Here is a 56,803-nt window from a genome sequence, read left to right as displayed (position 1 = left end):
GAAGTACAGGCTCCTGACTTGGGACAGGCACATACATAAATAATGTGGCGGGGTTAAACATGTTAGCGAGATCCCAACCCTCCCATAACCCGGGACAGTGGTATAACAGTACAACATAAGAACGAACCCGCCAATCAGACAGCTCTCCACTCTCCACATTGATCAATGACAGTAAAAGAAATATAGAACATCAAGTTAATAGAATATTTTGACAGCTCTCTCAAGCAACCATCCCCGACTGTAATTTAAAAGTGCATATTAAAGAATGGGGACATATTCAAGCATGTATGGGTGATCAACAATTACATGGAACCTTTAAATAAAACAGGGAAGAACCTTGTCTGATTTCATTAATGGAAGTTGATGGTAAAATAAGTTGGACATAAATGAGAAACATTATATAACTGTAGGCATGGAAATCCAAATAAAATAAAACGTATTAAAAATGTCTTGTTTACAGATTGTTTGACGAAATACGCATGTTTTCTGGGTTTAAGTTACGAGTGTAAGAAGGGATGCTTCTAAAATGCTTGATAATATAACTTCTTCAACATTAAAAATCAATCTTAGAATGAGTGTTGAACTCCAGTGGTAATCGTTTGTTGCTGACTGTAAGATTTTGTGTTAAGCTTTTGTTTTGTGTATTTGAATTGCTTCACATTTTGTCTCGGCGGAGCTGACTTTACGATATTGAATTTGGTAATTGTTGGAGACCATCTGTATAATACTGGAAATGAACTCAAAATACTGAGTAAAACTTATCCAGGAAATGTGTGTGCGCCACTGATGTATCTAGTCGCGATATATGGTAATATATATTACCATACGATAACCTATAATCGTCATTATGTACCTGGTGGATAGTTGTCTCATGTGCATGACTCCCCCTTTCATACTAAATAACTTGTTTATTAAAAAAAAATAGTTTTCACGTATATATGTATATGCGAAAACTGAGGCTACAAAAGACATGAAGCCAGCAGTCAACGTTTCTTGGAATTATAGTTCATCTATAAATGTCTAGTGGGGTCTCTAGGGGTTGGTCAGTAATATAAAGACACTTTACATGTAAGAATTAAATATTTATTTGTATAATATCAATAATGGCACCTGAGTGATTGCACCAAATGTAGAAAATACATAACATATCATCACAGTTCAAAGATTTTTCAACATTTGTTTAACAAACGTTTTTTTGTAAAATTCAACACATGAAATACATATATTTCTGAGGTATATCGATTGTAGAAAGAACTTTTATAACACACACACACACACATACACGTACGCACACACAAATAACTCATCATACTCGAGTTCATCGAACTGAAGTATTAATTTTTTTTGGAACACATGACATTTCTTTTATTTCGCTCTCTTATAAAATTGTACACTGAATTTTTCGTTTTGTAAATTTATGAATCAATCTTGCTCACTCATGAAAAATACTAGAATTTTCAGATTTGTAAAATTGTAAAATAATTACTATTTACAAAAGAAACAAATCTTTTGGAAAAATAACTAAATTCAGAAACGAATTAAAAAATATTGAAAACAAATATTTTAACACACAACAATATATAATTCACAAGTAAATTCCCTGTATATAATAAAATGAAATAATTTATAGCACTTAAATTATGTATTCGATACATATAAGTTATAGAATAAATATGATGATTGATTTTCCTTATTTAAATTGAAAATGATCGTTTTATTAATTATCACCGGGTTGTTTGCCTACATTGATACTAGGGCAAAATAAACATGAATACACAAATGATTTAATTGATTTTAACACATACAATGTACTTCAAAAGTATTAAAACAATGCTTAAATGTCAATAACTTTGTCAAAAGACATACAAATTATGATTTCCGATGGAGTTTTTAAAACTAAAATATACTGGAATGTGAAATTGTATAATGCTATTTAACATAATTTTTAAATAGAAAAACTATTATAACCACATAACTAATGGAAAATTGATTCAATTTTAAACATTTTAGCCTGAGTTTAACTGCACAAAAAGAAAATATTATATTTCACTTAAAAGTTTAAAACTCTTATTACTTTATTTATCAAAATAGTGCTTTACATGGGTATAAGCTGCTTAAATATTGTAGATTTTCGATTTGTAAACATAACAGGTGTTGCATTAAAATTTGAAGTAGCGATCCAACATAAAAGCAAACGAGGTTCTTCACACCTTTTCAAAGATATTAGTATAGAACATTAATATAATTAGATCCACTTAAGTGTATTGAAAACGAAATAAATAAGATTCTAAATAGACTGAATAATATAATTTGACACTTGATCATGAATTGTTTAAAAACTAAAATATCATACTTATCATAGAAGTTTATCTACATATCACAAAAATAACTCTAATCAAAAGTAATAGAGCTTGAAAATATATATGAACGTATTGCACATTAAAAGTTAAAATTATAAAAATTCAGGAAAACGAAAACGTTTTTTTTATAGATTGCATCGAATAAGACCATAGAAACGGGCGCCATTCTTCACTTACACTCTCTGTTAGTAAATATTCTCATGTTTAATTGATCTTATTCTCTCATGTTTAATTGATCTTATTATTATCTGTCAGTGACACTTAGTCCAACATCTGTATGAATTAATGATCATATTTATTAATCAACTTTTCCCGCGTGATTACATTGCAGTACCAGACAGTCTCTGAACAGTTCATCGTCCGTACCGGAAGACCCTCTTCTCTATCTGTTGTTATCTGTGTAACCACATAGGGTCCACCTGAATAAATACTTTTTCGTCTGAATTTCTGATTACGATTTTTCCTTGTTATTTTTTGGATGACTAGAGATGAAATCAGAAAATGCTTGAAAAATATATGATGTCGATGACTTTCATGGCATTGTTTTTTTCGGTGTTTTTTTTTGGAAGTGTATTCTTCCATTCACTGGGATGTAAAACGTCACATTTGAATCTGAAAATAAACAAAAATAAATAAATAATGTGTGTTTAAAGGTTTTGTATATATATTCTTCCTAGAAACAAAAGCAAAAGAAGTATGCAAGGGTAAAATATACATCAAGTTTAATTTGCATTTTAATATCATTATATTTCACTTTTTTTAAATTACAACTGTAAGCAACATTTCTCATAAAATTAGCAATAAAATAGTATACGTTTTAAAAAGTCTTTACAGTAATATCGAAACCAACGTACCTTAAGTCATTTCACTTAGGTTGTAAATAGCCTGCAAAATGTAGAAAATGTCTTTTCATTTCCAAAAGAACCTCCTGCAAAATAGCATTCTGAAAAGGGTGAAAACCATCCTTAGATTTAGAAGCAGAATAGCGCTTATTCAAATCATCCCCAATACATCTGAGCCTGGCTGCAACTTCAACAATAGCCTGTTCTCTAGCAAAAGAGACATGTAAAGATTCATTTTCGTTTTCTTGCATTCCAAAGGTAGCCAGCAAAATTTTTTCACAGATACACATATGGTCAGTAATTGTTTTATCGGATCTTTAATTGTCGATTTAATCCTTAACATTAAAAATGTACTGAGAAAACGCGGGTATTTGTGGTAGTCTGTCAAACAAAACTCGGAATTTGATTGGTTGAAATATATGTATAGAAAGCACTGGCGATTTGCCTGATACGTCTTTGACTTGGGTGGAGTAAATGGTCGATCTTTCTTGCACACTTCCGGATGTTGACCTCCGACTTATATTAGTTTCCGAAACCATGCGCAGAGACAAGGGAAATTGATTGGGAATTTTTAGTTATTGAAATCTGCATTAATTTAAGATACCTTGTGATTCATGAGTTATAAATACATTGACTCCCGTATATTAATATCTAGCTGCAAACGGTTCGATCAGGTTAAGCTGCTTATAAATGATTATTGATTGAAAGTGTTACGGTATCTTTTATATGTTACTCATGCCAAATACACAAAGGTCACTGCAACACTTTAAAGGATAGTAGCTTTTAATAGCTGCATTTATACATATTTAATTATATATATATATTCCTAAGCAATATCGAAACAGAACCTTTTCTTAACTTTTTCTTTATTGAACTTTATTGTACTTTTATAAAATATGAGATTTTATACAATTATACAATTAATTTTAGATGATACATTTGTTTTATCACTTTTAACATTATTATTATTAGTATTATTAATTTTTTTTTCATTATTATTATTATTATTATTATTATTATTATTATTATTATTATTATTATTATTACTTTTAACATTATTATTATTAGTATTATTAAAAAAAAATCATTATTATAATTATTATTATTATTATTATTTTTATTATTGCATAGCTTTCAGTGTTTTATACGTTTTAGTTTTATTTTAATAATTTTTAAGACATTGATGCGTGTGTGTTGCATATTATTTTCAGATACTCAAGTTTGGATGAAGCATTTTTACCTCCAACTTTTCCAACGTAATTTCCATACTTTCGAAGTCTTGCTGGGTTTATTTTATATTTCTTTATATTAGAAATTATCTTGTAAGTGAATGCTTAAAATAAAGGAAAAACGGAAATAATGGCACAATAGCCGCAAGGGTTGTCGCCATTAAACTCTATCTAGTAGAATGTTGGGTTTATTCCAATGAGACAGCTACCAAGAAACACAAACAACAAAAAGAGGCAGAGTTGTTATGGTGCTACCATATAATTATATACTTTGTATTTGAGGGGGGGGGGGGGGGGGGTAGGACGAAATATAAGAAAGGATAGGGTTTTGAGTAAAAAAAAGGCAGGATGACAATTACCATGAGCAAATTTTTCGTCCTAGCTCCCTTAGACAGAGTCCTTTTTTTATCATAATATTAACGTTCTGTTTATAAATATAGACAGTTTCCACGTTAATAATTCATAGTACAGTCCATCAGTCGAAAAACGAATTCATATCTACATTTGGTGAGAGTGTTGTTAATTACTTGGCTTTTATCTAGATCAATTATTCCACACGGTACCATCAAGTACTTGATTCCAAAAATAAAACACAATTAAATATTGTAATAGCCCTATTAAGTACAACTTAGTAGATTTATTATATTGTTTCTAATCCGAAATGAATACACAATCATATGTAATTGTCTGTTTTAATGCGTTAAAAGTCACTGACCATCTTAGACTAACCGAATTATTGCGTTCGATAAAATTACTTTGGCCACTACCCAAGTTGGCGATCCGGAGACATACTAACAGGTTGATATTAATTATTAATAATATATAGATCAATACTATAACAATAAGGTGAGAAATACCGTCTTAAATGTTATTTATAATAGTGGTTATTGGTTATATTTATATGAAAACTATTTTAAGAGTTACGTGCGGCGACCGCAAGAAAAAAAAATATTTGAAATTAAAATGTCAAAATGACATGGTTTTTTTAAAACACTTGTTAACCACGTGCAATGTAGTTTTTTTATGATATTAAATGATAATGGCTTTTTTAACAATCATTTGAATTTAACAATCATATTGTCTTTTGAGACAAGAAATTCGTATATATACTTTTCTAAAAACAAATTCTGTATGTTAGAACATTTTCTATAATGATGTGTACACTTTTGTTTTATTTGGTATTTAATCCTTGAAATTAAGTTTGTTGATTTGTATTTTTTGATTGGGAATACTTTTTAACTAGTTATAATTCATGGTATTTGATCCTTAAAATTATGAGTTTTCTTAAAAATTTTTTGTATCTTCTAATAGAATTACTTCTAGTATATTTTTGATACATGCACTACTAGAATACTTTACAACTGTTCTTTAGTACATGTATCTATAGCTGCTCTTTATGGGTTCTTGATCAGATTAATAAAGTTCTTATCCTATATTATCTATAGCCGTCATGTGCCGATTTGACGTTAACTCTCCACATTTCAATCAGCCTACAATGTTAAATGGTCTTAAATAGTTTCAGGTTTATAAATACCGAATACTGTTTTAGTTTTATTGTTGTTGTTTGTTTGAATTAATTGTTTGTTTTGATTTTTTTTAGCCTAATGGTTGATTTAAGTTTAGATATGGCCATCTGAAATTGTATTATCCGACAGTAAAACCCATGCAATTGGCGATATTTCGTTAATCTAGCTTTAAAACTAGGTTTAACCTACAGTTTCCGTCTGAAAATGCCTGTACCGAGTTTGGCAGTAGTTTTCTATTCGTTCTATTGATTGATGAAGTCGTTTGATTTTGCTCCCACGCATCGACCAAGCACAAAAAATGAGCGAGCGAGATATTTAATTTTAATTAGATTGTACACGCACGTGGAATAAACCTTGCCACAACTCTTTGATGTTGCCTGTTTTCTGTGTGCCATGCAAAATGTCTGGCCCTATCAAGCTTTCCACAGACACTTGTATCCATGAAAAGGTCCGACTATCCATATGTAAAAATACATATGATAGTCGACCTTCCCATATGTAAAAATACATATGATAGTCGACCTTCCTATCTATAGAAACATGTGCATGTGCAGTATACCGTTGGTTTCGCGTAACTGTCAAACTTTGACACCGTCCTATTGGTCTTTGGACAAACCACAATCTCACATACGTGCTAAGCTGCATATATTGATTACACCCCACATGCACACATATACAAGCGCTCAGTTCAGCGAGAGTATGTGTTTCGGCGTTCAGAGACCTTAGTATACTCCAGCAAATGAATTTTAATATCCCAAATTAATACGGATCCAACTCTGTCTTGAAGCACGTACATAAATCGAGAGTAGAGATTTCACAAAACATGTTTAACTCTGTCCCAAGTCAGGAGCCTCTGGCCTTTGTCAGTCTTGCAAGTTTTTTTTTTATTTTAGTTCATTTATATGTTTTGAAGTTTAGGGTATCATTCATTTTCACTGAACTAGTACACAATTTTGCTGAGACTTCCAGTTTTACGGGATTTTTCTCGCTGCGTTGAAAACCCATTTGTGGCCTTCGGCTTTTGTCTGTTTTTTTACCGTCGGGTTGCTGTGTCTTTGAAATTTACCCTATTTTCATTCTCAGTTGTATCATATGTTTATAAAAAGATTCAGTAGTACTACACTTGGTCGTGTTATTACGGCAATGTGTAATGGTTACAAGGGTACCAATAGGGTGGATTTCAAAGTTTAGAGATACAAGATTAAAATCGAACACAAAAATTTGGAAAATGTAAAAAATTAACAAAGGACCGTGAAAAGTAAGTTGAGCTCAAGTGATATTTCTTATCTTAAATTCAAAGCCACGTTTCTAGTTGGCATCATCCGAATTTGTGTTAATGTTAATTGACAATTTGAATGTATTCCAAATCATATATTTTGATACATCTTTAGTTACACTAAATATTATAGATTATACTTGATTAATCTGGTATAGAAACATCAGAGATATAATTTCCTGATATTTTCCGGCAAATGTAACTGAATCAATGTGTTAAACTGCTAATTAGTAAAGCTATGCCCGAGAGTTTCATGACCTTATCAGAAGGTGTCTGCTAAAAGTACATGTAGATACTGTGACACGATTAATTCGGAAATCTTAAGTTTCTCTTGATGCTGCAAGAAAAAATATGTATATTTTACAGGAGGTAGCCTCCGATTCATCATAGCATAAACTGCTGTCTGCGAACGGCAGACAAATACAGCAGTGTATGCTACTTGTCATTTATGCATATAGCTGCGCATGTCACAGAAGGAGTCCACTTGTCATTGTATGTATAGTGCTACATACGTAACTGGTTTTACATTGTATCAATTGGTACACATGTCATTGAAATGACCGTCTTGTTATACCGCGTACATATTATTATACAGTGAACAAATATAATTGTATAATGGAACCATATGTATTTGAACGGACCAACTTTTCATTGCATGTATTGCTGCACATGTCAATGAACAAATCGACTTGTTATTGTATGTACTGCTGCACATGTCACTTAACGAACCGACTTGTAATTGTACATGTATCTATCGCTGCATATCTCTGAACGGATCGACTTATCGACATTGAATTACTGCATACATTATATGTCACTAAACGGATCGAGTTGTGATTGTGAGTATTACTGTATATATTCGTTATAGCATGCATTGCTGCATTTATCTCTGAACTAACTCACGGCTTATGATTGCATGCATTCCTGTATTTTGTCACTGAAAGGAAATTCTTATTAGTGCATGCATTGCTGCATTTGTCTCTGAACGATCTCACGGCTTGTGATTGCATGCATTGTTGCATCTTATCACTGAAAGGACATTCTTGTTATTGCATGCATTGCTGCATTTGTCTCTGAACGATCTCACGGCTTGTGATTGCATGCATTGTTGCATCTTATCACTGAAAGGACATTCTTGTTATTGCATGCATTGCTGCATTTGTCTCTGAACGATCTCACGGCTTGTGATTGCATGCATTGTTGCATCTTATCACTGAAAGGACATTCTTGTTATTGCATGCATTGCTGCATTTGTCTCTGAACAAACTTACTTGTGATTACATGCATTGCTGAATTTTGTCACTGAAAGGATATTCTTGTTATTGCATGCATTAATTGCTGCATTTGTCTCTGAACGAACTCACTTGTGATTGCATGCATTGCTGCATCATGTCACTGAAAGGACATTTTTGTTATTAAAATTGAGAATGCAAATGGGGAATGTGTCAAAGAGACAACAACCGGACCATAGAAAAAAAACAACAGAAGGTCACCAATAGGTCTTTAATCTAGCGAGAAATTTCCGCACCCGGAGGCGTCCTTCAGCTGACCCCTAAATAAATATATATTAATTCAGTGATAATGAATGCATACTAATTTCCAAATTGTACACAATAAACTAAATTTAAATAATACAAGACTAACAAAGACCAGAGGCTCCGGACTTGGGATTACATGCATTGCTGCATTTGTCCCTGAACGAACTCACTTGTGATTGCATGCATTGCTGCATTTTGTCACTGAATGAACATACCCGTCATTGCATGTATTGTTGCTTTGTTTCTGTTCGAATTAAACATACCTGTCATTGTTTGTATTGATGCTTTTGTTTCTGTACGAACATACCTGTCATTGTTTGTATTGATGCTTTTGTTTCTGTACGAACATACCTGTCATTGTTTGTATTGATGCTTTTGTTTCTGTACGAACATACCTGTCATTGTTTGTATTGATGCTTTTGTTTCTGTACGAACATACCTGTCATTGTTTGTATTGTTACTTTTGTTTCTGTACGAACATACCTGTCATTGTTTGTATTGTTACTTTTGTTTCTGTACGAACATACCTGTCATTGTTTGTATTGTTACTTTTGTCACTGTACAGAACGTCTAGCCTTTTCATGGATTGCTGCATTTGTCCCTGAAGCACATACTTGGCATTGGATGTTTTCATAGCAGGTTTCAGCTCTGTATTTCTACTTTTACAATATTATTAGTTTTCGTATTTAACAGTTTCAAAATTATTTAATCCATGTATGCCAAAGGAACGATGGTCATTGGGCTCATCAAGTTTGCACGTATTTGTGCTTACAGTTTTTTACGATTTTGCGCAGCTATTATTTTTTTTTACATAAACGCGTAAAAAAAGATGATATAAAGATATTTCATCACTACCAACAACAGAATCCAGGCATACTACAAATTGCCTGGAATCATTTAATTCTAACTCTAATTTGTACTTTTTCAACATATCCACGTCTGTTTGTGCTTCTTCAAGTTCCATTGTCTGGCCAAGTACAAACGTAGCTCTTTGTCCTGATAGTCACCAATACAGTACATAACGTTTGAAAATACGTACATTGAAAATTAAAATAGAATTGAAGATAAGAATAACTAGTCTGTACTTTCGACTAGATTTGATGAACTTTTATTGTTTGAATTATGTATGACGAATTATATCTAACCACGTGTTGTTGTTCATTGTCTGCCTATTTATGTCTTTTTGATAAAGCGTTGTATTTTGTTGGTAAGTGAATACGTAGTTGATTTGAGTGCTGTAATTTTTGGTTACATTTTTATTTAATTTTGTGTTTATTTATCTAGCTCTGTAGCATAATTTGGTCAACCAATGACAAGATGCATGTAAGATCTTTTAATTTCTTTACGAAAAGCGTGGTGAAAAGTACAGCAAGGGTAAATATATGCAATCGAACAATAAATATGTAACATTATCGCTATTTTGCGCATTTTTCTTTTGATCTTTTTTTGTGATAATTTTCATATCATGCTTCTTGTCTGAGATGAAAAAAATATCGCTAGAAACTAAGCAGGCACGTGCATTGCTAACGAAATTGACATTGAAATTGACAACGTTGTCATAGGTAAAATAGCGATAAACAGATTATCATTGGTCATCTCAACTCGATTGCTTTTCTCACTTTCGCTGTACCAGCTCAAGCGAGAAAATCAATCTCGTTGAGATGACCAATGATAATCTATGGGTATCTTTCAATCTGATTTTTTTTAAATCCGGATTTCTGACTTTGCCCTGTTACAACTTGTTTCAAATAAACTGACTGTCAAATTGTGTTAAGGAACAACAGTGTAATTATCGGGAAATTAAAAAAATATATAACTTTGTTAGAAGAGTCATAGGTATGTGTTAACCATTTTGCATACTTGCTGAAAATAATGTAAAGTACTGTATATAGCTATAAAACTTTCGTAAAATTATCTTTAATTTTGTATAAGGGTTTCAAAATTCTTACATCTGATGCCAAAATTTGCCTCAGTTTGACTTTTTGACATGGTAGCAAGCGTACATTTTATGAATTTGTGCTTAAATGTTTGTTTAACTAACATAGTGGTGGTTGCTCAAATAAAGATAACACCCAACACGCGTGAGGCTTGTCACATGATCTTCACGTTATTTTTGCAAAATGAACAATTTACTCTGATAACTAAATTAATAGAAAAGGGGGTACGAAAAAATGAACCAAATCAAAATTTACGTCCTAATTTTCATTTAATAGATATTTAGGGAATTATAAGAAGTTAACAATAAACTCCAATTTACTTTTTTAACTAAGCTGGTTTCCAGTTGAAACGCTGTTATCTAATTACAAATCAGAATCATAACCGCGTTTTCCGACAGCTTTTTCATGATTTTCCACCTAAGGTCAGTAATGACTCTACAGGGATCTGATCCATGGTTATCAATGACATCTTAATTTAACTTCATTTTCGAATAATTACTTTTTTCTCATAAGAATTTATACAGGGAAACATAAAAAATAAAAGATTTACTTTTTTAGTGTCGCCTCGCATTGATTTAAGGTATTAATGCTAATATGAGCCAATCACTCGAAGAACATCAGCACGCTACCGACAAAGCATATGGTTGGTTGTTATTTTCCGCTCCATTACGAGTGATAGTTTTATTTGATTTTAATAACTATTTTAACAGGGAATAAATGATCTTCTAATTAAAGAATAAAATGTTAATTTGCACTATACGTTATCATGTTACAAAACAAATAATAAAAGATGAAATTTAGTCATCGGGGAACAACCATTTATTTTGCATATTAACTCCTGCGAATACACTTTTTTTCAAATTAATCGAAAATATTTTGTCAGGAATTGAAATGAATCTTCAAGTAATAATCATTTCAGTTTAAACGTTTTCCCATTAAAGCTAATGATAATTTACCGGAGGGACTATACAGCTTGCCTTTACAAAAATCTGTTTGTACTATTTTACCTTTCAACATCTATTCTTCAAATTGTTCTAAATTTTTGAAACGAAAAATACTTTAACCCATACCAATTAGTTGTTATAAAAAGTTGTTTATTTGAACAGATTTCGTTCCAATATGATTAAAGGCTTAATTTGTTTCATCTTTGAATTTTGCATATAAAAGTTAAACTGTCAATTGGATAACTACTACTTTCTGTCAGATACTTAAAGATTAGGATGTTAGCAGTTATAGAACACCTATGACATCCAACAAGAGAAAAAAATCTTACAATGATGACAGCAACACGCGCCAAAAAGCCCCGAGCTGGCCTTGCGGTCATAAAACTTTCGAGCACGATTTTTGTACTCAGACTCGAGATTCAACCAATCAAAATACTGGATTTCATGTTTCGAGCATGATTTTTGTGCTCCGAGCACTGAGCAAAGTTTTATGACTTCAACCCCAGATGCAGGTGTGAATATAGGCGGGGTGGGGTGAGGGGATTTACATGCTAGAGTTCCATAAAAAAATATGTAACAAAGGTTTAAGACATCAAATTTGTGTTAAAATAAGGTCCTATAATTCCTAGTTCTGAATGACACACCACACCCCCCTTTTGGTCCATCACATAAAATTGGATCCGAAACAGTGATGACTTTGGGTTCAGTCTAAGTATAAATGTTTTCGTTATGATCAGAAACAAAAAACATCATTCGATTGCAAAATATTGTAGTACTATATCCGGATTCTTTTCGTCGTGATATCAATATTCAATGCTACTGAATTCTTTCATGCATGCTAATTAAGGTTAAAAGACATTTTTCAGCCTGTATTGTTTGCATGTCAAACATTACTATAGCTTCTACTTCTATAGCGATTCTAATTTGATCTTTTCAAACTAGTTTCAAAACTCAATACAACCTCTTCCACTGCAATGTCGAAATACGCTAGTCTTAATTGGTTCCTCTATAGCAATAAACCATCCGATGGTATTCTAATACTAGCAAAGATGTCAGATAATAATAAGTCGTGTGTGTAATTAGGCTGGGAGAATTATCATATCAAAGGACCTGGGAATTCCGCGAACAGAACAGACTTTCCATTATTAAGACATAACGGTAAATCCATCAGTTATAGGTGATAACTATTATAATAATTAATCATAAATTAATAAAATCTTGATGCTAGAGTGTCACCTAAACTGATATGACAGTGCCTAAAACACGTACAAGGGTGGAAGACGAATATACAGACCACCTATTAAAATACTATGATGTGAATATGTCCTGTAAATATCAAAACTTCAAAAACTTTGCCGAAAGACGAATGCTCACAATCTAAATGGTTTAATGTTGAATATTTTTAGTAATTCGAATAAAACCTATACCCGAGTCTTTATATCAGCAGGGTTGCGTTGTTTGGTCAAATGATCAAAGAAAACATAAAATTACGCTAAGGGATTCATAATTAGCAAAAGTTAATGAATCAAATATTGTTATAGCAAGATTCCGAGCGGCCTTTCATTTGTATTTCGAGAAATTGGATTTCTTCAAATCCCTCGATTATTCTATCTTTTTTCTTTGTTTTATTTTAACTGACACCTGTACATTACTGGCATATTGTTTTCCTTCATTTAAGCGTCTTCAGACAATTAAGTTAATTACTTTGATATTTTTTTCTATTCCACCATTTTTATTCTTTCATTTTTTTATATATTTTTTTAAAGTGTACATAGTACAGTAGTTGTGCTTTAAAGATATTGGAAATTGCGTACAAGAACTGGTTTTTAACTTACTTAATTTTAAAACTTGAATGTTCTTAATCATAATATGTATAGCATACTTTAAACGGACAGACCCGTCCCCGACCATCAATACGAACCTCGTCAGTGGTTGCGTTTTCATTACATCTTACGCTTGTAGGTGCTTGTTGCAATAACAACATAAAAAAGATATGTAAAAATCCCGCCTTATATAATTAACTATGTAGTATGGGTTTTGCCCATGGTTGAAGGCCATGTGATGACCTTTAGTTTATATATACATATTTACATACACATCATTTGATATCTTTATGAATAAGTCTCCATATAGCAATCATACCACAAGCATCCCCTTGTTTATAAATTGAACATTTCTTAAACTTCTTTTACTTGAGAAAGACATTTACTTTTAAATTGTTATTTGGATGGAGAGTTGTCTCATTGGCACTCACACCACATCTTTCTATATCTATTTTAAGCAATCCATACCGAATAAAATTAAACAACCTAAGAAATATTAAGGGTTATTCTTCATATAAGTCATGCACGATAAAAATGAAGCATTAAATATAACCATTTAGTCAGCTTTATTGAATCTAGTTACTAGTATATAAACTATTTTTTTCCGAAAAAAGAAAAAAAATGTACTAGATAAAATTGAACACTTGATCTTAAAGGTTGTGGTTCATTGTTATCAAGTCATGCACGATAATGAAACATTTAATATGACATTAGTCAAATATCAAAATGTCCTGACAAAGTAATTAGCACCTTTGGTCAGTAATAAATGGTGTCCTGATCGGAGGTCAATAGTCTATAAAACAAGGCTAGTATATACATTACCATGATAGTAATTTGTTTGTTGTCACGGCGCCAATGTAAATGAAAATGAATATTGTTACAAAATCATTAGTGGATTTTCCAAATCATATTATTGTCAGTGTATGATTTATACATTGTTATTATTTCGTATGACTTCATATTTAGTTGGTGTTCTTGTTAACAATGCAAATTTGATTATGGTATTTTTGCAAAAAAATAATGTTGAAATAATCTAATAATTAGGAAAATCAATGTAATAAGACTAAATTAATGAATGTAATGTATAAATGGTCAAGACTATGGCATGGTATTGGTTGCAAAAATTTGATATTTTTGCAACCAATACCATGCCATAGACGGGTTTGAAAAAAAATACAATTGTCTGTAACATTTGTTCCTAATAAAAAAAAAAGAAGATAATTTGCAATAAAAAATATTAAACATTCGATTATGATTCTTTTGGAATATTTTTATTGTTCATTGTATTTAAACCTACACCGGCACGGAACATACACAAACCAAGATTTTTCGGAACTGGAAGTCACTTTTTGCAAAAGAACTAGTTTCTCTACACGCTAAGAAACAACGCTTGGGACATTTTTTGGGGATTTCTTAGAAGGCCTTTCGAAAGACAAAACTTTGACTTCTATCAAACATACTCTTTATTTCGAAGCAGAATTTCAACTTATCTGAACTCCATTAGAGTTGGTTAACCTAATTTGCAAAGCCTACTATAAGATTAATTATATTTTATTTGTCCTTAAAAGTAATATTTACCACTGGCAGTTATAGAATCATTGAGTAATCAATCAACAATGATCAGTTTGTTCTTATAAGTTATACTATTTACGTATGTGTAATACATTATAAGTTACACGACGGGTACCACATGTGGAGCAGGATCTGTTTACCCTTCCGAAGCACATGAGACCACCCCCATTTTTTAGTGGGGTTCGTGCTACTTAGTCTTAAGTTTTCTAAGATGTGTCTTCTCTACTAAAGTTTTATTTGTCTGTTTGTCTTTTTATTTTTAGCAATGGTGTTGTCAGTTAATTTTTAATCTATGAGTTTGTCTCTGGTATCTTTTGTCCCTTTTTTATATGAATAGAAAAGACGGGATGAGAACAGTAAAGGGACAGTTGGAACCAAACCACATGTTTATTAACCCTTTATAACACTGGCACTTCGATATCAATAAATAAAAGTATATGCAGGAATAGGCATGGCAACAGTTCATGCATGTGTCTTCTTAGAGGTCCTCGTTGACGACAACCAGTATCGATTTCATATTAAATATAAAAAAAGAAGATGTGGTATGATTGCCAATGGGAAAAGGGCAACTTTTTAGCATGAGATGTTGAAGCGTCAAAATTTAGTGGCAGTTTGAAATACAATTTAACATTGTCGAAATATATAATTTGTACTCCGCGAAACAAGCTTGCCTAATGTTTGGCGTATCTCACTTTTCTGACAACTCTAAAGCTGCATGATTCAAATAAGTAATAATTATATCTTTTGTTCGAAAGAAGATATATTGATTACACTGACTTTACATTAAAAGAACGCTTGGATTTTAAAATTTATTTTAGACGAAATAATATCAATTTTCTACTCATTCTAATTCTAAAGTTGTACTTTTATTGCATGATTTCTTTCATTAAACACGATGTATAATTTCATAATATTTTTTCAGTAATCCTAGTCGCTTTATGAATATGTTGATTTTTTATTTATATCTTCGGTATCTCATATATTAAAATTAAGCGTATATAAAACACAATGTTTCAAATAAGAACAGTGAGTTCATTTGTCGATCTAGCTTAGACAGATTATCTACACAAAAGAAGGAAACCGAGACAATCATGATGATCTATATATTGATTAACACGGCAAATCAGGTTTTCCAGATTTTTTTTGTCTGTATTGATGGTAACGAATACTGACACTTATTAGTAGAAGAAAAAATATTAATTTCCTTTTACCAATACCACGTAAAAACAACAACTGACGTTTTGTATCGTTAACGAACCTTGAGTGACCGCGGTGGTGGATTTTCCAAACCTAGAAAAAAATGTATGATTTCCGTGTTTGTGAAACATGAACAGTATTATCCTTGAAAAAGATTCGAAGAGTTTCATATTTATATTCAATATATAATAGTAAACCAGGTGAGGCTCCTGGAAATTCATAGTTGGCAGATGTTAGTAGCTGACGGGATTTAAACAGCTTGGTGAAAATCGACAAAGTTCGCGAATGGTTGAAAAAACCAACAAAAACGTTGTTTTCTGTAACCGTACCCGATTTTTCACACTTACTTGGCCATGTAAGAATTGCAATACAAACCTTTTTTAACAAACATATATTGCTATCTTACGGCGATTAATGAAAATCCATCGTTGATTTTTTTTTAAATGTCATAAAACAGGGCCGTAGCAGATGCTTCGTTATCGTTGTCCATAAACATTTTTATATACTTCATTTCTTAAATTTCAAGTAGAACAATAACTATCGTACAGTCTATCTTTCAGAATACGAATTATGATATAATTCATAATTCTAGCAACACTATAAAAGATTATATATTTAAAGTATTCAACAATTTTATGTGGTTATATGTTTTCATTGTCTTTGGAACCTTTAATTTAGTCAAAGTAGAATTACGAAATCATGGTGTTTGCGCAGACAATTTGAATTGCAACAGGTAAAAAACAGACCAACAAGGAGCCTTTGAGAGGTTGTTTTAGAGTACATACATGTATATTATATAGAGTGCATGTAGCGTTTACATACCTCCTAGTATCTCACATGCACAGCATCCCCATTCTGACAGTTCTGGACTGCATGTTATAATGCATCCGTAGAGTCAGAACGGACTGCTATAAGGCTTGGTCTTCAACACGTTTTTTTTTTCGTTCGTTGAACTTTTTAGTGCATGTATTAATCAAGCCTTTTGTATGTCGAGGTCTGTTTGTCCTAATTTAGTGTTAGTGGGTTTTTTTTCCAAATATCCATCTGTTTGCCGCTATTTTCTTCATAGGGAAATGCATGTAACAAGTCTGGAATATGACAATTGTTTTCCGTTTGTTTGATGTGTTCTGTATCTGTATTTCCCACTTCTGTATATGGATGGGTACGTCACAGAAATCCTTTCGGCTATTGTGTGACGGGTTGGTCTGATTTAAACTCCACGGTTGTAGTGACGCACACTACCAAATCCTCTAGATGGTTCCCATCTACCACAGGGCGCACAAAGATAGAGTTCTTGTACTGGTTAGTCTTGGTGTTTGCCAAAAAAATGAGCCTTTGATTTTGACATTTGATAAGGAAATTTCCGATTTGCATTTCCAAAGAGTTCGGTTCGGTATTTTTGTGTTTTTACTTTTTGCAATATATCAAGTAGAAACAGGAAAACATTTAATATTTCTCTTTACAGATAAAAATTGTGTGCAATATTCTTAGTACAAAATAACAAAAGGAACGAATTTCAGAATTCCATTACAAATTAATATTTTGCATACTGTTTTTCTTTAATTGTACAAAATAAAACAAGTAAGTACATTAATAATGAGAGGTTGCATGACATCTTTGATGTTCTGATTCTTTTGAATTAATTAATGAGTCTTTACAATTTAAAGGATGTGCTTTCAAATCATGCATGGGAAATGTAAACTGAAACTAAAGCTGATTTACATATATAATTAGAAAGACCATATCATAGAAAACATGTGTACTAAGTTTCAAGTAAATTGGACTTCCACTTCATCAAAAGTTACCTTGACCAAAAACTTTTACCTGAAGCGGGACAGACGGACGGACAAACGTCGATTTCCAAAACCGTACCCGATTTTAGACACTTATTATGCCATAAAAGAATTGAAATAGAACGGGGAAAACATTATGTCGATAAGAGAGATATATCTAGCTATCTTTCTGTGATATATGAAAATCCATAGTTGAATTTAAATTGGCATAACATGTATTGGATGCTTCGTGAGCTTCCAACATTTTTTAATACTTCATATTTCTTTTTGATTTTTCAAGTAGAACAATAACTATCATTTAAGTCTATCTTTCAGAGTGCGAATTATATGATATAATTTTGAATTCAAGCAAAACTATAAAAGAATATATATTTAAAGTATTCAACTTTTCTAGGTAATTATCTGTTTTCATTGTCATTGGAACCGTTACTTTAGCCTAAGTAGAATTACGAAATTATGGTGTTAGCGCAGACAATTTGCCTCGCAACAGGTAAAATATAGACCCATCAAGGAGCTTTTACGAGGTTGTTTTAGAGCCTACCTCCTGGTATCCACAAAGCTTCCCCATTCTGACAGTTCTGGACTGCATGTTATAATGCATCCGTAGAGCCAGAACGAACGTACCACTATAAGGCTTGATCTTCAACACGTATTTTTTTTTTTATCGTTCATTGTACTTTTTAGAGCATGTATTAATCAAGCGTTTTTTATGTCGAGATCTGTTTTTCCTAATTTAGTCTTATTAGTGTTATTTTCCAAATATCCAATTGTTTGCCGCTATTTTCTACATAGAGAAATGCCTGTAACAAGTCTGGAATATGACAATTGTTTTCCGTTTGTTTGATGTGTTTGAGACTTTGATTTTGACTTATGATAAGGGAATTTCCGATTTGCATTTTCCAAAGAGTTCGGTTCGGTATTTTTGTGCTTTTATGTTCTGCAATACCACAAGTAGAAACAGAAATACATTTGATACTTCTCTAAATATCAGAATCATATTTTGCATTATTCTTTGTACAAAATATAAAAAGAAACAATTACAAGACTTCACTTTACAAATACACATCTATCATGATGTTTTTATTTTTAATTGTACAAAATAAAACAAGTTACATTAATAATGAGAGGTTGCATGACATCTTTGATGTTCTGATTCTTTTGAATTAATTAATGAGTCTATACAATGTAAAGGATGTGCTTTCAAATCATGCATGGGAAATGTAAACTGAAACTAAAGCTGATTTACATATATAATTTGCCAAGCAAAATTGTGTCTGAATAATACAAACGATTTCACACATGAATGGATTGGACAGTAAATTCTTCCACCTCATTTTTCCTAAACTTGCACCCTTTTTCGATATGTGCTGAATAAGCACAATTTTTTTTACGTTTTCTTTTCAGGAAAGTGTGTCCATCCACTTTCAATATTTGTTACATATCAACACATTACTGATGTCTTGCGTAATTCAGTATCTGTTGATATCGATTAACAATCATGTTGCAGGTACGGCCCAGAATTCATAATTTGGGATGTCCATCTATCCCATGATACATGTATGCTCCAATAACTTCTTTCAGTTTCGACGTACTATCATTTTAATACTTGTTGCATTTCAGCAAAAATGTACCATAAAAGGTTAGAAACACCTTTATTGTTTTACCGAATCCAAATTAGAGATGACTTTGTAAAAATAAAAAGGAGGTAGCTTTGGTTCATAAAAGAATAAATAAGAAAATAAATAAAAGTTGTTTGTTATATACACTTATTCAAGTTCTATATCATCACGTTTTAAATCTGATAGTATGTTGTCACAAAATTCCAAATATTTTTCTCTGTTATCAAACCTATCTAAATCATTACTCCCTAAAAAGGCGTGACATTCTGGTAACATAAGACATTTCTGCAGGTTTGTCAACAAACAACATCCTTTCAAAATCATTTGACTATCGGCTTCTGATAATGGCGTGAAACTTTGGATTCCAAGAGTTTTAATGTTTGTACATTTAGAAGCAACTTCAACAATGTTTCTTAGTTCTGCAGGACTAAAACAACAATAAGACAATGAAAAACATCGGATTTCTTCTAGTTTTTCTAAAAGAGATAAAATACTTTGGTATGAATTCCGAAGATTGTTTCTGCTTACATTCAGGTCAAACAAACCTCGTGTTAACGGCCATTCTAGCAGGAACAACACGTCTGCTTCGGACAGACGACAGTCTCTAAGCGACAAAAACGTCATTGTCTGCTGCAGTCCGGTCAAAAGGTCACGTAAATTATCTTTTAAGTTACAAAGAGGAAAGTTTAATTTCTTCAGATTGGTCATCGTTCTCAGTACTTTGTTCAGTCCTTTCACTGCTGCCTCGTTTTCGTTACTGTGTATGGTATTTGGGAGACTTAGTGATTTTATGTTCGGTAGCAATGACAATGCTTCAAGTAAAATCTCCATGTTGTCGTCATCTGTACAGAGATTTCGGTCTTCTATTTCAAGTTCAGTTAGGTCCTGAAAAACAATTATTCTAGTGAAAAATGTAATTGAATATTATAAATATGGAATTTGAAAATAAATATTTAGGGAACGAACTTAATAATTCCAAAAGTTACAAAATGCCGAAGTTACAAGGCGCAATTTCACTTTTTCATGCATAAAAACTATGCATGGCGCTCGGAACTAAATATTAGTAATTCGAAAATATCCAACTTGAATTATTTTTTTTAAAAGCAAACAAATATGCATTATATTATATGTATGTTCGTTTGTGATGTGTTGTATATACTCCTTCGGTCGCTCTTGAATATACCATAGCAATCAGAGTATCCTGAGAGAACCAAAGACGTTTCTTAGGAGCACTTGTCAGTCAATTAAGACAGGAGTCTAACACCAGAGCAGTATACGATCGGGATTCGTACTCACAACCTCAGAGTAGAAATGGTATTAATGATTGCAGACAAACTACTTCGACAATGTGGCAACCGAGGACATTTTCTAAAGGAAAGGTAACGGGGAAAATGGTGTACTGACCTGATATTGAGGAATAAATTACATATTGTACTTTCATTCAATTATCGTATTTGTGTTGGTGATCTTTTAATGTAAATTCCAGATATTTGTTGCGAACATTACTTATTGCAATTTTGACATTGATATCATTTATTATAACTTTAGTAAAGATTTATACTAATATATGTTTTATATATATTATTTCATTATTGCAATACGCAGCTGTTGCATAACTCGCATTAATAAAAACCTCACAATCACTCATGAAATTACAGATATTCAATATGATATATATACGAGTCTAAATTGAAAACTACGTTCAAACCTATGATTGCGTTGGATAAAAACCGCAATTTTTATACGTGTGCATGTCAAATATATCATATATATTCAGTGCGAAAAATAAAACAAAAGAAAGTTATCTTAATTAACTCCCTTTGACTGGTGTATTCCACATAACAGAGGATCAATACTTGTAACTGACTTAATGAACAGAGAGTTTGATTACATAACACATTAGATCTATAGCAGTCAATAAGGTTATATTTTACCAATTGTTGGTTTACTTACCCTCGGTTCCAGTACTCTATGTAGTAAGTTTAATGGTAGATTGACGTCACTTGTTGTTTTACTTACCCTCGGTTCCAGTACTCTATGTAGAAAGTTTAATGGTAGATTGACGTCACTTGTTGTTTTACTTACCCTCGGTTCCAGTACTCTATGTAGTAAGTTTAATGGTAGATTGACGTCACTTATACGTTCTGTCCACAGCCTCTGACAAGCAAATCTGAATGGAGTCTCATTCTGTAAGGCCAAACCAATAGGAACATCGTCTAAAGTCATTTTACAGTCCAATATAATAGTGATTGGTGCTGAAATACATATTGAAAATGAAAATTCAATGCTGTTGTATTTTTTATTTACTGGGATGAATGTCTACGGAGATCTAGCTGTACGACCCTCCATTTGATTTGCCCTATCGATGTCTTTGCATATGCGTATCTTTTTACAATAGCATACTAGTTCTAAATCAGGAACCTAATGTTCATAGGTTATCCTTTGTTAATGTGGTTCATTAGTGTTTCTCGTTTTTTTTTTATATAGATTAGACTCGGTTGGTTTTCTCGTTTGAATGGTTTTTAACTAGTCATTTGTAGGCCCTTTATAGCTTGCTGTTCGATGTGAGCCAAGGCTCAGTGTTGAAGATCATAATGTGACCTATAAATGTTTGCTTTTACAGGTTGTGACCTGGATGGAGTGTTGTCTCATTTGCGTTAAACTGCATCTTCTTATATCTACCTCAGTCTATCACAAAATCTGCGCACTTTCCAAAATTAGAGGATACAAATAAAAACCATAACAATTACACTGCACGAACCAAAATTAGAGGATACAAATAAAAACCATAACAATTACGCTGCACTAACCAAAATTAGAAATAAAACCATAACAATTACACTGCACTAACCAAAATTATAGGATACAAATACAAACCATAACAATTACACTGCACTAATCAAAATTAGAGGATACAAATAAAAACCATAACAATTACACTGCACTAACCAAAATTAGAGGATACAAATAAAAACAATAACAATTACACTGCACTAACCAAAATTAGAGGATACAAGTAAAAACCATAACAATTACACTGCACTAACCAAAATGAGAGGATACAAATAAAAACCATAACAATAACACTGCACGAACCAAAATGAGAGGATACAAATAAAAACCATAACAATTACACTGCACTAACCAAAATGAGAGGATACAAATAAAAACCATAACAATTACACTGCACTAACCAAAATTAGAGGATAGAAATAAAAACCATACCAATAACACTGCACTGACCAAAATTAGAGGATAGAAATAAAAACCATACCAATTACACTGCACTAACCAAAATTAGAGGATACAAATAAAAACCATACCAATTACACTGCACTAACCAAAATTAGAGGATACAAATAAAAACCATAACAATTACACTGCACTAACCAAAATTAGAGGATACAAATAAAAACCATAACAATTACACTGCACTAACCAAAATTAGAGGATACAAATAAAAACCATAACAATTACACTGCACTAACCAAAATTAGAGGATACAAATAAAAACCATAACAATTACGCTGCACTAACCAAAATTAGAAGATACAAAATAAAACCATAACAATTACACTGCACTAACCAAAATTATAGGATACAAATACAAACCATAACAATTACACTGCACTAATCAAAATTAGAGGATACAAATAAAAACCATAACAATTACACTGCACTAACCAAAATTAGAGGATACAAATAAAAACAATAACAATTACACTGCACTCACCAAAATTAGAGGATACAAGTAAAAACCATAACAATTACACTGCACTAACCAAAATGAGAGGATACAAATAAAAACCATAACACTGCACGAACCAAAATGAGAGGATACAAATAAAAACCATAACAATTACACTGCACTAACCAAAATTAGAGGATACAAATAAAAACCATAACAATTACACTGCACTAACCAAAATTAGAGGATACAAATAAAAACCATACCAATAACACTGTACTAACCAAAATTTTGAAAAGACGGAAAGGCAAGCTAAAAATAAAGAGGAGTATAATTGTTAACCTAGCATGAGGTGAACATAAGTGCTCCTAATTGGTAAGCAATTTCTTGCACAAGTACGTCTGTTGTGTAACTCGAGTATGGATTCATTCGACAATGGTTTTATATAACAGATTTAGTTAAATATATGGTGTGAGATTGTCTGGTATTGGATAGATTATTTTCTTCGTTTTACTTTTCTGGAGTAAAAAAATCATGCATTGCATAGATAAAAGATGCCATAAAGATAGTCATTAAACAATGGTTTTGTGTATGTTCTTAACAATGACATAACTGAACTGTTGACACAATTTTATTTTTATTTATTACTGTGGTATTAATAAAAGTATAAAACATACGAAATTGGTGTCCATGTGGAACATGAGCGTCCATTGTTGTATAAATGCACTTTATTCTGTTCAGATATTTCTGCACCTTTTCTTCAGTTATATCTGAAATATTATGGCTAAAATTACTGCATAATAAAAATGCAAACTTGAGTGATAAATCGTTTCAAAACTTCATCTGAGTTATATAGTTCCATCAATACTTCAGCTTAGAACATAAAAAGTGAAATTATTGTGAAGAATATCTGCTATATGAGATAAGAATGATGATTACATAATTGTGTTTAAATGATATCAAATATTTCTCACGCAATCGACAGCTGCTTCGTCAGATATTTATAGTAAATAAAAAGATAAGCATGGTGTACATTAGACAAAAAACCTCTTGAAATAGTAGGATGTAGCGAAAATAACACCGATTTTTTTGTTATTATTGAACATTAATGTTGTTCGAAGGTCTTCAACGATAAACAAATCGTTCATCACAACCTAGTATCTACTTATATTATTTGGTAGTCGTTGGTACAAACTAATAACTAAGTTAAAGATTCGAATTGAAAATTTAAATCATTAAAGTAAGTAAGTATGTTAAAAAAAAAAGTCTATTAAAAATAGCTTCGTCCTTTACACGGGTCTGTTATAGCTAATTGTGCGATATGGGCTTTTCGCATTGTTGAAGGCCGTACGGTGGACTATATTTTTTTGATTTATGTGTCATTTGGTCTCTTGTGAAGAGTTGTCTCGAGCTCATGGGCAATCATACTACATCTGCTTTCAATTTAACTCGATATATGGTTATAAAGCACAAAACAAACCAACTAACATAAAGGCAAAAGATATATTTAGACAGTTACTAAAAGCTAGTTCTATTCAAATAATAACTAAATCAATCATGTATCAATGATTAACTATCTATTATTACGTATAAAAAGGACGAAAACGTACAATCTCCTATGCAGAGAGATAGAAAGGACCGATAACTCTGCATGGGGGATTGGAACAGCATAAGTATACCATTGTTTAATTCAAAATATAAGTATCAACTATCTACAGAATGTAGGAACATACGTGTATCAAATGCAAATTAAGTTATTCTTTCATTTACTAAAAACCTATTTTTAAAATTCTTAAGTAAACAAGATTTGTAGGATATACTTACCTATAGTTTGTGATAAAATGTCGTAAATCTTTTCAGTATCTCTTTCTGCGGGTGGCATCCACAATAATGGAAGACGGCAGATATCACGACAAAGCGTGCGATCTGCAACGAAATTTTATACTAAATAAGGTTGTAGATTTTTGATTTTCAAAAATAGTCTGAATAATAGCTTTGTGTGGGTCTAATACTACTGGTTGTAGTCTAGCTCCCTTTGTTTGATATGACATTTCTTTCTGGTGCAACATGTGGAGCAGGAACTGTTTTCTCTTCCGGAGCACGAGACATGACCCCTGGCCAGAATTTGATTGGATTAATTTTACTTAGTAATTATTTTTCTATGTATTTTTTATGTACTATTGGTTGTTTGTCTGTATGTCTTTTTTTAGCCATGGTGTTGTTAGTTTATTTTTGATTTCAGAGTTTGGATGACACTTTCAACTGGTATCGTTTGTCCCGCTTTCATCGAAACGAGGCTGATCGAAAGAAGAACGCGCGATAGAATGGAGGTAAATAGGAAGACACGAGAATAAGCAAAAACAGCAGCGAAGGAGGACTATGAAAATAAGATATGTTGTTGTTTGGTCTCAATAAAAAAAAATGGTTTGCCTTGTTTGAATCCAGATAGGTTTACTGTTCTCAATCTCGAAGAATACTTTTGTCTAAGAAGTCCACACATTATACAGTCCAAAAACGTTATCCCGTCATGTCCCTCTATTGGTATCGTCAGCAGTTGAGCTTCCACTAGGTCTTCCTTTGGCATAACACTTTGAAGATCTAGGATGGAGTGTGGCCATGTTGATACTAAAAAGTCAATAGTCTGCAATTGTCGTTGAAAAATGGCCTCCGCCAGCAATTTTGGATACAGATCAGCTGGAATAGCGTCTGTTTCAAATACTGATATTTGGTTCCCTTCACAGACTAGCTCATTCATGCACATTTTTGCCAATGGTCTGGAAATTAAAAAAAAAAGTATATAATACTTGCATTTATCAGTGGCAAATTTTTGCAATAAAAACAAATCAACAATATTACTTATTTATATATTTAAATAATAATTATTAAATAATAATTATTTCAAATATTTGTAAGTGTGCTACAATAAATAGAATGTGACAGAGAACACACGATACGGAGTATGCAATACCATTTTTATCAATATATCAAAACATTGTCAATAAGGTTTGACATACAAGGTTTAATATTAAATTTATTTCTGATTTTCAAAAAAAAACCACACAATACCAAGAGCTAAAAAAGTAACTAAAATGTTTGTATTAAATTGGTATATCCGATTACCAGTTCTACAAAAAAAAAGCATTATAATAGGTTTATACTGGAGGATTAGTTGTTATTGAACTATACGTACCTAGGTGAAAGAATAGGATCGCCTGCAGCATTTCTATGACAGTTCAGATGACCTTCATCGTCTCTATAGAGGTTATAAACAAAATGTGATTCTGTTAGCCATAACGGGTGTCTGAATTCTGCTTCCTCTATGTTGAAATTGATTGTTTTGTAATCTACGTCATCCATAACATCGGCAATCGCCATTGTATTGGTTATTCTGGAGAAGAAAAAACAAAATTATGAATACGATTAAAATGGGAAAGTGTAAAGAGTAGCCTTTGTGTTGGTTAAACTGGAAAGGAAATACAAAATAATGAATACGATTAAAATGGGGAATTTGTCAAAGAGACTAAAGAGTAAAAAATAATCAAAGGCCACCAATGGATCTACAACACAGATTAACATAAAATAAATTCCCTAATGAAAAATTATATTGTACTTGATACAATACGGAAAAATCAGGATACGAGGGTAATTTTTCCTACGATTAGAATGGGGTATGTGTCAAAGAGTAGCCATTGTATTGGTTAATCTGGAAAGAAAATACAAAATTATGAATACGATTAAAATGGGAAAGTGTAAAGAGTAGCCTTTGTGTTGGTTAAACTGGAAAGGAAATACAAAATAATGAATACGATTAAAATGGGGAATGTGTCAAAGAGACTAAGGGTAGAAAATAATCAAAGGCCACCAATGGATCTACAACACAGATTAACATAAAATAAATTCCCTAATGAAAAATTATATTGTACTTGATACAATACGGAAAAATCAGGATACGAGGGTAATTTTTCCTATACAGATTTCCGAACAGAAACGTATTTTTTTTAGTAATTGAAACAAGAGTTGAAATTTCAAATTCATTAATAACTTAGCACAGGTATCGAAATCATTTCGTTGCGACAACTGCATGTGCCTTGCAGAACACAACAAAATAATAGACCACTTTCGAGTTCATCCGTCACCGGAAAAAAACTCGTCAATTATACGCGCCTTTATCACCATCATTTGTGCGTTTAGGGGCGTCGTCACTTCCCTTCAATGTTGAGCGAGTGGTTGGAAAACTATAATTCTATATTGTACGAATTATTCGGCAAATTGAATTCTCAAAATTGACAATCAACACTGCTGTCATTAGGGAATTGCCAGTAAGTACCTACAGAGCAACCATTATTTCTAGTTTATCCTGCACAAAGACGATCACTAAGACCTTTGTTGAACGTAAATAGTGCAGGGATACAGGCGACCCCCTCTATCTGGTAAATGACGTCATAAAGGCGTGCATAATTGACGAGTTTTTGCCGGTGACGGACGAACTCGAAAGTGGTCTATTGTGCTATGTGCATTGCAAGAAGTTGCAGTTATTAAACAAACACGGTAAACATATTTCCGTAGAAAGCACGTTCAAAATTTCTCCAGACAAGAATTGGTGCAATAACTTAAATGAATCCAATATGAAACGCAAAGTTTTTGTCTTCCAAATTTCATTTTAACGAAATTGCATGCTGTCAAATCAGGGACTTTCTATACTATATGTTATGTTAGTATAGATAGTCCGTGGTCAAATAGTATAATAAATACTAAAGTGATCCGCTATGCTTCATCGTAAGCGTGACCAATATAATTAAAAGAGAAATCTTAATATCCTTAGCATCGTAAAAAGATTTCATATGCCATGGTTCTGTTTTATTTTCCATTTATTAAGTAGTAACTTTAAGGCAAATATTTCATTTTCTGAAAAGGCTTTCGGAAAAGTGTCCCACTTGACACATACAAATTGAATATTTTTAACTAAACTTTAAGTGGCACTAGCTCTTATGTAATAGTCGTTGAAAGTAACTTTGATCGCGGGAACTTAATTGTGTCCACAGTACATTGCACTATTATGACTATTAAGTGATCAAATCAAAGTGAAAATCATTTTTAGACTAGTTTGAAAAATCTTAATTCAAATAATGTTTCTGTCAAACTTTGTCATGAATCTGTTTACTTTGTTGATTTTGATATCTTCTGCTGTTGGACAAAACCAGCCGAATGGAAATTTTTCATTTGATGCGCCACTTATTGGTGAACAAAATCTGCCTCTCGTGGCTACTCTTGATTTTTCGAAAATAGACACGGAGCTTAAAAGTTATATTAGCAATACAGTTTACCGAGTCACAGGCGAGAAAGATGATATTGACAACCAACAAGAAATCGACAAACGCATTAAGGAGGCTTTACCCCAAATAACAGATGCTATCACAGAAAATATTCGTACTGGTAAGTATTTTTTAATCAGATTAAAACAGACATGAAATGTACTGTGGATTCGCTCTTATTCGTGGGATTCCAATTTTCATAGATTCTATTGGTACTGGTAGGCAACGAATTTAAATATTCAACGGGTTACAAATTTTCTATATGGAGACTTTGACAAAACTACGAAATCAAATGTCGAAGTTTTCCTCGATCCATGAAAATTGGTACCCACGAAATTAAATGAATCCACAGTATCGTGCTTTTCTTACACTTTGTATATTTATAGCATTGCTACAGGCACGACACCTTCATATTAAGGTGTTTCTTCTTTCTTTTTAAAGGTTAAAGAGGCCTTAAACATTTTCTTTTATTGTTCACAGTCCATGTTCTTTTTTTCTTTTTCTTTTTTTTTGAAGCGGGGGGGGGGGGGGGGGGGAGGGGGGGCTTTTTTTGTCAGATATTTGGCATTTTCTGTTTTAATCCATGTAGTGCACGCTTACTCATACTTTTCTTTTCATAATTTTATAACATATAGTTTAAAACGCTATTTTTCAAAATCTCATGAAATCCTTTTACTTTTTTCATAGTTTTTGAAAGACAAAGGATACTAATGGTAAATTCAATGACAATCTTAATAGATTCATTTCCCGTCAAATTGTCAATGGGTTATATATCAAAAGCAGAGACAAGGACCTATTATTTTTTCCTTACTTTTTTAGTTATATTTATCGATTGTTGATTTGAAAGCGAACCTCCTTAAATTTCCATTTATTTTTCTTTCTTGAATCGCAACTTTGGGTTTGTTCACATAGAGCATCAAATTTAAAAAAGAATTTAAACATTAAATGAAGTAAGCAATTAACTCATTGAAACTGTTTATTTTATCCGTTACCCCGTATGAGTACAACTTCTTAATTAAGGTAAGGTAAACACTTTGTCCGTGGTATTGGGTGGAATCGATCTGAAACTACGCATGTTGAGTATGTTAAACACATGTTAAAATAGTATTATTACGGAATTTTACGGTTCACTGAACATAGAAATGTAATAATGCGAGGAGGGCATGGTTATCTATGTGTCATTTACTTTTAAAAATATAAAGGCAACAGTAGTATACTGCTGTTCGAAATTCATAAATCGAACGTGGCAAATAACGTTTAAGTATAAATAAAAAGACGAACAAATTACAAATCAATAGCATGAATTGTCTGATATACAATATTAAACAATTTATTTTATAGATCTACGAGAAAGCCCATCGTTCACTGCCTCCCTGACAACTTCAATAGTGCCAGCTGACACCATTATATTTGACAAAGTATGGTTCAACACCGGAAACGGATACGATAAACATACGGGTGTCTTCACTGCTCCGAGATATGGACGATATCACTTCTCTGCGACTGTAATGTCCAGTGGGAAGCAAGGGACTGTTCATTGCGCAATGAAGAAGAACAATATAGCTCATTTAAACATCTTCGGAGGAGAAAATTTTTCAGCTGGTACTGTTAACTGTGTATTAGCTTTACAGAAGGGTGATCACGTGACAATTGTGCGAAACAGTGGACAAGGAGTTTTTGGAGGACATTGGTCTGTGTTTTCGGGATACTTCATCGGTGAATAATGTTATAAAACTACATAGTTGTACTATTATTTACGCGCATAGAAATACAATTAGCGGACGTTTGAATGTGTTTCCCATGCAGTTCTTATGAATAAAAAAATTGGATATATCAACCTAATTTTGACTACAATGTTGTTTATAAAGCACGAAATTCTAAACAAAATCAATACAAACTCATTGATCATTCGAATAAAGTTATTCGTAAAGAATACCATTTTAACAACGTGGGAAATCTTTGAAAATGGTATTGTTTGAAATTACATTGTTTTCGATAAATTAAAACAAAAGTATATATATGTATAATCTTTTATTTACAACAGTAGTATACCCCTTTTCTAAATTCAAAAATCCATAGAAATAAAAACAAATCCGGGTTACAATCTAAAACTGAGAGAAACACATCAAATATAAGAGGAGAACTACGACTCAAAGAAACGAACTATAATATAACAATGGCTTTTTCCTGACTGGGTAGAGGACATTTTAAGAAAAATGCTATTTGATTTTGCACATTTGCATTACACTTTCAAATTTTCAAAAAAAATAGAGGCATATCTCAGTATCATCAGTATATTTAACAGGTAATGTTTCCTTTGTTGTGTCAGTAACAACCATGCGAATCAAATACCTTTTTAAAAAAGTGTATTAGAAACAGTAGACTAAAGCATTTGACCAAAAAAATACACTTTCAAAATCATATATTATTTAATATCTATACGATTATTGGAAGACTGACTTAGTTGATCTTTTGTTTACTGAAATGCTGTACGTTATATATTTTGTTATGTGTACCACCGTCATTATCGTAAGTACTGTTTCTTACTGTTTATTTTTGGGTAATTTGGTTTACAGTATTTACGTTACGTTCATATAACAAGTTACATTTAGCTGCTTTCTGGAAAAGTTTCAATACAACATCCTGAGCTCCGAAAGGATGACTGCCACACTTATATGTCTGGAAATACTTAAAGACGATTTTTTTCAATGATGATACCAGGGGTACAGGAAAGCAATCGAGTTTTTTGTTGATCATGAACAAAAGTGAGATAATACGAAATATCTAACCAAGGTTTCATTAAAACTACAGAAAGTCCCCACTGTAACCTCTCCACATGTTAATTTTCTCGGTCATCATAACGTAGAATCATACGTAGAAAAAAAGTAATTCGGCAGGACCTATGACAATGGCAAAGTATTTGACGGCTTCATATTTTGAATTATTGAGTATATTGTTGATATGGATTCTGGGATTCTGCAGTGGGCATGGGAAGGACAATTCAACCGTGCAAATACCTCTCTTGGATATTCAGCATGTGCCGTTGGTAGCCTTGTTCGACACGACAAACCTCAACAAAGTTTTAACAACGTATATCACTTCAACTGTAGAAAAGACAACAGAAGACAAAATTTCCAATATGAAAAATGATCTTTTGAAAGATATCAACAAAGGTAAGTCTTTAACTTAGAATACATACTAATGGTCACAAACTAAAACCGAGAGAAACACATCAAATATAAGAGGAAAACAAAAGAAACGCCTCAGTGCAACAAACAACCAAAACGACACAGAAACGAAATATAAGTTAACAACTGCCATTTTAAGTGCCATTTTAAGTGCCAATGAGACAACTCTCCCTCCAAGTCACAATTTGTAAAAGTAAACACCCGCTTTTTTTATCAATTACTATAGTATTTGAAATTCGACATTCCCCTTCTTGAGTAGAATACATATCATCTCCAATGAGGTATTGTGTTAGAATCTGTATATGTTATTAACAGCTTCTGTAAGCAATCATATTCGATTAATTTTTTAGCATTTTGTATTTTATAATAATAATAATGAATAATGCTTTATTTTTGTTTGTCAATAATGTGTTAATGTTGCAAACTTTGCAAAAAATCAAAATAACACTTTATAAATTCATGCGTCCGAAGAGTCCGTAGAAATTATGAATCAAAGCGTAAATATAATGTTAAATATATATTACAGACCTCTCAAGGACAGACGAAAAACCAGCCTTCTCAGCATCGAGGACTTCGTCAAAATCACTCGGACTGAACGAAGTTCTAACTTTTGATAAAGTATGGTTAAATATTGGGAACGGATACGAGCCTTCAACTGGTGTGTTTACAGTACCAAAAGATGGGATCTACTTTATATCAAATACCGTTATGTCAACAAAGGGGAAATTCCTACACTGTCACCTTTGGAGGAACAATGAGTCAAATGTTGGATCATTCGGAACAGATTACTCATCCGGAACACTGAATACCGTGATGGCATTAAGAAAAGGAGATACAATCTATATAAAACATGATGTATATAATAATGAGTCTATATATGGAGGTCATTGGTCTATGTTTTCTGGATATCTTATAAATTGAAATTAATATTTGCTCCTAAATAAAATTCTAATCTTTGTGGTGCTATTTTTGTTGGACATACTAGTATACGGTTGTCTACAATGGGGTTTAGTTTGAAATATGACCACTGAACGAGGAATATGTAGTGAAGTTGCATTTAGGCATTTGAATTACGAAATAAATGTTTTTTGTACTTGCTTATCTTGAATTGTTTTGCTCTGTATATTAATAAAACGCAGTTTGAACTGGTCATTGATATATACATATATACGTATGTGAGGTAAAAAAGAAACTTTAGAGACAACATCGAGGTTGCATCCTAAAAGCATTCTCCAACTATGATAATAAATGATAAAAATGTCCCAATCACACAATTTGTGTTTACGAAGAAGTGAGCAGAATCGTGAACAAAAAGAATAAGTATAACAAAAATACAAAACTTCAAGGTAAATTAAGAAAAGGGAACAAACACAAAGGTAAATTAGAAAAGAATGGAAGTAACTCCAAGGTAAATAAAGAAAAGAAGGGAAGTTACTCCAAGGTAAATTAAGAAAAGAAGGGAGGTAACTCCAAGGTAAATTACGAAACAAAGGGAAGTTACTCCAAGGTAAATTAAGAAAAGAAGGGAAGTTACTTCAAGGTAAATTACAAAAAGAAGGGAAGTAACTCAAAGGTAAATTACGAAAAGAAGGGAAGTTACTCCAAGGTAAATTACGAAAAGAAGGGAAGTTACTCCAAGGTAAATTAAGAAAAGAAGGGAAGTTACTCCAAGGTAAATTAAGAAAAGAAGGGAAGTTACTTCAAGGTAAATTACAAAAGGAAGGGAAGTAACTCCAAGGTAAATTAAGAAAAGAAGGGAAGTTACTCCAAGGTAAATTAAGAAAAGAAGGGAAGTTACTCCAAGGTAAATTAAGAAAAGAAGGGAAGTTACTTCAAGGTAAATTACAAAAAGAAGGGAAGTAACTCCAAGGTAAATTAAGAAAAGAAGGGAAGTTACTCCAAGGTAAATTACGAACAGAAGGGAAGTTACTCAAAGGTAAATTAAGAAAAGAAGGGAAGTTACTTCAAGATAAATTACAAAAAGAAGGGAAGTAATTCAAAGGTAAATTACGAACAGAAGGGAAGTTACTATAAGGTAAATTAAGAAACGAAAGGAAGTCCACGAAAACTGAAAAAAAACAGCCTTAGACTTTATCAATATACGGAACAAGTAGAAAACAACTGTCTTATAACTGACCTGGTACAGACATTTTGCGCAATTATAGTTATCTTAACCTTCCAATTGTATGACAGTTGTTTATAGTTCCATTATATTGATATGTCTACTAGTATTTACATTACATAATCTAGCTGTTTTGGTCTTCATGTATTTCACAAATGTCTGAATGAACTTCGAATGAAAATGAGAAAAGGAAGAGAGGTGCTAAGTTAGATCGACAAGGATGATGTGCGAAAAATTTCGATTACTATTTAAAAATGTGGTATTTAGGAAAGGGACAGAAAGAAAATGTTTGGTAATGCTAACTTCCCACTTAAAATTGAAATACACAAAATTATTTAAAATATCTACAATTAGCAATGGCAGCTTCAGTTCCAGATATGGAGATTGATATGTAGATCTTAGCAACGGGTTGGCTAAGAAAAGAGGTTTTACTAAAATATGTCTTGTAAAAAAAAATTATAACATGCCTTGTGACAACTGAACATTTGTTTATATATATTTTTTTCTAAATTCAGAGGATATCTTGCATAACAATAAATAAAATCACAGTTTTACAACGTAAAACGCAAGTTTATAGTGGCGATTACTACTTATAAAGAAATTAATGAAACTATATTTGGTAAAACAGACACTTTATATTTAACACATTCTATGACATTCCTTTAAAGATTTTGTACATTGAACACTTTCAAACACACTATCAATTTCACGTTGTACATGTATGACACTTCACAAAATATTACATGATGGTATTCCCTTTCATCGTGATCATATTTTCTCACAGATATGACTTAATATGGGCCGCGTACACAAGCTGATGTGCATTATGTTTTCTTTGCATGTCTCGCGTAGCTTCGGTGTCATGATGCTGTGTAACGAAGAAAATACGAAAATATAGATCACCACTCTAAATTAGTGTGATACTTAACCTTCGTCTTTCCTGTATCATTTATTTGATCATCACACACTTTATGAACTTAAAGAAATTTGTCTCAAAAGAAGCGCATGAGCGAGTCTGTCTTCAATAAACAATCTTCTTATTCATATTGATATCCAGTTCAAATGGAACAACGAAAGTTGCATCTCATTTTTTTCTTCATGCTAATGAGTTGCGTTCAGTCAATGACGTCACAGGGAACTACACAAAACTCCACAGTGGAGGTACCACTTCTGGACAACCAGCAGATGCCTTTAGTGGCTCTTTTTGACACTACTAAACTAAACCAAGTGCTGAAGGACTATATTATAAAGACCGTTGAGGCAGCTACTGACCAGAGAATTCCAGTTATAAAAACGGCTGTCATCGAAGATATTGGATATGGTAAGAAAAAAAAAGATACATAATCAGTAGAAATTTGATATATTAATGCAAATCATTATCCACAAAATCTAATCAAACATTGTATTCACCTGTTAAAACAGTTTCTTAAAGTTTGAATCGAAGGATTTAAGCTATACTCTTATAGATAAGTGTTGTTTAGGAAGTTGTAATATTATAATTTATACTGCACTCGTTCTATTTGAGCAGTCAAAATGTGTTGACCGTATATTTTTATGTCATATACAGTCACTGACATGATATCACTTTTCCTCATGAATATTTAAATAGAAATTTTCGAAATTATAATTAATTATTCATACGACCTATTCAATTTATTTCTTTTGCAAATTTTATTAAAAAAACATTTCACTTGTTTATATTTTTGGTCTGCAAACTATATAAATCATTATGTTCTATGCTTACTGTTGATATTTCAGTTCATTCTTAAACCAATTCGGTTACCATCGATAGCGAATTTCAACAGGTAATGTCGATTTCACCGTGTTGTATATTTCCCCGCCTGCATGATATGAGGCCTTTTTATAAAAGGGGGAAGTTCACCAACATTAAACATTAACACATTCAACAACAATTGTTAATGTATTTTTTTTAGATTGCAGTATAAAGACAATAATAGTGCATTGACTTGACATATCAACGATATAAGGATTCGGCCCGAAACGGGGAAATAGCTAGGCATAGCCTCGTATTTCCCCGTTTCTAAGCCTCATCCTTATATCGTTGATATGTCAAGTCAATGCACTATTATTCTCTATATGTCAGTGCTTTAAATCTGATGCCAGTACCTAGGGTTTGTCATTTGACATACCATATCAAATTTTAAAAACGATACAGGTATTTGATAAGCATAAGGGCTCAGAATAAATGTATATTTTTTTTTGTAATGAAGTCATTTTTGTATTTGTTTTTGTCGAATTTTACTATCATCTGTTGATGTCCATGTCAAAGCCAAAATCTTAGTTTTAAACCTTGGAAAAATGTTTTTTAGGCACAAACGAATAAATGTTTCAGCAAAATTTGCAATGTAAGTGCCAGTTCATTTATATGATTAATGAATAAATCTATCTAAAAACTATCCAGTATCGTAACACTTTATATATATAACTAACATGGTTTTATGGAGAGACAACGTTGTTACTGTTGTAGGTGTTTATTTGTTGATTAACAGTTATAAAGACATAAATATACTGAATTTACATTTCATTCAAGACTATTCTTACAATTTTTAATATTTATTTCAAAGAACCTGGACGAAACCAGGAAAGACCTGCATTTACAGCATCGCTGACATCATCTTTAACTCTCCAATCAAATGAAGTACTCAAATTTGACAAGGTATGGCTGAATATGGGCAATGTGTATAATCCTACTACAGGCGTGTTTATGGTTCCACGAAACGGGCTGTACTTAGTTTCAAGTACTGTTATGGCCACAGGAGGAATACATTTACACTGTCATCTCTGGAAGAACAACCAATCAGATGTAGGAATGTTTGGAACTAACTATTCTACGGGAACTCTAAACACTGTAATGGCCTTGAAGAAAGGGGACATAATTTATGCTAAACATGACGACAATAAAGACGGTGAACAAATTTACGGAAATCACTGGAGCATGTTTTCTGCATATCTAATAAGTGAAAATGAAATTGATGGAAGCTAATACGTGGTAAAAATATGATCTACACAAGCTATGTTTAAATACAAAAAAAAATATCCGGTATTTTCCACCTTGATTGATTGACTGATTGGCACTTGCCTAACGTTTAGAGCTAAATATTCCACCTATAATCAGGACGAGAACTAAACACACATTTTTCATTTGATGCAACATGAAGTATTTAGAATAAGGATAGAAAGAAGAAGGTCTAGTACTGTGATTTTATTGCACCGGTTAATTAATTAATTAAATATAATCGCCTTGAAAAAGATATGAACAACGAAATATAATCTACAGATAATCATTTCAAGACTAGAGACACTTTTAATTTGAACCATCTAAGACTTTACCCATTAATATATTCGCTAATAGATGTCTTTTACAAAGGTGGTAAAGTAGAAGGATGATATCTTGGTTCACTACTTATCTTCAATTTGTTTTGCATCTTAGTTAAATCACAACGGATTGTTTTTTTGAAAGGTTGTGGCAGATTCTATCTTCCTGTTTATTCATCGAAGTAATTAAGGATTTTGCTATATCTTTTTATAAATAAACTTTATCATATACTTAAAAGAAAAAGAAAATAAAAAAATGGGGTCACCGTTCATTTAAGCTCACAATCTGACTCCGCAAGAAGCATACTATTTGTTAATGTCCTTTTTTTCTGTTGAACTAATAGGCGAAATTGAGGTAATTTCGAAATAAAAAATAACCTTATATAAGAAATCGCTTAAATTTTACAATTATTTAGTTTATGTACAGCTTATTTGAAAACAATGATAAACAATATTGGTCACTGATGAGTTAAAAAAGATATTTCAAATTTAAAGCCAAAAAATTGCATTTTTGCACCAAAGGGAGATAATTTAGAGCCTTTTCAATGATATAAACATTTTAAAACTTTAAAAGTCATCTGGGGTCAAACCGAATCGATCTTTTGGGTTGATTTTTGTACCATATCATAAAGTAATAACTAATAGTGTAATAAATAAAATTTGTAATGAAAAAATAAAGGTTTAATTTTTTGCTGAAATTTTTGTACTCACGAGTACAATTTGAAACATAACCTAAATAATACTATTTTTTCGACTTCAAAGACTGAGTAATGCCTTATTGTATGCTTCCTACAGTTGTCGTACAACAGGGAGCACAATGACTCATTAGAGAGTTGTTGCAAGAGCTTCCTAACGATCAAATGTGTGGCATTCATCGTAACAGGCCTTCTCTCCCACTGGACGTTCTTACGTACACAATAATAATAAATATATAAAGAACATGTGATATGAGTGCCAATGCGACAAATCTTAATCGAAGTAACAATTCATAAAATTTAACCATGATAGGTTACAGTACGGCCTTCAGCATTCTAATCGATATAAGCCTGGAATCTTTGATTTTAATTTCAAACTGTTTGAAGAATAACAATCTATACACTCCCTAGATTAATGTACTATTATAGTTGTCACTAGACATGCATGTATTTGTTATCGGATAGCATGGTTTTCTCCTATATAGATTAAAACAACCAGCAACCGGATATTTACGCTTAGGTCTAGTAAAAACTTCCATATAGTGAGTTTTATAACGAAGGTTGTTCTTACTTATATAAAGTACATGTCATACACTTCATCAACAGTAAACACTAATAGTATGTTTTTTTTCTCCTTTTTAGATGCAAACAACCAGCATTCGGATAATAATGTTTAGGTCTAGTAAAAACTTATAGTACTTAGAGTGGGTTGTATAACGGAGGTTATTCTCACGTATGCAAAGTACATATCATACATATCATCAACAGTGAACACTTATAATGCATCTCCTTTACTAGATTATGCAATTTAAATGATCTCTTATCTTGTTATGAAATCATTTAAAGTCGACAAATAAGATACACGATAATGGTAATTTGTATTTACCTTGACTGGTTATACAGCCTCACACGTTCGGCTATAAGATTTACCTGTATTATAAGAGAACATTGAAACTTTACATATAACTGTCTTTGCCGAAAATCAAAACACAAAACTATTCTTACAAGAAAATATTGTCAATCATTGTATGGAGAGACTAGTGTGTCTGTCCTGAGTCTTTTTGTAATTGTTTAGTTATAGATTAAGCCCTAAGTTTCCTCAATTTAATTGTTTAATATTTCTCTTAGGTGGAAATTTTTAATAGCCGACTATATGGTAAGAGGTTTTCACATTGTTGAAGGCCATATGGTTGCCTATAATTGCTTACAACCACTTCATTTGAACTTTGGTGGATAGTTATCTCATAGGCAATCGTTCCACGTCTCATTGTTCCTGTATATGTGAATTGACTGCAGGAAACACATTTTGATGGAAAAGAATCAACACAGTACCTGAATTAAGGCTACAATATTATGCATAGCAACATTTTTATTGGAAGTCGAATTTTTCACTCATTTGAAAGAAAATAATCAGTATTTTCGGTAAGGTGTAGTAACTGTTAGCATCAAAATATGTTATATAAACAGGACGTATTCTCTTTTCTGACAAGTGCTTCATCAAATCTTCTTTCTTAAAGTATGCGATTTCAATTATCTTAAGTGTAAAACCTCAATTTTTAAACTTCTTGCCTAATGAATTCATTTCTTCAAGAGGACAACACATTAGGGACAACATCAAAAGTTCAATGTAGGATAAAAAACTTAATTCAGATAGTTTTTTTAATGACCCCCCTTATGTTTTTTGTACGCAATAATTGGTGGTTTTGGAAACATCGTTTTAGTATTCCTGTTTTGTTCGATTAGGTGCCAATGTTTCCTTAACGCTCTTCCGATTCCTTTAAATGCTGGGTTAAATCTAGTTGCAAAAACGAGTGGTGGAGCCGCTTTCTTATTTTTATAATTGTATTTCAAAGTTTGTTTCCTTTCTCGTTTTGTTGTATTAGTTATAATGTTGTCAATCTCATTTTCGTAATGTCCTCTTTTAAGAAGTTTAGACTTAAAAAACTGGACTTCTCTATTGAAGTCATTTATGTTATTGCAAGATCTTCTAAAACGAATAATTTCAAAGAATTTATTACTGCAGAAATTATTCGTTTTAGAAGATCTTGCAATAACATAAATGACTTCAATAGAGAAGTCCAGTTTTTTAAGTCTAAACTTCTTAAAAGAGGACATTACGAAAATGAGATTGACAACATTATAACTAATACAACAAAACGAGAAAGGAAACAAACTTTGAAATACAATTATAAAAATAAGAAAGCGGCTCCACCACTCGTTTTTGCAACTAGATTTAACCCAGCATTTAAAGGAATCGGAAGAGCGTTAAGGAAACATTGGCACCTAATCGAACAAAACAGGAATACTAAAACGATGTTTCCAAAACCACCAATTATTGCGTACAAAAAACATAGAAATCTAAAAGAATATTTAACGAATTCTAAAATAGAAAATAGTGTGATAATTTAAAATCAAATAAAAGATAAAAATATCACACATATTAAATTTTAACACTGCTAAAATATTAGAAGAGAAATAAATAACAAAATAACAGATGAAACATAAAAAAGAAAGAAACGAACTAAAACGTATAACAGGTGTCGTATCCCAATAAGAGAAATCAAATTTAAACTATTCTACATATTACAAAGGAAGAAACAAATAGGCTAGGGATACCTGACGAGGATAAGCCTAGGTCAACATGACCATAACCGAAACACCTTTTTTCAATACAGACACAATAATTATTAAACTACAAACATGCAATTGTGTATATCTAGAAAAATACGAAAACAAATGCTGAAAAAATATATTAAATAATCGGAAATATATATTTATCATCTTTAATTATTCTAGTTGTATGCACATAGAAAATTGAATTAAAAACGAAGGATTTTGATAAGATATACTGGATTGGTCCTGGACCCGATTGATTTTAAAATACAAACCAGTTTAAGAACGCAGCTTTCATTGGTTAAAACAATAAGACAAACGAATGTTTATTAACGCGTATATAATGATTTCTTACGCGTATATTAACACAAATAACGCGTATATTAACGCGTATATTAACGCGTATATTTATGCAAATAACGCGTATATTAACGCGTATATGATAAATAAATTGGAATAAAGTATAAACGTGTTTATTTTAACAATATACGCGTATAAAACGATAATATACGCGTTGAAAACCACAATATACGCGTTGAAAACCACAATATACGCGTTGAAAACCACAATATACGCGTATATATACGCGTTGAAAATTATATACGCGTATATAATCGCGCAAATGACATGAACGGCCACTCATAGGCACGATATCAACAACCTTAAACACGTTAGTGACGAGAGGAACACGTTCAAGGCGGGTTTTCTATTGTACATATTGGTTTAAATTCAAAATGGACCAAACGATCCTATATCTATTCTTGATGATCATGCTAATTAGTTACGTTCAATCAATGAATGGATCACAGGATCCCGACAAAAACTCTACGGTAGAGGTTTCCCTTTTGGACAATCAGCAGATGCCTTTGGTAGCTCTTTTTGACACTTCTAAACTAAACCATGTGTTGAAGGACTATATCATAAAGACAGTTAAGGAGGCTACTGACCAGAGAGTTCCAATGATAAAAACGGCAGTCATCGAAGATATTGGATATGGTAAGTAAAATGTTTAAACATAATCAGTAAAAAACAATGTTGTCAACGCTAAACTTGGGTTTGTCCATTCGTTTTTGAATGTTGAAGTTTTGATATTGCTATTTGATTTGGGATTTTTCGTTTTGAATTTTCCTTTGCGTTCAGTATTTTTACGATTTTACGTAAGAACACTTAATGTTTTGGTAGCTTCATCTTGAAAATCTAGTGTTAGATTTTCCTTTTTGTATCGATTGATACTTGGTAAAATATGTTTGGAATCTTAATTTTTTTTTTAAATGTTAAAAAGGGTGGACAAAGTTTTAGTAAAATTATAATATTCATCACCTGACTTAAGTATGGACTGTTCCACACTGCTTTTTTAATATTCACGTCATGTTTTTAGAATGCTCCTTAATTAGTGTAATCATAAAACAAAGTTTGTAATGTAATGATAATAAAAAAAATAATTGAGAACAACACGTTTAATAATTTAATGCGTGCGACGCGCTTTTCTGGATTTACCTTCATCAGGAACGCTCAAAGCCAAACATTTTTAATCCGAGTAATATTGTAAGGTTCGACTTTCTGGAATCAGTAATTCCTTTTCGTGCGGTCAGAAGCCGACTTGTACCACTTTTATGTCATTTGAGAACTATCCATTTGTTCTGTGAATATAATCTTTATTTTTATATAGAAACTGGACAAATACACGAAAGACCTGCATTTACAGCATCATTGAAGACAGATATTTATCCCAAACCAAGAGAAACAATAATATTTGACCAAGTATGGCTAAATGTGGGCAATACATATAATTCGATTACAGGCGTATTTACAGTTCCAAGAAACGGATTGTACTTCGTATCAGGCACTTTCATGTCCGCTGCAGGAATGAATTTACACTGTCATCTCATTAAGAACAATCAAGTCATATTCGGACTATTTGGACATGATTATTCCCCGGGAACACTACATAGTGTAATGCTTCTGGAGGAAGGGGAAACAATCTACATAAAACACGACAACAACGCCGAAGAAACAATGCTGGGAAGGCACTATAGCATGTTTTCCGCATATCTTATTAATGAACAGTGAAATTGGTGAAACCTATGCGAGTTTTAGTTTGACCAACTTCAGCAAGGATTCGAGTTAGTTGAAATTTGATTTGCTTTCATTATTATGTTATTCTACGCAAATATTTCTAATTGTAGAAAGGCAATTAGTCTCTAAACAAATGAAATCTGATCAAAGTGTTTGTGATTCCAGAGATTCACCCTTTACACGTACACTTTGCCTTTATATATATATTTGCTAAAGCCATATTGCCACAAAGTGTAGTGGAATTTACATTTTAGGAAGAAACTAACATGGGGGCATTTTGGACATTTCAAAAACAAATTTCGCAAACAGGAAAGCAAAACAATGTCAATGGTAGTTACATAATATAATTTACACGGCCGACAGATTGCACAAGATGAATCGCTCAAACGGGAAGTGCCACTTTCTTAATGGAAAATAATCACTTTTCTAATTGTGTATATGATGTAAACTATTAGAAGGAGTTTAGTGGGAAAGGTTTCATGTAACATGAGGTCAATTGGTCACAATTGAGAATTGGATGTTTATAAAAAAAAAATCAGAACTCAGGATCATTTAAGGTCTTACTGATGCAAACATATCTTATTTAAAACTATAAAAAGAGATAACACAAATGATGATTATAAATGTGATAAAACATGAACGAAATTAGTTTTCAAATCTTTAAAAAAAAATCAGAATACGAACAGTCAAGCCAACTCTATGTGTAAGAACTTATATAGGTATCTGTTTATCTTTTCTTGATCAGGTTATTGTAATAACCACTTCAATATTGTAAATAATTTTCATTATGTACGATACCTTTTCTATTGTGTACATAAATTATGTCGGGAGTAAATTTGTTATAAAGATAAATTGATATTCAAGTCATTATTTACTCACCATATTATAAATGATTTACACATGTTCTTTCAAATACTTTTTGACGAGAAGAACATGACAAAAAAATCGTTTGACCGGAATGTAATTGAATTTAGCGTAACAAAAAACAAAGGGAAGCGCTTAAATTCGAAACTGCTTGATATTGGTCCCAGTACTACAAATCTTTCCATCCTTTATTGGTGGATTTAACATTCATAAATAAGATACAAATATATGAAAGCAATAAATGAAGTTGTTAAATTTGATATATGCCTTTTTATGCTTCTTTGTAGTTCTTTTATTGCGCAATTGAGTCTGGGTTTTTTTGGTCATGCATCGTTGTCAATATAATGGAATTTGATGCGACTGTACATGTGAGGGGTTTAGCGCTATAAACTAGGTTTAATCCACCATTTTCTACATACGAAAATGCATCAACCAAGTCAGGAATATGACAATTGTTATCTATCCGTTTGATGTGTTTGAGCGTTTGAATTTGCCATTTGATTAGGGACTTTGCGTTTTGAGTTTTCCACGGAGTTTAGTATTTTTGTGATTTTACTCCCCCCCCCCTTAAGGTAACATTGCATCCCTACAACTGTTTAAAACTAGAATAAAAAAGAAAAAAAAAACATTTCACTATTTCAAATCACAACATACTTTTTCAAATCAAAACATACTATTTCAAACAACACTACTGTTAAATTGACTTTGACCATATCTTGCTCATTTAGACATTAACTAAGTTGGGACCGTTTTCCCCAATTGGTTATAATTATATGCGTAAATGATAATATTAGTATCCTAAATGGAATAATATTTATTTTAACATGCACAATTATTAGACATTTGCGGAACCTGTAATACACCAACAGTTAGGATTACAATGACATGTCGTTTTAAAAATATAAATCTAAACCGTCGATTAAAAAAAAAATGGGCTTTTCTTTAGCAAACTGTTGAATAGCGGGATTTCAAAGAAATATCGGTAAAAAAAATGAAAGTTAGACAACTTGGACCATTTTTTGAGACAGCATGGACCGGTTTGAAAGACAACTCAGACCAGTTCAAACTCAATATTCCAATCGCCGATCGCTTACAAGACTACCGATCCACCACAAGACAAGAAAGACAACGGAATTTTCAATAATCTATCATTAATACACATACTAATTTTATGAAAATAAAATCTATATATTAAAAGCTCGAATATTGTTTAAATATATATGTATATATATATAACTAGTCTAAACATCAACCCAACAATGTTAGATCTGTACATTTGGTTTCACAAATTTTTGGTTCTTCCCTCGCCGGGATTCGAACCCATGCTACTGTGATATCGTGACACCAAATCGCCTGCACTGCAGCCGTCCCGCTAGACCACACGACCACATGGGCTCTACTATAATAGAGCTTTCGCTGGCCATGTGTTACCTTTCCACGTCAGTTTGAATCTAGCGGCGTACTACAGTACATGATATATAAGGCATGAAGATGTTATATATCATGTACTGTAGTTACATTGTTGGGTTGATGTTTAGACTAGTTGTATATACATTATGTACACAGCCATGTATCACCATTATTGATGGCGATCCGATGGATACATCTGTTGAAGAGTTGTCACTGACTCAGACGTCTGTAAATTTGCTTTCGCAAATTTTTGGTTCTTCCCTCATCGGGATTCGAACCCATGCTACTGTGATATCGTGACACCAAATCGATATAAACAATATTCAAGCTTTTAATACGAATTTAAAAAAAAATCTCTGCCATAAACGAATCTATAAAAAACTAGCAACCAGGTTACCGTAGTCGATATGGAAACCTCTATCCAACTCTAATGCTCTAAAGATCGTCTCGAGTGGTGTACCATGTACATTACTGAAAATTGACTTAAGTTTATATAAACAAAATACAACAAACAAACCGGAAATGGACAAGCTCTGTCATATTCCTGATTTGGTACAGACATTTTCAAATGTAGAAAAATGTGGACAAAACCTGGACATATAGAGCTAAACCTCTCCCTTTGTTGACAGTATCATCAAATTCCGTTATATTTACAATGATGCGTGCACTAAACAACATAATGAATAAAATAGTCAAAACATGGGTACATCAGTCATCATCGTGTAACAATTTTCAAAGGAACAAAAATTTAAAATATACATCCATAACATTTTAAATTGAATGAAACATTACAAGGTCTTATTTGATAAATTTTTTTCAGATATTCTGATAGCAAAAAGTAAAAACACAAAAATACCGAACTCCGAGGAAAATTCAAAAAGGAAAATCAAAAATCAAAAGGCAAAATCAAAAGTCCAAACACATCAAACGAATGGGTAACAACTGTCATATTCCTGACTTGGTACAGGCATTTTCTAATGTAGAAAATGGTGGATTGAACCTGGTTTTATAGCTAGCTAAACCTCTCACTTATATGACAGTCGCATCAAATTCCATTAAATTGTCAACGATGCATGAACAAAACAAACATACTCAAAGAGTAAAAATGTCAAAAATAGGGGTACAACAGTCAATATTGTGTTATCATCTTAATATCTCTACATAAACAACAAATGTAACAAAGAAGCACAAAAAGGCATACATTAATTTAACATTCTCATTTTGCTTTTCTTATACGGCTGAATTTATCTATGTAAAGTCTACCCATAATGATAGAAGGTTTCATTACTGGTTTAAAAATGCGCGTATGAAATTCGCACAGGTAGACATAAAAATAATTTTGTCGTATGACGGCATACATAAATGAAGACTTACGTAAAGTTTATATAACAAAAACAGACTTAACAGTAAAAGTAATGATAATAAATAAAATAATGGTGTGCTTTAAAGTATGACGGGATACATAAGTACAGTTTCACGTCAAATACGCTGAATTTATCTATGTAAAGTCTACCCATAAATGATAGAAGGTTTTCATTACTGGTGTAAAATAGCGCGTATGAAATTCGCACAGGTAGACATAAAAATAATTTTGTCGTATGTCGGCATACATAAATACAGACTCACGTAAAGTAGATATACCAAAAACCAGACTTAACCTTAAAAGTAGTAATAATAAATAAAATAAAGGTGTGGTTCAAAGTATGACGGGATACATAAGTACAGTTTCACGTCAAATGTATATCATGAAAAACAGACTAAACAGAAAAAGTAGTATTATTGAATAAAATAGTTTTGTCATTCATAGTATTCAAGTGATTGTATCTTAAAGTACACGGATGTTTGTGAACTCAATTTTAGATTATATACAAGTGCAACGATTTTTTTAAATAATGATTTTTTTTATTTCTTTAGAATAAAGTAGAGATACTTTACCAAATAAAATTATCAAACATGTTATCTTTTTAAATACACTGATCTCTGTGCACCCAATTTTAGACTTAATGCAAGTGGAACGATTTTTTAAACGATGTTTTTTTTTATTTATTCGGAAATAAAGTACACATATTCATCAAACAAAATTAATAATCAGGTTGTCTTTTAAAGTACACCGATGTCTGAGATCCCAATATTAGATTAAATGCAGGTCAAACGATTGTTTTTAAAGATGATTATGTTTTTCTATTTCTTTAGAATAAACTTATCATAGATACCAGGAATTAATTTTGTATTTATGCCAGACGCTCGTTTCGTCTACAAAAGACTCATCAGTGACGCTCGAATAAAAAAGGGTAAAAAGGCCAAATATAGTACGAAGTTAAAGAGCATTGCGTACCAAAATTCCTTTAAGTTTTGCCATATACAGCTAAGGTTATGTATTCTTAAAGGTAGAATACCAAGTAGACTTAGTATTTCAAAAATGTTGTAAACAGTTAAAATAAGTTAAAATTTTCAACAAAATGTACTACACAACAAGAATAAGTCCCAAGTACACAAATGCCCCACCCGCACTATAATTTTCTATGTTCAGTGGACCGTGAAAATGGTGGAAAATCTCTTATTTGACATTAAAATTAGAAATATCATATCATAAGTAACAGGTTTACTAAGTTTCAAGTTGATTGGATTTCAACTTCATCAAAAACTACCTTGACCAAAAATTTCAACCTGAACTTCCGTTATCATTTTCTATGTTCATGGGACCGTGAAAATGGGAATAAATCTCTAATTTGACATTAAAAATAGAAAAAAAAATCATATCATTATACATAGGGAACATGTTTACTAGTTTTCAAGTTGATTGGACTTCAACTTCATCAAAAACTACCTCGACCAAAACATTTAACCTGAAGCGAGACGAACGGACGGACGAACAGACGGACAGACGCACAGACCAGAATACATAATGCCCATAAATGGGACACAAAAAGCACCGTAAATAAGAAGTAGAGAAAACATGCACTGACCACAGGATTGGGAAAAGAAAAGAAAAAAGCTAGTATGACTGTTGCCGTTATTGTTTAAAAAAATCACACACTATTAAACTCGGTTAAGGAGCAGTTACGGATACAAAAAATGTAATCGTATAGAGTAAAACGACTCCCAATTACTATATATCACCCGCTTTAGTTAAGTAAGTGGAACTTTCAATACGGTCAAATAATACGTGTAGTTCGTGCATTTATTTTATTATCCCTGTTATAAGGAACACAGATCAACAATGGCAGCATAAGCTGCCGATGTAGATTCCGCCAAATGCACTGCAGTTGCAGATCAAGAAATCTTCCTTAAAGGGAAGAGGTACACTGACTGACCGCTCCAGTGATTCTCTAGATAATCAACCATACACAATATAGATATAAAAATGAACTATGATTATAGTGGACGACAGAAATCTGTAGTAGCTTTTGTCTTTAAGCGAAGTCCACTCGCACTATCATTTTGCATGTTCTATGGACCGTAAAATTTGGTAAAAAATCTAATTTGGCATTTAAATAAAAAAAAGATCATACCATAGGGGACATGTGTACTAAGTTTTAAGTTGATTAGACTTCAACTTCATCAAAAACTACCTTGACCAAAAACTTTAACCTGAAACTCTCATTTTCATTTTCAATGTTCAGTGGATCGTAAAATTTGGGTCAAAAGTCTAAAGTAAAATTAGAAAGATCTATCATAAGCAACAAGTGTACTAAGTTTCAAATTGATTGGACTTCAGCTTCATCAAAAACTACCTTGACCAAAAATATTAACGTGAAGCGGGACGAACGGACGGACGAACGAACGGACTCACAGACCAGACAAACATAATGCCCCTCTACTATCAAAGGTTGGGCATAAAAAGACAAAATAAATCGTTATTCGTGAGCCCATGTCTCGTCGGTGGATGTTTTACGTTGGTTTGATATAGTTTAATGTTTTATGTACTGCCTTGTCTGTTCTTACATATTTTGTCTTCATTGTATATAGAAGTATATATCATCGAACAACGATTTGAATAGGTTCAATTTATTTGTTACCTTTGTGTACGCTTGTGATATCGTGTTGCTGTTTCAATAACTGATTTGAATTGATAAGAAAATAACTGTACAAAGTCAGGAATATGACAGTTGTTATCCAATAGTTTAATGAATTTGAGCTTTTGACTTTTTCATTTGATTAGGGACTTTCCATTTGGATTTTTTCTCGAAGTTCAGTGTATTTGTGATTTAACTTTTGATGTATAATTAAACTATTGCCGAAATTGCACATCCAAGACTACAAAGTGCACAAACAAACAAGACTGTTTTAAAGATCTCCATATACAGAGAAAAAAAACCTTTCCTTCTAAAATAATTTAGTGTACTCTTTATTATTGTAAAATTTATGGTAAAATTTAAAGATAACTTTATTACCAAAACTGCATAAAAGTGTCACGTACCACCGCATCTATTTTGAAATTAAAATAAGAACAAATGTTTTATCAAAACAAATACGAAATGAACTTCATTGCGCATAATACGGCATTTGGTACACCTCGGATGATTCCGATACCGAATATCAAAATGTTGAAGTATGGTACCATGACGTGCCAAGATGTACCAAATGCACGCTAGTATATAAAGTAGACCTTCGCCCTTCTGGTTTTCAAACTGAAATACCATTTGTGACAAACGGAACACGTTAAACGCAGCTTTTACTGAGTGAACATTGGAAATTAGGCAAAATGGACCAAGCGAAGTTGTTTTCATTTTTTATTATCATGCTAATTGGTTGCGTTCAACCAATGAATTTGCCACAGGAACCCGACAAAAAATCTACAGTAGAGGTTTCTCTTTTGGACACGCAGCAGGTGCCTTTAGTAGATCTTTTTGACACTACTAAACTAAACCAAGTGTTAAAGGACTTTATCATAAAGACAGTTAATGAGGCTTCTGACCAGAGAATTACAATTATAAAAACTGCTGTCATCGAAGATATTGGATATGGTAAATAAAATGTTTAAACGTGATCAGTAAAAACCAATGTTGTCAACGCTAGACTGGGTTTGTCCATTCGTTTGATGTGTTTCAGTTTTTGCTTTTGCCATTTGGATAGGGACTTTTCGTTTTGAGTTTTCATCAGAGTTCATTATTTGTGTGATTTTCCTTTTTTTGTAAAAGTAAACCATAATCGGTCATAATACGGTCTTCAACACTAGTATAAACAATATCTTAGAATCTTTGATTTTAATTTCAAACTGTTTTTAAGAATAACAACCTATACACGTTTCAGGTTGATGCCTGGAACTCAGTATTTGTGCGATTTTACTTAAGAGCACTTTATATTTTGGTAACTAAATCTTAAAATGTACCTGTTATATTTTGATTGATATTTGTTAAAATATTGATTTCGTACCATACTTAAAACCTTTACTGACTTTTTTCATTTTTATTTATAAAGATTTGATATGAAGTTTGGTTGTAAGGAAACTTATTTCAAACAGGATAGCACATCCTTATTTTAACGGGAATGTTGTGAACTGTGTCTGGAAATTTATAAATGATCCTGGTGAACTTATCGCTCCTTTAAATAAGGTTAATCTATAAGGTTACCAATTCAACACTAAAAAGATCATTGAATATTTTTTTATTGGTATAAATATTGATTTTGTTATCAGTAAATTAAAAACAAACTAAATATTACTAGTATGTTATATTCATGTACACATTTGTCTGTGAATCTACAATCAGTCGATACCTGTATCTATGCATTGCACAAGGCCATGTTGATGACTGTTTATGACGTCTTTACACTAAATCTATTGGAAGTTGGATGTGTATGGATTGATAATTTAGTCTTAGATGAATGATTTTTTTTTATTAGTTTTTAGTTGCTTTGAACTAGCTGTCAATTAACTATGAGTACTCTAAGATCTTTACATAGTGTCTTTTTGTTGTTGGAATCAGGGACGTATATATAAGTCCTTGTTGGAATGTACAAGTACCCGGCCACGTCCACTCGTATATTTGTCCATCTGATGAGTTACGCCTTTTTGAACTGATTTTTATAGTTCGTTCTTATGTTGTACTTTCATATCACTTTCCCAGGTTAGGGGAGGGTTTTGATCCCGCTTATATGTTTCACCCCCAAATTATGTTTATATGTGCCTGTCCCAAATCAGGAGCCTGTAATTCAGTGGGTGTCGTTTGTTTAAGTGTTACATCTTTGTTTTTCGTTAATTTTTTTTTACATAAATAAGGCTGTAAGTTTTCCTGTTTGAATTGTTTAACATTTTTATTTCGGGGCCTGTTAAAGCTGACTATGCGGTATGGCCTTTTCCGTACGGTGACCTATAGTTGTTAATATTTGTGTCATGTTGGTCTCTTGTGGTGAGTTATCTCATTGGAAAGCATACCACATCTTTTTTTTCTTTTTGAATCTAAAGTTTTTCCTTTTCGTTCGGCAGAAAATCAATGGTCAGTAATTATACCACTTTAATTGCATTCTTTTGTTTCGTCTATAATATGAATATTATCTTTATTTTATTGTAGAAACAGTACAAATACACGAAAGACCCGCATTTACAGCATCATTCAGTGCAGATGATTGGCCCGAACCAAATGAAATTATAATATTTGACCATGTATGGCTGTATGTTGGCAATGGGTATGATGCTACTACAGGGGTGTTCACAGTTCCAAGAAACGGATTGTACTTCGTATCAGGTACTTTAATGTCCGCTGACGGAAGGAACTTACACTGTCGTCTCTACAAGGACAACCAAGACACAATCGCACTATTTGGACATGATTATTCCTCGGGAACACTAAATAGTGCAATGCTTCTGGAGGAAGGGGAAACAATCTACATAAAACACGACAACAAGTCCGGAGAAAATATGTTAGGAAGGCACTATAGCATGTTTTCGGCATTTCTAATCAATGAACAGTGAAACTGATGAGGACTTTAGAGTTTGGCCAACTTTGGCAAGAATTGGAATTAGGCGAAATTTGATTTAGGCTCATGATTATAATTTTTTTCTGTTGAAATAACTAAGTGACATAACATCGTTTTTGGCAATTTGTCTTTAAACAATAAAAATCTTCTAAAATTGTTCATGATTCTATAATTTTCACCCTTCACTCTCACAATTTTTTCTCTCAAATATACTATGTTAAACCATATTACTACCACTTGGGTTGCAATTTACATTTTGGGAAGGAACTACCATGGGGAGATACTTGGGATGTTCTAAATAAACATTCTGCAGACAGGAGAGCAACGATTTCAATGAAAATTACATCATGATATAATTTACGCGGTAGGCAGATTACACAAGATGAATTGCGCGAACAGGAAGTGTAACTTTATTTATGGAAAAAAATCACTATTTCAATTTATTATAGAATGTAAAATAGTGGGAGAATTTTGGCGGGATCATTTTTATAAAGATCAAAACCGAGTATCATTTTGGGTTTTACTAATGCAAATATCTTTTACTCTAAAATATAAAAAAAGGGATAACAAAATTGATGATTATGAATATGATAGATAAAACATGAAATATATATTTTTTTTCAAATCTTTAAAAAAAAACCACAAGAATACGGCTAATAAAGCCTACTCTCCTATGCGTGAGATATTTGTAGATATCTTCATATTTTTGCTTTGTCATGTAAAAGTATTGACAACTTTTCAATTGTGTATATAAACTATATCTATAATAAACACATTGTATAAACAGGTGCATATTTTAAGTCAAAATGTACTCACCATATCTCTGAAATAACTCGTTTTTGACAAAATTATAAATCCTACTTATCATGAATAATTTACACGTTTCTTTCGTTGTTTGATCTCGTAAATGTTAATTTTATTACGAATACTTAAGACTAGAGGTAGGAAAATTTGTCCTAAATGTTTGTAGACGTAACTAATATTAAAATTTCTCTTTATTTATCTAAATCATTTTACAAGAAAATATTGCTGGTCAGTGTTTATCAGCAGCAAAATTTGCTTTATTCTCCCGACGCACCAATATTTATCCAGTGAAACGAATCTACTCCCTCAGTTTTAGTTTGTTACCCCAATTTTGCTTTTTGTCAATAGATTTACGAGTTTTGAACAGCGGTATACTTCTTTTACCTTTACTTTACTATAGACTTCCTAATTGAGTGTAATGATGATTTATCTCATGTTTAGAAGAAAAACTCGACTTCCTGTTATTTACGATAAAGTCTATCAAAAATTGACTAAGACATATCTTGCTATTTGTATTGGAAAATTATGCAACTATTCTGTATTTCATTAAACTCATAATACACTTTTGAAATCTTTTTTTTTAAATGTTTATTTATTGCAAAAAATATACCGGGGACAAACAAACGTTTTCTTGACCTTATTAAAATGTAATCAAGAAACCAATTTAAAATTTTGTTTTACAGCTCATAATTAAACACTTAAAACTCTAGCTTTTAATTAAGAATTGAATGCTTCTTTTTGTAAATTTTTTGGGGTATAAAAGCGTTGACCGAAGTACATTTTGTATGAAGCGCGGAAGCGCTTCATTCTAAAAATGTACGCACGGTCAACGCTTTTACAACCCTATAAAGTTACAAAAAGAAGCATTCAATACTTATAATTACATTTTTTAGCTAGGATTATAAAAACACGATTTTCATGAAGTTTAATGTTTAAATTCACCTGTGCACTTTATTGTGGGACCTCGTGTCATCATGAATGAAATGTTATTGTCTCATGCAATTGCTTACGGAATAACATGTGATGTGCAATTAGCCAATCAGAATAACGTATTATAATGAAACATACATCTAATGTAATTATTCATTAAAAAACAATTGTTTCATTAGGAAACAATGACAAACGAAATACAACATTTATTAAACGTCTCTGTCCAGTATAATCAAAACATAATAGCTGGTACCTAAGTTATGAGTATTTTCTGAGATGGGTGCAATGTTAACTTTCACTAGGTTAGCTCCAGAAAACAAATACAGTATCATTTTTCAGGGAAAGTTAATAGCATAACTGATTAAAAAATATACGCTTAACTCATTCAATGTAATAAAAACCTTAGTTTTAGTTCAATCAAATAAGCATTCTGACTAATTTTATCAACTAAATCCTAGTAGTTTATACTAAGCGATTTATATCATGAGAACTGACAGGATTGGCTTAAGGAGAAGTAGAGTTAAGAATATGAAATCGATTTCCCGTTGCACGACAAATGTCTAAGACATAATTAATATCAGATATATACACATACATTATACAAATGCTAAGGATTTTCTACCTTAGGCATAGATTACCTTAGCTATATTTGGCAAAACATTTAAGAATTTTGTTCCTCAATGCTCTTCAACTTCGTACTTTATTTGGCCTTTTTAACTTTTTTAGATTCGAGCGTCACTGATGAGTCTTTTGTAGGCGAAACGCACGTCTGGCGTATATACTGAATTTAGTCCTGGTATCTATGATGAGTTTTTTTACATATCAAAATAAGAAGAAGTAGTATGATTGCCGATGAGACGACCCTCCGTCAGAGACTGAATAACATTGAAGCTAACAACTAGAGGTCATCGTTGGGCCTTCGACAATGAGCAAATCCCACATGGCATAATAAGATACAAAAAATGCCTAAAATGACAAATGTAAACCATTCACGCCAGTATTGGCTGATATAGAATTAACAAACCAAAAAAATATGATTACAGCAACAGTTAAAATCACTGAATTGTAGGCTCCCAATTTGATCAAAGCCATACAGGTTTGAACAGGAATAAACATGATTGCTGGGCCAAGTGATGTAACAGTACAACATAAGAACAAACTATAGCAATCAGTTGAAAAGAGCTTAACTCATCAGATGAAAACAGCGTTCATAAGTAATAATTAAGTATAGCATTCTAGAAGGAGTCGTTGCATTCAGTTTTGACAGTAAAAATATGATTTGTTCATCATTTTAGAACTATCCTTTATTTGTAACATGTCTATACCTTGATTATTATTTCCATTCTATTATAGAACCTGGACGAATACATGAAAGACCCGCATTTACAGCATCAATGAAAACGTAAAATACACCACATTCTAATGAAATTATAAAATTTGACCAAGTATGGCTAAATGTGGGCAATGCTTATAACCCTACTACAGGGGTGTTTACGGTTCCAAGAAACGGATTGTACTTCCTATCAAGTACTGTTATGTCCATACATACACTGTCACCTCTCAATCAAGTCACATTTATACTATATGGGAATAATTCTTTTCCGGGAATACTACACAGTGAAAAAAGGGGAATTTATCTACATAAAACACGACAAAAAAGATGGGGAAAAGATATTAGGAAGGAACTATAGTATGTTTTCTGCATATCTAATCAATGAACAGTAAAACTAATGAAACTAAAGTGAATTATGGAATATGACAAGCTTAAGCAAAATATGGATTAATACTAGGACTTGGTTAAAACTCATTACTAGCATTGGAGAATGATATAAAAAAAAATATGAGAAAATACCCATAACGATTTTAGGTCGCAAAAGACGTGTATCAGAACAAAAATCGTTTTAGGTTTAATCAGATTCACTTATATCTTTCTCACTGTTTCTCTATAAAATATACGATCAGGACGTTTAGTTCTGCAATTGGTAAATTAACTCTAATAAGAAGATTAAAAAAAAAAAGAAAAGATAAAGACATGACTTTGTTTTCATTGTGAGCTTTCAATTGCTTTTGGAGCAGCATTTCAGCGGGACCCGAGTTTGATGTGTGTACCACCATTTTGATTTTTGATAATCAGAGCCTAAATTTCCTATCATATGATTTCCTTTAGCAGTTACCATACTAAAAGAGAATATTTCTGTAATATAATATTCAATATTTTTCTTTGAACGTACCAAAAAAAAAAGCATTTCTTTGTGGCTCCTTAACTTTGTCAACTTTACTTCTTAATCTGAAATGGATACTTGTACTGTTTTCGGCTCTTTGATGTCTTTTTAAAACGTTCCTCGTTTCTATTCTCAGTTTTTATTTTGAAATGTTAAAAGGTATTAGCGTTTATTTCCAATCGATGATGTCATGTTTAAAATGTGACGATATCTGATATCTTAATATACGAATGATGGTAATATAAAACTTATTGCATTCAAATGTATATGTTTTTAAAATGATTGTTATTAACATTGTGAGCAAGCGCAATAACAGCTAAGATATTTTATTTTACAGTTGATAAGTTAAGGATACAATTCCAAAAACATGCTGATAGCACAGAAATTATATACTTATTTTGTTTTGTATACATATCTTGTGATTGAAGTGATAATGTCAAAAAACAAATGTATGTCTACCATATACGTTGGCATTGGTCCAATCAGATCAGTTCCCTTTGGTATCCAATAAAAAGCTGTTCAAAGACTACGAACTTTACATTATGTGTCGGTCTTTAATTTGCAAGAAAGGAAAAACAAATCCTCAGTGAGGTTTTGGGGTTGTTTTTTTTTGCTTGGGGAGGGGGGACAACAAGGTGAGTGATGCATATAAATACTTGTAATATGGATGGTAATATTTTTTTTATTTCACAAGCCATTCCCGCCTTTGACCGCATCTCGTTTGAATTGCAGAGAATAGAATAGGAGGACCTTAAAACAGTGCTGGATCTTCCATAATAGAGTTGTTAATGCACAGTCTGGCACCGCCTCCTTCGAGAAACAAATAATGAAACAAATAATGAAACAAAATGTAATAGATCTAACTATATATATTTTCCAACAGTAATGTTGTTGGATTCCTGATTTTATCTTTTCGAAATCAATAATATTCTAAAACAAAAATATATGTCACTGGATGTTTAATAATTT

The 56,803-nt window shown here is 32.0% G+C and overlaps 6 protein-coding genes across 6 annotated transcripts; 5 read left to right on the top strand and 1 right to left on the bottom strand.

Annotated features, from left to right (window-relative positions):
• Positions 1-19,108: 19,108 nt before the first annotated feature.
• On the bottom strand, positions 19,109-38,925 carry LOC134728162 (uncharacterized). Its single transcript, XM_063592641.1, has 7 exons — positions 38,884-38,925; positions 26,535-26,732; positions 25,775-26,118; positions 25,169-25,270; positions 24,022-24,114; positions 21,742-21,911; positions 19,109-20,541 (listed from the first exon to the last, which is right to left on the bottom strand). The coding sequence occupies exons 2-7, from the start codon at positions 26,717-26,719 to the stop codon at positions 19,804-19,806; spliced, it is 1,632 nt and encodes a 543-aa protein (XP_063448711.1). The 5' UTR covers positions 26,720-26,732; positions 38,884-38,925; the 3' UTR covers positions 19,109-19,803.
• On the top strand, positions 28,323-30,676 carry LOC134728161 (heavy metal-binding protein HIP-like). Its single transcript, XM_063592640.1, has 2 exons — positions 28,323-28,777; positions 29,998-30,676. The coding sequence occupies exons 1-2, from the start codon at positions 28,471-28,473 to the stop codon at positions 30,378-30,380; spliced, it is 690 nt and encodes a 229-aa protein (XP_063448710.1). The 5' UTR covers positions 28,323-28,470; the 3' UTR covers positions 30,381-30,676.
• LOC134728160 (complement C1q subcomponent subunit B-like) lies at positions 31,220-32,940 on the top strand. The gene is made up of 2 exons (XM_063592639.1): positions 31,220-31,829; positions 32,371-32,940. The coding sequence occupies exons 1-2, from the start codon at positions 31,559-31,561 to the stop codon at positions 32,763-32,765; spliced, it is 666 nt and encodes a 221-aa protein (XP_063448709.1). The 5' UTR covers positions 31,220-31,558; the 3' UTR covers positions 32,766-32,940.
• Positions 34,823-37,043, top strand: LOC134728163 (complement C1q tumor necrosis factor-related protein 2-like). Its single transcript, XM_063592642.1, has 2 exons — positions 34,823-35,287; positions 36,552-37,043. The coding sequence occupies exons 1-2, from the start codon at positions 35,029-35,031 to the stop codon at positions 36,968-36,970; spliced, it is 678 nt and encodes a 225-aa protein (XP_063448712.1). The 5' UTR covers positions 34,823-35,028; the 3' UTR covers positions 36,971-37,043.
• Positions 38,926-41,260: 2,335 nt separating the features above from the next.
• On the top strand, positions 41,261-43,810 carry LOC134681603 (complement C1q tumor necrosis factor-related protein 3-like). Its single transcript, XM_063541250.1, has 2 exons — positions 41,261-41,606; positions 42,280-43,810. The coding sequence occupies exons 1-2, from the start codon at positions 41,345-41,347 to the stop codon at positions 42,678-42,680; spliced, it is 663 nt and encodes a 220-aa protein (XP_063397320.1). The 5' UTR covers positions 41,261-41,344; the 3' UTR covers positions 42,681-43,810.
• Positions 43,811-49,456: 5,646 nt separating this feature from the next.
• Positions 49,457-51,891, top strand: LOC134681601 (cerebellin-1-like). Its single transcript, XM_063541248.1, has 2 exons — positions 49,457-49,927; positions 51,473-51,891. Exons 1-2 carry the CDS (start codon positions 49,666-49,668, stop codon positions 51,871-51,873), a joined length of 663 nt encoding a protein of 220 aa, XP_063397318.1. The 5' UTR covers positions 49,457-49,665; the 3' UTR covers positions 51,874-51,891.
• Positions 51,892-56,803: the final 4,912 nt, after the last annotated feature.

The sequence above is a fragment of the Mytilus trossulus genome, chromosome 8 (genome assembly GCF_036588685.1).
Source record: "Mytilus trossulus isolate FHL-02 chromosome 8, PNRI_Mtr1.1.1.hap1, whole genome shotgun sequence".
Lineage (NCBI taxonomy): Eukaryota > Metazoa > Mollusca > Bivalvia > Mytilida > Mytilidae > Mytilus > Mytilus trossulus.
Note: the sequence above shows the minus strand (reverse complement) of the source record. Positions and strands in the feature narration are given on the sequence as shown.

Bases quoted from the DNA above. Each gene is read 5' to 3' on its own strand.
- LOC134728162 (XM_063592641.1), bottom strand. From the start codon at position 26,719: ATGGCGATTGCCGATGTTATGGATGACGTAGATTACAAAACAATCAAT. The intron at 25,271-25,774 runs GCAAACCATTTT...ATTTCGTTGCAG, and splicing joins CCTATCTGGATTCAAACAAG to ATCGCACGCTTTGTCGTGAT. The intron at 24,115-25,168 runs GTAAGTATATCC...ATAATATTTCAG, and splicing joins CATTTTATCACAAACTATAG to ATATAACTGAAGAAAAGGTG.
- LOC134728161 (XM_063592640.1), top strand. From the start codon at position 28,471: ATGTTTCTGTCAAACTTTGTCATGAATCTGTTTACTTTGTTGATTTTG. The intron at 28,778-29,997 runs GTAAGTATTTTT...TTTATTTTATAG, and splicing joins CACAGAAAATATTCGTACTG to ATCTACGAGAAAGCCCATCG.
- LOC134728160 (XM_063592639.1), top strand. From the start codon at position 31,559: ATGACAATGGCAAAGTATTTGACGGCTTCATATTTTGAATTATTGAGT. The intron at 31,830-32,370 runs GTAAGTCTTTAA...TATATATTACAG, and splicing joins TTTGAAAGATATCAACAAAG to ACCTCTCAAGGACAGACGAA.
- LOC134728163 (XM_063592642.1), top strand. From the start codon at position 35,029: ATGGAACAACGAAAGTTGCATCTCATTTTTTTCTTCATGCTAATGAGT. The intron at 35,288-36,551 runs GTAAGAAAAAAA...TTTATTTCAAAG, and splicing joins CATCGAAGATATTGGATATG to AACCTGGACGAAACCAGGAA.
- LOC134681603 (XM_063541250.1), top strand. From the start codon at position 41,345: ATGGACCAAACGATCCTATATCTATTCTTGATGATCATGCTAATTAGT. The intron at 41,607-42,279 runs GTAAGTAAAATG...ATTTTTATATAG, and splicing joins CATCGAAGATATTGGATATG to AAACTGGACAAATACACGAA.
- LOC134681601 (XM_063541248.1), top strand. From the start codon at position 49,666: ATGGACCAAGCGAAGTTGTTTTCATTTTTTATTATCATGCTAATTGGT. The intron at 49,928-51,472 runs GTAAATAAAATG...ATTTTATTGTAG, and splicing joins CATCGAAGATATTGGATATG to AAACAGTACAAATACACGAA.